The sequence below is a fragment of the Phalacrocorax carbo genome, chromosome 7, assembly GCF_963921805.1.
Source record: "Phalacrocorax carbo chromosome 7, bPhaCar2.1, whole genome shotgun sequence".
NCBI lineage: Eukaryota > Metazoa > Chordata > Aves > Suliformes > Phalacrocoracidae > Phalacrocorax > Phalacrocorax carbo.
The window spans coordinates 49,045,879-49,117,967 of NC_087519.1; the positions used below are offsets into that span (position 1 = coordinate 49,045,879).

Genomic DNA, 72,089 nt, shown 5'->3' on the forward strand with positions numbered 1-72,089 from the left:
GTTACTATTCTTGCTTTAAAGAAAAATACTAATAAAGGATTTCCAAACAATTTGCAATTGTTACATTAATAATCTTGTTGGCTACTCGGCTACTTATGTCATTACATTTAAACTACGGTACAAATTTCCACATTTCTTGAATCTGCCGAGACACACCATATTTGTCTTTACGTGAATGCTCTTATTTTATTTTAAAATAAAAAGTGCCAGGGATTGTTTGGTTAATTTGTGAATTAGGTCAATCAGGAAAATGACTAAATTGATAGCAAAGCCATTTTCTCTATACTGTTACTCCTTTTATTCTGAAACAGTCACGTGAAGTACCTGTCTCAAAATACTTGAATCCACTTAATGTGTGTTGGAATTTTCTGAGATCAGACTTTGCTCTTCATTCGAGTCTGTTGACTAAAACTGAGCAGGAATGTGGTATTTCATCACTGGCTTCAAAGGAGCAGGATTAGGCGTCCAGTCCATACCCACACAAGGGTTTGTTCCAAGCACATTCCACTTCTTCCACCAGCTCGAACAGGCTTCGAAGTGGAGCTTAACTCCATTTGCCAGAATAAATGAGAAATTTTTCAGGAAGTGTGAAAAAAAGATATATTTCCACACACATCAGCATTTCAAAGTATTAAAAATGGCATATTTTTTTACAAAGAGCCATTCTTAGTATAAAGAAATTGAGAAACTACATATTGGGTGAATTTACGTTTCTCCCATGGAAACAACTGCATTGTACTGTATAACCCATACATAAATTCACTGTGAGGAACTCAGATTTAGAATCAAGTCTTGGAAAACTCAGAAAATAAGAATATGCAGCGTGCAGCAGCCTGATTTCCAAGTGCACATAAATCCACGCTGTAAAAAGCAAATGCCTTTGGGAGAAGTGCAGTTCTGGAACGAGTTCGCACCTAAGTGGCTGGAGCATTGCCAGAAGTCATACCCTGGTTGAGTAATGTAGATAAGCAATGAACTTCCAAACTTACGGCCAAATTCTGCTCTCTTGCTTCACGTGAACGTTTCTGTTAGACCTAAAGCCAATTCATCATGTCTTATTCCTGCGAACAGTTCATGTGAAGCAGATACTTGACCAAAGTAGAAGTAGCACAGCGCCCATGAGTTACTGCTTGCACACGTTAGGATTTCGGAAACGCAGAGCATTGCATGTTGACATTTTGTGGAGACCTTTCTGTCCTGTTGCTGTAAATGTTTACAGCAGAGAATACAAGTTGACCGTCACAGCACATTTCTAGCTTAAAACCAGATCAGCTGTGATAACACGCTCATTTGATCAAATGATTAAAAAATGATTGCATCATTTTTTGTGATGACAAAAAATGGTTTTGTCTGGAAAGGTCTCTGACAAAATCCTAAACTACCACAGCTTAACTCAAGGCCACCGAACCTCACAATAAATGACCTGTCTGTCACATTCGCCTAACTAGAGCAGTATGGGTCCTGGCTTGCTGCGCCAGACATTCAGAGATTTCCAGAAGTCAGATTATTATTCATACCATAAAAATTAACACCTTTCTCTCACTATTGATACAGTGAAAAGATCCAGGAAGCAATTTCCAAGTCTCAGACAAATCTCTTAACCCAGGTAGAATATGATGGTGACATCAATGACAATATCCAGGAAATACAAAAGAGCACTGATAATTAAGCACCATTATCATCCTTTCTATTCTTCTATTTTCGTTATCGGCTACGACCAGGACTTACCTGGCCTTTTTTTTTTTTCCACCTGTAGGAAGAATTTCAATATAGCCCATGAATGAATAAAACAAACACATGATGAAAGAGTTACAGCCAGGTTCTGAGAACTGCCACAAGCTGAACTGTTGAAGCCGATACCAGCTACGCATTGTACAATAATGAAATAAGCTAAAAAAATATTTATTTATTTAAAATAGTATCCCATCAAACAGCTCCAATGTAAATGCAGATCATTTGACTTTATTTGATTCCTTCCCCATATTATTAATGCTACCAATAATAATGCTGATAATGATATAACTATCATTAATACTCCCTATTAATTAGGAATAACGCAGGTAGAAGCATGTAAAGAATCACCCATCACAGATCAGAGATGATGGATCTATTTTTGTTTCCTGCAGTGGAAAGTAACGCTCCCACCCCCTCAGCCTCAGCTCAACATGATGAAACAGCAAAACAGAAGTCATCATAACACACATTAGATATCACAGTTAAATGTTATTTGTCAACACTTCCAGAGCGAATCATCCCCAAATAATTCCCGTACACAAGGAAAAGGAAGTTTCCTACACAAGGAAAGAAAAATAACTCAATGTAAGCCAAAAAATTATCCTTTTAATACAAAATACCATTCTCATAGAACAAATTTATTTCCACTGAATAAATGGATTTCCTCACCATTCGCGGGTGAGATTACTACCTATCGTTATGTTGAAATTCTCTTGCCTTTCTGCAGTTTAATTAAAATATAAACATTATTTGCAACTGGCTTCACTATATTTGGATACAAGTATGAACGCCTGGGGGTTTGATGACATTGCCAAACGTATACAGAACCACTCTCGCTAGGGCTTGTACTTTAACCTGATTTATATAGCTCCACGCATTACTTGCATGTAGTCTTATCAATGTCATTATTATGGTTATCATAAGAAGGACCTGGCCTTTGCACTTTGACGTTTATTACTTTTAACGCGTGCATGCTCTTCTACCATCCATTAAAAAACAAAACAAGGCAAAACAAGAACCAAATGAACAAACCCCAATGGATTAGAGCAGAAGGCAGTAGAAATAAACCACTAACAACTCAACAGAGGAATCTGGGAAATTCAAATGCATAATATTTTTAGTAATATTATGGAGCCGACGCTAGATTTACAGACACTTGGAGCCGTCCCTCCATCTCAAAGCACATTCAGCTACTACCAAGGCTCAGGAAATTACTGCTGTCGCACCCAGATGCCTCTCCAAGACACACTGACAAAAAAAAGCCTGCAATAAGCGTACTTGCTGAAGCTATAAATAGCGACACTTGGGGTGAAAACAAGCATTCGTGGTCTTATCTCCATTAAAATGCATTGTGCTGGGTGAAATCGCGCGGCTCCCCAGGCGGAGGGCAGGACCGCTGGGCCTGAGGTGGCAGCGCCCCGTGAGGTGCCACAGCCCCTGCCCCGCTCCGCAGGTGAGAGCCCCAGCGCCCCAACGGCCAGAAGTGCCCTGGGGGGTGCCTTTATATGCCGTTACCGCTGTTCCGTTAAGACAAATGATAGTTATAGATATATTTTATATTTCTGTATAAAATTCTGTATCTGGAGCTCTTTTTGGGGTAACGCCTTGGCGCCACAGGCACCTGGCTTGGGGCTCTCCGCTTCGCGGCCCCGCCTGCCCCGGTTTAAGGCACCCGGGGGGTACATTCAGCGGGGCAGGCGGGGGCCGGGAGCGGGGCCCTGAGCGGGGCCGGCCCGGGAGCGGTGCGGGAGCGGTGCGGGAGCGGGCCCGCAGGCCTCGAGGCCTCCCCGCGCTCCCGCCGCGCCGCGGCCGCCAGCGCTGGAGCTGCGGCGCCACCTGGCGGCCGCGCCGAGCCACTCGCCGCCGCCACCGGCCCGGGGCCGCCGGGGCCGCGGCACCAACGGGGACACAAGATACCAACCGGGACCTTCCCGGGCAGGGCAATCCCATCGTCTTTGGTCTCGCTCCGGTTTCAGCGAGGAGCAAACGGCCGCGCCGGGGCGGCAGGAGCGGCGCCGCCCCGGCGCGGGGTGGGGGGTGGGGGGGGGCCGGGTGCTCGAAGCCCTTGGGATCCTTTTCCAGGTGGCTTCACCCCTTTTCCAAAATTGAGATGCGCTTTGATTTCCCCCACCCCCACCCCCGACTGCTCGCTGCGAAGACGAGGAACCTCCTCAGCAATGCCTGCCCTGCTCCCAGCAGGCAGGAGAACCTGCGAGGAACGCCACTCGAGGACGCGATCTTAATTTCGCTGCCTATTTTTAAATACACGGGAACCGCCATAAGTACAGTGCGACGTGGGAACACAGATTGTAAACCGGATTTTTTTAAAGTCTCGGGTGGTATCTTGGCAAGAGAAGCCGTACAGGGTTTGGTTTTTGTTTCTTTTTTTCTTTTTTCTTTTTTCCTCTGCTAACATCACAGTGCATTGAACTGTTATTAATAAAATAACTTTCAAGGTTAAGGTGGGGGAAGGAAATCTCAGTAGGGGGAAGCTGAAGTTTCACGTTCAAGCTTTGTATTCCTATATATATATATATGGGTGTATATATATATATATATATATGCATTTTTTTCAAAACGTTTTATTAGGAAAGCTATACCAGACGCATCACTGTACAATGATTAAACATTACCTTTACAATTTATATTCACTTGAAATTACAGAATAAATATATGCACATTGTTGTACCTTTGTGTGTGTGTGCGTGTGCGTATATGTGTGTATGAGAGAAAACATTAAAAGTGCTTCCTACAAAGCTGTTAGTGATAGGTGCCCAGTAGCTTGCCTTTTTTTTTTTTTTTTCCTTTTTCTATATATTTGCATGTTGCTTTTATTAGGAAAGTGCGGATGTCCTCCAAAAAACCATGGCGTCATGACGAAGTGTCACTGAGCATCCCCTAAGTGTGTGCGCCCCGTTGGTACATCCTTCGGGCTGCTCGGCTCCGGGGGGCTCCCCCCAGCCCACGGGGATTCCCCTCCGCGGGCAGCGGCACCCCGCTCCCGCCCTGCGCGGCCGCGGGCGCTGCGCGGAGGGGCCGGGCTGGCGGCGAGGGTGGCGGTGAGGATGAGGGTGAGCGTGTGCGTGCGAGGGAGGGAGAGAGACAAGAGTGAGACATTCGAGCAAGACCCTCCCCTCCCTTCCCTCTTGCAGTTTCCAGGCATGCAGCAAACTGCGCTCGTTTGCTTCTTTGCATTTTTTTTTTTTAAATAAATGTACAGAATCTGTGCCATGATGGGCAAGAAGAAAGCAAGCCACAAAATGCCATCTTCCCTCCCCTCCAAGGGAAAATATAAAGGAAGTTTAGTGCAACGGAAAAAAAAAAAAAAAAGAAACAACAAGAAAGAAAATAAAAGAAAAAAGAAAAATAAAAGAAAAAAGAGAGAGACACACATAGAATTTACTTAATCAGGACCAATACAAAGATCCCCGATAATAATAATAATAATAATAATATACCTTAGACATGGCACAGTCAAAGTCTCAGTTTCAGTATAAAAAATAATGATTGAGTAACATCTGCTGGCAAAAGTCTGCGAAGGCACTTCATCGATTAATGATCTGAGAACGGCCCTTCCCCGCAGCGCGCACATCTGGCGGGGGAGAGCACACAGCTGTATCCTCTACTCGCATGCGGCGGTGCCGGGGCGGGCGGCGGGGCGGCGGTCAGAACCGGTACGTGGTCTTCTCCAGGACTTCGAGGTAATCCGGCTTTGTTTGGAGTTTGGCCCTTAACTCGAGGTATTCGCTTGTGGGGGTTTGGTGGTCTGAGAAGCCCTTGCCGGCCGCGAAGAGGAGGGTTTCTTTGAGCCTGGCGTCCTGCTGGAGGTCCGGGTATTGCATGCCAGGGGGGTGGACGTGCAGTTCCTTCAGCTTGGGCACGGTGCCGTACAGGCAGTCCACGAAACCCACGGCGCAGGGCGGGGGGCGGTCGCGGTCCCGCGGGGCGCCTCCCGCCGCCGCCGCCACCGCCCCCCCGAGCCCGCCGCCGCCCGCCGCCAGCCCGCCGCCCGCGGGGTGCTGGGGGTGCACGGCCACGATGGTGTTGAGCTGCGAGCTGGAGACGGCCAGGCTCCACTCCTGCTCCTTCTCCAGCAACGTGCGGTAGTTGCTGCCCGGCTCCTGCGCGGCGGCGGCGGCGGCGTGGGCGAAGCGTTCGCCGCCGCCCCGCAGCAGCTCGGCCGCCTCCCCGCCGCCTCCCGCCGCCGCCTCCTCCTCCTCCTCCTCCCGCGGCTTGTAGATGGGGTTGTTGCACATCTGGGTCACCGGGTGCGGGATGTAGTCGTAGACGTGGCCCGCCGGGGGCGCCTTCTCCGGGGAGCGCTCCCCGCCGCCCCCGCCGCCGCCGCCGCCGCCGCCGCCGCCGCCGCCCTCCTCGAAGAGCCGCGGGCAGCGCAGGGGCACGCCGCCCAGGTCGGCCGCCTCCGCCCGCGGGCCGCGGAACGGCAGCTTCCGCCGGCGACGCCGCAGCACGAAGGCGAAAAGCCCGGCGGCCACCAGGACGGCGGAGAAGAAGAGAACGAGGAGGCTGAGGATGAGGACGGAGAGCGGCACGGCGGCGGCGGCCGGGGGCAGCTCGTAGGCGGCGGCGCCGGTGGCGGAGGGCGGCGGAGGGGCGGCGGCGGCGGGGGGCGAGGCGGCGGCGGCGGCGGCGGCGGGGCGCAGGGCGGCGGGGCAGAGGGCCGCCAGCTCCAGGGCGCGGAGGTCGCGGCGGGCCAGGCGCTCGGGGCTGGCGCACAGCACCTCGCCCACCACGCTGACGGAGCTGAGCGCCTCCAGCCACTGCTTCAGCGGCACCAGCTCGCAGGTGCAGTCCCAAGGGTTGAGCTTCAGGTCGATCTGGACGATGGCGTGGAGGTGTTCCAACACCCCGGCCACCGGCAGCGCCAAGAAGTGGTTGTTGCGCAGGTTGAGGCGGGCCAGGGAGGTGCCGGCGAAGGCGTCGGTGGGCAGGGTGCGGAGCAAGTTGTCGTTGAGGAAGAGCAGCTTCAGGTTGGGCATGAGGCTGAAGGCCGCCGGCTGGATTTCCCTGATCAGGTTGTACTCGAAGTACAGGTAATGCAAACTCTGCAGGCCCCGGAACATGCCCGGGGTGAGCCGCTCGATGTCGTTGCCGTTCAGGTACAGGCTCTTGAGATTCGGCAGGTTGATAAAAGCCCCGTCCTGCACGTAGGAGATCCGGTTGTTCCCCAGGTGTAAGAGATCCAAGGAGGAAAAATTCCAGAAATCGGAGCGGTAGATTTTCTGGATCAAATTCCCGCTCAAGTACAGCTTCTTGGCGTTCAAGGGCCTGGGCAGGAGCTCGGAGATGTTGTGAAACCCTCGCTCCTTGCAGTTGACCGTCAGGCCCAGGTCGTTGATGTGCAAACTGCAAGAGCACCCGGTAGGGCAGATGATGGGGATGGGGGGCCGGGTCTGGTAGGCAGCCACGGGCGGTTGGTTCGGCCCGGGGTACAGGCCGCGGGACGTCGGGGGAGGCCGGGGTGCCCTGGGCTGCTTGGTGGGTTTGGGCTGCTTATTGGATGTTTTGTACTCAACAGAGGAAGCGGTGAAATGGAAGGAGGACAGCATGGAGGAAGGCTTCGTAGGCCACGCGTTCTCCTTGCTGGACGACAGCTGGGGGATGCCCAGGCTGGCTTCCACCTCGGAGTCGGACAGCATGGGACAGAGCTTACTTCTTTTGATTTCCCGCAGGTCCTTCCCGTGGAAGTGGAAGGGGGTCTCGCAGGTGATGTCCCCCACCAGGGCAGTGTAGGGGATGCGCTCCAGCCAGCTCTTCAGCTGCACGATCTCGCATGTACAGTTCCACGGGTTCTCCTCTAGCTGGATCTCCATCAGGCTCCTTCCAATGTGGTCCAACATCCCCCGGTACGAAAGGACTTTTAGCCGGTTCCCCCGCAAGTCCAGGTGGGTTAAGGACACGGACTTAAATAAGTTGGTGGGAAGCATGGGGATAAGATTGTCATTTAGGATAAGGACCCTCAATTTACTTAGGTTTCGAAACGCCCCGCTTTCAATCCGTTTAATGACATTGTAATCTGCCTGCAGATATTCCAGACTTTCCAAACCCAGGAAAGTGTCGTTTCGGAAAATGTCCAATTTGTTTTCGTGCAAATACAACCTCTTCAGAACTCGGAGCCCGTTAAAAGCCCCCGTCTGAATGTCCTGCAGTGCATTGTTCCCAAGGTTAATAGACACAGCGTTGTTCAAGTGAAGAAAACTGTTGGTGTACAATTTCCTCATGGAATTCCTCTGCAGGTAAAGTTTAAAAGGTCTCGACCACGACTCTGTTATCTGACTAATATTTATAAATCCTTTGTTGTCACAATGTATATGGAAAAGGCTCTCCTTCACTTCACAGTAACATGGATCAAAGCAGGGCTCATCGAGTTCCTCCGAGTCCTCTATCAAGGGAATTGGTGTAGTCCATGCTAGAGCAATTGTGCTTAGAAGAATTATCCACAACATCCTTCCTTTATGAAGCGTCTCTGCCGTGGAAGGTTTCATCATATGTTGATGTTTACAAAACTGCAACGGGAAGAAAAACGCATATTTCAGTATTCCTGTCCTGCCCCGCTCCTTTCACTAAGCCCCTACCTGCTAGACTCGTGTGTTAGGCTCCTGGAAAGTTCAGCGATTGTTGGGCAGGCGTTCAGAACCAACTCTAGGGGTGCTGGATGGGCGAGCCTTGCCCTGATGTACACTTAAGAGATGATAGAAGGTTTAATCACGCGATACCAGCCTCCCTTATCCCCCCCCCGTTGGTGAATGCCACCTATAAAGAGGACAGCACATGCAGACCACACAGCAACACGAGCACGCACGCTGAATGTGTTGCGTCTTTACATATTTTCCGCCGTAGGACCGGTGTTTAGGACTACACGTCTTTCATACTTGGTTGCAATTTCAGCTTTGTAGCCACCGTAGCCCGTGCTGACTATGGGGGGAAATACCAGTGGGCAGATTTCTCCAGTGTCGCACTACATCTTTCATGCATGCAAACTCTCAAAGTTATTGAATCTCAGCCCTTGAATGTCTCTCCCTCCCGGCTCGATATATTCCATACGTAAGTTCAAAGGAATGTGCAGGGTTTGCTGATGTCCCTGGCGAAACGGTTCCCTTCAGAAATCCCCACAATATCTTTAACAGAGTAAATGGTTAACCACCCTGATTTAAAAGAAAATCTTCCCCTTTCAAATGCGCTGGTGAATTAATGCAACTGGTATATTATCAGATAAATACACACCACATATTAGTCATTTTAGCTGATTAAAGCATTTAGAGATGATTAATCTTTCTAAAGCACATGCCCATGCGATCAGCAGATCTAAAGGGAAGTGACAGCTAAAGAGGCACCTAGGACTGAAACGCTCAGCCTGCTTTGGATTAGGGTATTTTGCGTCCCCAGGACCAAGCAGGAGACCCGGTTAAAAAGCTGAAAGTGGAATTAAAAAAAAATACCTTGACACTTACCAGCCGATAAATTATCTATCCTACTATATACGCTTCCGAATGAAGACACCATTCTTCTCCAATCAGGTGAAAATAATACTGTACTAATGAGATGCAGCTCCTTCAACATATGGTTTCACCCTTCCTTTCACCAGATATTTTAAATGTACGGGCACAGAGAAACGCTAAGGATGGTAATAATAACGGCGGTGATGCAGCCTTCCTTGAATCACTGAAACGCCCATTAGAATTATTCGGAGCGATCGTTGCCTTTAGTCTTAATCTTTCAATAGAAAAGGTCCTTTTTGCCTTCCTCGTGTAAGAACTAGAAAATGTTGCCCCCCATCCGCAAACTTAAGAGCAGAAAGATGCATTTAGGGGAGAGAAATGCCAGAGGAACAGAAATCCTTAGGATCAACTTGCAAATGAAACCCTCCCCTGTGGGAAAGAGGAGATGGTTGAAAGCATGAAAAGAGAAATACCCTCTGCAATTAAAATCAGCATCTAATTGGGAAGAAGGGAGAGAGATGAGAGCTATATTGCCGTATCAGTCTCTCTGTCTCCTTTGCAAAATATTAGCCACTTAAGTTCTTTCTCTTCTGCAAGGGCTGTAATAAAAAATAAAAAAAAAAATAAATAAAGAGGATTATTATATCTTCTTTTTGGAAGAGGGGGTGTCTTTGACCCTAGGCGGAAACAAAAGGATCCAGAAAGGTTGTACTTACCGGTTTGCAGGAGAGATTTTAGCACATCGTTACCAAAAAAAAAAAAAAAAGAGGGGAAGGGGAGAAAAAAAAGCTCGAGTTTAAAGATTGCTGGTTTCTCTCTGTCTCTCCCTCTCTGTGTCTCTCTCTCTCCCTCTCTCTCTACTCCTGCTGAAGCTGAGGCAAAAGGAAAAAAAAAAAAAAGAAAAAAAGAAGCAAGCCTGAGACGTGCTGGGAATGCAATGAGCCCCTCAATGATCTTCTTTAGGATGCAGAGCTGCTGTTTGGCACACTCAATGGAGGAGGGAGGAGAGGAGAGGGGCTGCTGCAGGCTCCAGCGCCGCCGCCGCCGCCTTCGCCGGGCACCGGCAGCGCGGAGCGGGAGGGCTGGGGCGCGGCGGAGGATCGCGGGCTTCTCTCCTTCTGTGTGCGGGTGTGTGCGTGTGCCTGGGTGTGTGCGTGTGCCTGGCTGTGCGGTGGTGTTGTTGCCCTGGATCAGGCTTTTCCACGTCATGAAAATGAGCTTCAAGAAGGGGAACAAATGAAGGGGGCGCGCTTGGCACCAGGTCGGGGGCGCGCATTTGGGAAGCCCTGACTATACATTTTTTTTCCCCTGCCTTTTTTTAATTTTTTTTTTTTTTTTTAAAGAGGGAAGGAGGGGGCTGGTTGGCGGAGAGGAAGGGAAGTGGGAAACGAGCAGATGGGGGAGGAAAAAAAAACCAAGAAGAATCAGAGAGGAAAAAGCCGCCGGGATGGGTCACAATTTACACACACCCCCTTTCTAAAAAAAAAAAAACAAAAAACGGAAAGACAGAAAAAAAAAAAAAAGGCAGAAAAGCCCAACTCTGAAGGAAATCAAAGATGCTCTGACTGAAAGCGCCAGCCGAGCTGCCGGGGCTGCGGCGGAGAGCAGCGCGGCGGGCCCGAAGAGGGGCGGCGGTGTCCCGGCCCGGCCGCCCCGGCTCCCCCCGCCGCGCTCCCCTGCGCCCCCGGCGCCTCCTCCTCCCGTCCTCCTCTCCCTCTGTCCCTCTTTCTTCCCTCCTGTCCCGGTGCCGTGCCGCGGCTCCAGCCTCGCAGCCTCTCCAGGATCCAGCAGCCTCCCGCCCTCCAAGGAGGCAAAGCCAAAAAACCTCGTGGGAGACACCCCGGCACCTTTCGCATCCTTCCAGCCGCCACCGCGGAGTGTGCGCGGAGGCGGGGGGCCGCGCCCGCGGAAGGGCAGCGCCGCCGGCCGGCCCCTGCCCGCCCCGGGAGCCGCAGGCAGGTAACGGCGCTGCGCGGGGAAGGGGGTGGCGGGGCGGCCGCTGCGCGGAGGGGGGGCGCAGCCGGAGGCTTGCGCGGGTTCGCCCCTGGCTGAAAGTTGGCCGGCGAGATGCGCCGGGGAGGGGGGTGTGGGGGTGTGGGGGGGTCGTGGGAGGCGGCCCCCGCCATACCTCTTGCATCCCCGCCGTCCACACGCGGCCGCACCGCGCACAGCCGCGCACATCCATCCCCGGGCACACATATGCGCGGATCTCCAAGCGCAGCGGGGCCGGGAGGCTGCGCGCTCCGCGGGAGCCCGCTCATCCCCCCGGGGCATCCCGCAGCACCCACCGCCCGCCCCCGCTCCTGGCTCTCGCCTTAAACCCAAACTCCCCACCTTCCCGGGGTAACTCGGCCGGGAGGAGACTTAACTGGAACCGCGGTTCGGTACCAAAAAGTTGACGGGCAAAGCTGGAGGTGCGGGAGGGAGAACCCGGGGGCCCCGCGGCCTCCCGCCGCCCCGACGGCGCTCTCCGCGGGCAGGGGCGCTGCCTCCGCGCCCGCGGACACGCACCATCTTTCCCAGCCTCCGAAGCTCTCCTCCACCGGTGCAATATGGACGCACCGCTCCTTCCTAATTAAATTGCTGCATCATTCATTTTCTGACGCGGGAGCTACACGGGGTACCAGCAGGCAACATGCACCTGGCACACCCCCCCCCCCCCCCCCCCCGTTAAAAGAGAGAGGGGGGAGCGGAGAGAAAGGGCGAAAGGGGAAATCACAACAGTTTGTTCTTGTAACGAGCTCGCACAGCGGCTTTAGCAACAACTCAGAGAAGCGCCCTATGCACAGTCCCCCCTTGCACCCAGCTCTGTTTCGGGGGGGTGGGGGGGATGATGCAGGGGCGGTGTGGCGGGGGGGTGCAGCCACCCAGCCCTGACCTTGCACTGCCGCTTTCCCCGGCCGGCAACTTTCCAAAATGCCACCGAATAACGCTCATCATCCTTTTCAGGGCTTCTGCCTTCAAGTTTTGCAGATGGGCTGGGGAAGAAGGGGGGGGGGGGGAGGGGGGGGCTGGGAGGGGATGGCCCTTGAATGCAAATCAGCGAGCGCTGCAGGGCTCCTCGGGGATGGCAGCGTCCCCGCCGGGTCCCCCGCTCGCAGGCAGGGCCGGCTGCAGGTCCCAAGGACACCCCGCCGGCTCCCGGGCCGGCCCGGGGAGGGGCTGTGCCCTCCCACCCCCCTGCCGTCGCCTCCTGCTCGGCTGTCACACCGGACAGCCCCCGCGGGATGCCCTCGGGGCGGAGGAAGGGTATCCCCCCTCATCCTCCGCTGGCATCCTTTATGCGTCCTACAGTTTCGCGGCGAGGCGAGGAGATGAGAGGCGGCTCCCCCTGGGTTCGGCCGGGCTCAGCGACCTGTGTCCCCTTGTCCCCCCAGCCAGGAGCCAGGAATCACGGCGGGCCATCCCCCCACGTCTCCCTCCAGCCGCGGCCGCTCACAGCCTTTCTGTCTCTGCTCGTTTTGTCGGCACAACCTGCTGAGACCAGGATCAGCGTGAGTGTGATTGGCAGGAGCTCCGGCTAAGGGTACGGCGGACTGATGTAACCGAGATTAGGACGTCACTCGGTTATTAATAATAATTATTATTATTGGCAAGTGAGCTATTTCCTTGCAAAGCCCTGTCCTGGAGCTGTGGAGTCAGTGGAGATCCATGTCACCCCGGTGGGAGGCTGGCAGGTGCCCTCCTGGCTGCCTTTTTCCAGCCTCAGTTAATAATACCAAAATGCACCTTTTTCCCCCTGACGGCCTTGTGAAAATAAGGGAGAGAGAAAAGCCACAGATAACTTTTGTGACAAATCAGAAATGGATACTTGAATAATTATTGTGTCTTTCCGAAAGTACCATCACAGCATTACATTTCCACTGGAGGCGACCATTCCCCCCACTGCAGTCATTGCAACGCAGGCATTTAATGCTTCGTTCAGTCTGCAGCGTAAACCAGCCCCTTCCCTTTCTAACAGAAGTGGCAATGGTTGAGAGGAAGAGGGAGTTTTCTACCAAAGCTCACCCTGCCTGTCCAGAAAGAAATATTCTGGTCTTTAATAGTCTCTTCTGTCTCGAGCAATCTATGGTAAGGGCAAAAGCAATAAATAGTGCAAGGGCAAGGGAAACCCTCTTGTAATTATTATAGATGGGAGCTGCTCCCTGGCTCTCTCTATTTTGTTAAAGCTAGGGAGTAGTTTAGAGGTTCTGGATCTGAGCATTGAAAGGTTTTAGATACAGACAATGCCCGGGCTCCAGCTGCATTTCTGCCTAAAAGCCCCGGCCAAGCCCGCTCCTGCTCACCGCACGCCGTGGCGAGGAGCGGGGATCGCCTCGAGCTGCCGGTTATCAGGGCAGGTGAACATGTGGGAACCCAAGTGCGGGAGGGGGAGCGGAGAGGCACGAGCGGGCTGCGAGGCTGATTAATCCGTGACGCAAAACCCACATGCACTCGCATGGGAGAGCTGCCAGCCGGGGGCTCTGGGGAGAGGTGCTTGCGTGCCCCCGCCGGGGTGCAGGGCAGGCCCGTGGCACGGAGAGGGTTTCCCGCAGGGCACCCTGCCTTTGGGGGCCTCACCGACGTAATGTGGAAATCCTTGAATTAGGAGGAAAGGCCAGAGCGCTGGGCTGTGGAAAATACGGTGCTGTACCTCTCCAGCATGCACAGAGGGGTCCTGGGCAGAAACACGCGTAGCTGCGAAGGCTGCAAGAGGCAGATGTCTGATAAAGCCATTGGTCTGCTTGGGCTGGGTTTAAAGCTGAGCCTTGCAGAGCAAGGGCTTAAAATTCCTTCACTGGTCTGGTGACCCCTCTTGTGTCCCCATGAGATTTCCATTTGTCTGGTGTGTTCAGATAAATATATTTAAAATTGAGATTTCCCTCTCTCTCTCTCTCTTTTTTTTTTTTTTGTTAAAGAATTGTTCAAATATTCCCAGTTTTGTATATTATAAATTGTTCAAACTGAGAAATGTTAGTGTCTTTGAAAATGTTAATAGAGGAAAATCAGAGCAGAAAATCTTCCCTGCATAGCAGTTAGTGAAGCAGTTTATGAGTCTTAACTTTTCTCTTTCCTTCTCCGTTACTTAGTTCATTTATCAAACAGACAGACAGAGAAACAAAATTATCAGGTGGAATTTACCTACCATCTTTCTTTGGAAGACAATATTTCTATTAAAACCTCTGTCATATTGTCCCAATACTGTTTTAGGGACCACGACCTCTCTTGCTGTTGTATCAACAGTTCAGGCTCATTTCAAGGGGATCCGAATCTGATGCGGAGGGCTGTCCTGCCCCCCTCAAGCCAATGCAGAGGTCTCATTCACTGCTGGAGGATGAGATTTGGACTGTGAGAACTCAGGCTGAGGCTCAGTCCTTTCTTCAACTTCAAGGGGAGCTGCAGGAGGCCCTAAGGTACCTTCAGCCTCGTACTGGTTTCTCTGCTGAAGGCTGGTATCCTTTTTTCCGTACAGTCCTGGTCTTTGCCGTGCCATATATAAGTACAGGCACAGATTATATGAACTGCATAAGCACTGGTGAATGCACATGAAATGGAGGAAATGTAAGAATTTTAAACTGGGCTGTTCCAGCCGGAAAGCTTCTTATGCCAAACAGATGCTCCTGGACACAATTTTTACTGCTACTCACCTCATTATCAGCTATATATTATCCTATGGAATAGCTGTTGATCTTTCCCAGGGCGGTTATAGCCACTGTAACTGATACATCATTTTTAGATGAAGTTAAGAAATAACAATGCACCAAATTATATTATAATGGGCCATTTCTAATGGAAAAGTCCTCGGCTACTTTAAACTCGATAGGACACTGAAGCTGTACAGAAACCCCAGCCATGCCCTCAGTAACAAGCTACATGTAATTGGTTTTTACTCATGGGATTTTTTTCAGCAGAGAAATTTTGCCCTGTATTTGATGATATGTGTAAATATTAAAAAGAAAGGAGGACAGAACTAATGGATAGTATTAAAATAGAACAGCAAATAGCAGCAAAGCATGAGTACAGTATTTTTAATGGATTGTTGCTAAAAATAAAAGAGAAAGGTAGGCAAAATAAAAGGGAGTTTTTATTGGACAAAATTGACAGTTCTGTTATCCTCACTGATTCCTGACATTTCAAGATCGGGTTTTTATCTAATGATTCAACGGCCTTAAATATTTCCTTCTAGTAAATCAGGCACAGCCATAGCTTTTTCCCTACCTCAGGCACGTAAGCCCACATTTTTTTCTAAATGTGCTGATATTTATTATAGCCAGTGTCAAAAAACTTCGCACTCCATTTATATACGAGCTTCTCTTTGGCTTTTATTAGAATGATGTACAGCCATGGTTAGGCATGCACAACTTCCTTTGACAGCAGCCAGAATTTCATGCGTGGATCAAAGGTAGAATAATTCCCTTAGGGTGCTCTCTTCCCATCCGAACTACAGAGTTATGAGCTCTGCTCCAGTGCAGAGAGGGGCTTCTTCAGCTCTTCCCATACTTCACATCGGCAGTTCCGCAGCCATACAGCCACATCTTCCTTCGTGCCAACACACCACATCCTTTTTAAGCTTCTTTTTTCTCAGTGGAGAGAGTTATTTTTACCTGGTAGCATGTGCACGGGTTCTGATGTCCTAAAGGATGCTGAACATTGACCACGCAAAGGAAGAACATGGACTCGGAACTTTGTTCTCTATCCCTCCATCCCTTGCCCAAAGACCCCAGTGGCAGGACACAGACCTTCAGATGATAACCGCTTCGTTGCTCCCGTAAGAAAAATCTTAGCCAATGCAAAAATAATGTATGAATTCTCTTAGCTAGGTTGCTTCACCTGGTTTTCTTTTCACCTTGCAGGCTAGTCTTATGTACATCCTGGATCCTTTATTTTGTCTAGGCACACGAAAATGGAGATTACCCTACAGCATACGCTGTAAGCAACAGCATGGATTTTCAGGGCATCTGGATTTAGAGTTGCCAGAATTAGAAACATGAGCCCGACGAGATCATGCTAGGGCAATTCCCCAGTACTGGGCCATAAAGCAAATCAATTTAAAATGTAATAGAAGGCACTATTACTGCACTGAATTCTGTGTGAAGGAAGGCACTTACTGCTCATTTGGAAAGAAAAGCTCATATTCTAAATTGCTTTTTAGATCAGTCTTGATCCTACTTTTAGTGATGTCAATGGTGACACTTCCGTTCAGTCCAGCGGTGCCAGAATTTTCCATTTACTGTTAACTACTTCTCCTCTTCCCCCTCTCCTCCCTTTCCCTGTCAGCACCGCTCCTTGCAGTTCCCCTGTGAGGACCCTTAAAACATACAGATAGACTTTATCGTTCAGCTCAGAGGCAGCAAGATGGGCAGTCATTTTAATCTCTTAGAAAAAGTAGTTCAACAGTCATGGAAGAGATGGTGAGACTGATGTCTTCTCTGTTCTTGCAAGCCTTGCCCTCCTTTCTTTTTGCTACTGATGACACAAGTCTTTAGTAGCCCTAGTTATGAATAAGAGGTGATCTTTCATCCCAAATGGACTCAGCTCTGGAGTTCGAGGTGAGCTGACTCACTGATCTCAGTTACCTTTAATGGAAGTTGTGGACTCATATAAGTCTGTAAAAGTGGTGACAGAGTATTGGGTCTTAAACTCTTGGATCTTTTCTAGCACGTAATACTGTAGTACTTGGGTTTCTAGTGCATGACATGTTAACACATTAGCATGCACTGAAGGTATTTTTATTATGGGAATATTATTAAATAGCGAGAGACAGTATCAACTGAAGCACCTGCGTGTATCTTCCTCCTCCTTCAGCTCCAAACTGACCTCTGGAGGAGCATCTTTGCCACCAGCCAGGGAAAGAGGCCGCTGTCCTTCTGACTCGGGAGGTGGAAATCGACATCGAAAATTCAGTAGTGTGGCTATGCCATACATGCAGTCGCCCCGTTTCCTTGTCTAGCACAGTTTTGTAGAAAAGGAAAAAGCTGAGGAATATAGCTGCTTTTCATTTTTCAGATACCGGGATAGGTCTTTGTTGAGTCTTTTTGCCATTTTATATAACACTGAATTTCTTTTACAAGGAACAGTGGGAACCACCGTTTTTGATCACTACATCCAGATCGTCATTACATGTAGATGTGTGAGAAGGATCAGAGGTCTAGACAGTAAGACCCTTAAGGAAAGAGTAAATTAGGACTGTTCTAAATGGAAGAGTAGGAGGAACAAGATAATACTTTTGAATGATACGAAATATGCTGAAAAATAAAGGGAAAGCTTTGTTCTCTACGAATAGCATCAGAGAGGGAACAAGAAATTGATCTTAATTTGTAGATAGAAAGATTAATATCAAATATTAGGAAGGTGTTTCTGATGATGAAGATGGCAAAGACTGGCTAAGGAGGTTGCAGAGACTCTGGCATAAGAGGCGTGTAAAAAAGCAGGTGAGGTTCTGTGCCAGGACTGTCAGACAGCAATTCATGTGGCTCAGAGATGAATTAGGTGATCCCTTGAGCATCCTCCAAACCCGATATTTCTGTGATTGTTCATGTTGCGGGTTAAATTGTTTGTGATCCCATACTATTTCTCTTAATATATATATATATATCTCATTAATTACACTAAGAAAATTTAACACAAACCAGGTTTGGAACCAGATTCCAATAAAAACAAGAACATAAAAAAATGAACATTAAAGAATTGACGGTTTCTAGGTCAGCAGTATCAGCATGGCTAAGTCATACACCAAGCATCATATATCCAAGCTCTTAACTCATGCAATTAGATAAGTTCTTAATCTTGAAAGTATATATATGTACGTATGTGTACACAAAGACACACATGCATGCATACCTACCTCCTTGGGTGGTTTTATGTATCTTTAATTTTTCAAGGTTCTTGTGTTTAAGGGTTTTTATTTTTTTATTCATCTTCTATATTTCTGTACCATCCATCTGCCTCCAGTTGGCTGGCTAGCTAGAAATATCAACTTCTCATGTGTTCACCTTCCAGAAACTGGAAATTTAGGAAAAATCTCAATAAAAGAAGTTTTACAAAAATCTCTGAGAATTCAGATTCCTGAATATAGCCCAAAATCTTAGGTATCAGTGTAGGAAGGACAGTGCCATGTTGTAAGGTAAAATCCATAATAACACTCAGCATTTCCTAACCACTTCTGTAGTATTAAGTGTTAGAAGTTCCAAGTGTGCAAAGGAAGGCTTGCATTTAGCTGTTGATTTAACTAGGCTTAAAATCCAATGAATAAATTGTACATAGTTCATCAGCTTGTGGGGTGCACAGTGTCTACACACCAAATAATAAGCTACACATCCTACTGTGAACGTTTTATGGCCAAAAGACTGCAGGAACACCACTGTGGAACTGTCAAAATAAAACATGTAATAGACTCATAAATGAAATGAACGGATATTGGTTTAAAATCAAGCCCATAAATACGCGTCACACCTGTCCGCTGGGTGGTCAGCAGCAATCAAGCTGTTATATTCTGAACGTATTTTCAAGCCAATGCTGTCTGATTTGTCCTTCCTTCCTCACTGGGCAATATCAAGGAATAAAGTGAAAGACTTAAGTGATACGGTGCTACCGCTAAGGCTGCAGCCAAGGTGATGTTAGTATATCAAGCTAAATATATAATGGACCCATGAAAATTTGAGGTTAATCATGTTTTACTGTGTTAACTCTTTTAGAAAAAAAAAAAAAAAAGAAAATAGGTTCACAGCAACTGTTTTAACCAGCCAGAAAGCTTCTGCACTTTCCCACAGAGGTTATGGTGAATGGGGAAATAGTCTAACATAAGGATTAATAATAATAATAATAATAATTTACACCGTGGGAGTGCCAAGTATTCCCTCCATGCAAAGTAGTGTATGAACAAAAAACTATACACAGAAAAGCTTCCAACCAGTGACCAATATGTGCGAGTCTACTTGTGATTATTCCTCTTCCTACTCACAACTCTGTCTCGGTGCATAATAAATGCAGCTAAATTCTTAGGGTACTTCTCCCAGAGGTTACTGATGTTAACAGGCAATTTGCATTATTTTTCTAAACAAGCCATAAAGGAAGATCCAACATTTGATATCTCTCTACAAAAGGTCCCAAATAATCACCTAACTGGTTTCAAGGGTGTACCCCGTCCTGCTGCACCGGGTGCTTCTTTCAGCAGCTGCTCAGGGGAGCCCACAGCCTTCGGGACTTTATGCGCTTTTTAGCGCAAAATCTTTTTGTTTTGTTGCTTGTTTAATTTTTAAAGATAGTATTATTAAGTTGTTAAATTGCACTGTTTAAAATGTAATCTTGTATTTTGCCGTTTAAGTAGCTGTCATTTGGGGAGAATCTATTCCTACTGAAGCCATCTGGGGCCAGCCTTACATAAATGCTACTAAAGAGTCCCTCAAACGTTAATGATTTTCCAACTAAAATACACAAGCTAGACAAGGCCTTTTGTAACTCTCTGACAGAGTGGTTTTTCCGCCGAACTGCATCACGGCCACATTTGTGTTACTCCTGACCTGCAGCGTACGTGGGTCCTACCAGGGCCAACACTGGACCCGGCGAAGGGGGCGATTGCCCAGCGCACACAGGTAGCAGAACGGCTCCATTCCCAGCACTCCTTGCTCTGTGGCATCTTGAAAAATCCAATTTTTGCTGCGGATGCAAGATATCTAAGCAAGTGGAGAGCACAAGGACAGGGGAGAGATGCCGTGGGTGCATCTTGTCCGCCCACAGCAGCGGGAGCCACTGCGAGCAGCAGAGCCGCGCATCTTTTGGGCATCAGACCTCCTATCCCTTTCCACCGCTCCTCGCCGCAATCACAGGCCTCTCACAGGTGTCGCTAAAAATTACCCTGTAGATGTTAAAGTGTTCAGATTGTCAAAGGGGCATCATCAATATTGTCCAGGTAGAAACTGATTTATTGTTTTTTTTAAATATGAGACTGACATATTGTACTGTTAAAGTGGATTAAAACATGAAAGCAGCAGAATGGCAAAACTGCCGAAAAACCTATGAAAACACATGCATTGTCTGATTTTCTGGTGTGCAATGCAGATGAAAATGGCAACATTTTTCTCAAACCATTTGCATATCTGTAAATGACTGCAAGGCAGGGTAGAAGGAGGCCAGCTGGATTCAATTAAAGAGAAAGGTAAAAGGCTTTTGCTTCTGATTTTCATTTTACAATTTAGAGCAGGGTCATATTTTGAATTTCTTTACAGACTTTTAAAAAATGAGTAAAGTTCTCAACAACGCAGCCTAAATGTAGAAGTGCTTTTAGAACAGAATTATTAAAAAAATATATCTATTTTTATAGTAGTAATTAATGTTATGTCTCGTGCAGTTCTCTGAATGATCCACATAAAGCACATTTTAGGACAAGCTGCTTAGTGAGATTTCAGGGGACACTAATCCGCAGGACTTTCGCTGACAACCTAAACACAATGTCATGTCAAAGCCTTATCACGGCAAACCCACCCAAAGACCATCTGCAGCAGCAGCACGGTCCCGAGCCGCAAAGCTCTCAGATGTGTGATACCCCAGCGCAGGGTGCACTGTTTATTGAGGTTAGATGCGAGGTTTTTGGTATGCCAGAATTATTTCTATTATTTCTGTTATTGCCAGGAGAAGAAATTGGGCAGTGAAGGTTAGCGGCAGAGCTGCCTCCCAGCCCGGGATGAGACAGGGGGCAAGGAGGTATCTTCAAAGCAAACCTCTTTCTCTCTGTGATTTTCACCTACCATAGCATAACAACAACAATAAACAGCAGCACCAGTAACAACAATAATAACTAGAACCACCACCTCTCACTAGCTGTCCGTAAGTCTTGATCATTATTTTCATCTTCCCAAACTTTTTTTTTGGCCTTTGCTTTGCGCTTCAGGTTGCAGCAGCTCCCGGTTGCGCAGCGCTGAGGCAGTGCCACAGCATAATTTCTGCCATCCAGGCATCTATGCAGCAAGGCAAGGGAGCTAGAAACGGGACGCAAACCTACAGGAGTAGGTGGACAGTAAATAATTGTTACTTCTTTATAGCCACTTGTACCTTATAGAGGTCTCCAGTTTGTCCCCCCCCTCTGAATTATTTGCCTTTGCTGATGAACGTAATGCTACGAGTTGTTATTCACAGACATAGTTCTTTTGTACTGGGTGCAACATGAAGGTTGGTTAAACCTTCCCTCTCTCCTTGGCTTGGTGCACACCCTTATTCCCCCACGCACAGCCAGGGCTCAGACAAGCTGTGAGCACAGCTGTGGATCTCCCAGGTACACAGGTGACTGCTAAATTGCCCTAAAGTTGAAGTGACAGAAAGGGAGAGCCATGTAAGTAGAACAGGAATTCTGCAGGTTAAGATGACAGATAGGTTAAGATGACAGACATTGTTCCCCCTCCTACTTAGTCAGCTATATTTATTTTTTCAGTGGATTTTCTCCTTTTCTGAGTCTCACTGTACTCTGCAATGTCAGGGAAATGTGTTAAGAAAGCTCTGCTAGCCAGGGAAGGGCATGGGCTTAAAACTTATGCACGGGGAGGAAAACATATAGGAATATTTGGAGCTTATAGGCAGCTGAATACTAACATGTAAGAATTTGAAGGAGAGCTGGAGAGAGAGTCTCCGCTGTCTGACAGTTGCGCGTCGCGCCGGGGATGGAGACTACTTCCACTTCAAGTTTGTAGCACAGGTGTTCCCGGCAACAAAAGCAACATATCCTGACACTTTGGGGGTAGTAACGGTGTTGAGTCGCTCATATGCTCCCAGGGAAGTCTATTGGTGGTTATTTCAGTCCGACACAACTTCATAACCTCATCTTACATTATCACATTTTGTAGAAACGCCAAGACATCACATTGCAACAACTTTGCCTTGCAACCGACGGTGTCAGAATGACAGTCCCTGGGAAGGGAGGCGTTAGAGATGTGTATTTCCATCCTGTCTTCAGCAAATTATAGCAGGTTTTAAAGTTACTGTGATACTTACGGGATTAGAAAAGAGAAGAAAGGTTTTCAGTCCCCCAGCCCCTCTTGTGTAACCCGGAGGACCGACCTAAAGCACTGGTCACCTGTAGCTCCAGGGTTGTTTCAGTTTAAGGCTCCCAGAAGTCCGTGTGCCAAAATAGGCACTTGTTCTTACTTTCTTCCATGAAGGCAGCCTCACTGTGACAGAAAACAGTCCCTCAAAGAATCTTTGACTAATTTTAGAAATTCAGGGCTAACTTGCCCCATTTATTGCGGGTATAAGGAGCGAAAGAACCTTTCTGCACCATGCCCTTTTTTCTCTCTTTGTACCAGCGCGAGCGAGAAAGAGACTGACTTTTACAGAACAGATAAAAATAAAACTGGCGATGGACAAAGCCAATTATGTTCCCCATTGCCTAGGGATGGGCAACCTAATTTGCAGCTGACAGTGATTTGATGGACTGAACCATCCTTTTTCTGATCCAGCATTTGGAGTAATTTTTATTGTAAACCAATCATTACAATGTAGGACTCTCAGTACCATCACTGTCACCATGACAAATTCCCACATCAGTGTTAGTGTTGCTGCTAGGGTTTTTCCTCCCATCCTTCACTGCCTGACATGTTCTGGGAGGTGCTGGATGTGGTACGCCACGGCCCTGTCCTCAGCGCGAGCCCTGAGCACAAGAGCTAATGGGTCGTGTGAGGGGGACCGTGCCAAGCACAACAATACCAACACCGGGGGACACGTTTCCAATCTCGTTGCTGTAATTCTGGCAGGGATGCTAAATTTAGTCCTCTAGTTCAGAATATACATAAAGACCATTAAGCTGGGAGTTTAGCGGTGCACATTTTCTCCTCCATCTTAATCTAAAATCATCTCTGGTTTTGCTTCTTTATGTGGTTTTTAGGTCATAAAATGATTCTCCCCCCCTACCCTGAGGGTATTGTACTAGTTTGTGTCTGACATCTGTACAATCTAGCAAGTCCTAAGCCTTAGTGTAGTATCCTTATGTTCCCTGAACGGGCATATAGGCATGGCTTCTGCCCAGACGTTTTTGGACGGAACATCACTTCATTAGAACCAGCTGGAATTTATTTTCACCAGAACTTCAGCGATTTCTGTTTTAAGAAGCCAAAGCCCTGATTTTTCAGAGTTGTTAGAATTTACTTGTCTGTACCAGAAAAACCTCCTGCTGGATCATAGAAGCTGTGGGTCACAGAGATAAGGGGAAATTTGGAGAAAGTGACCCAAGAGGATACACGGAGGGTGAAGATCTGTTGCTCTTGCAGACAATGTGCCCTACATTCCCCTTCCCAGGTCCCTGAGAGCACGGTGTAGACCCAGGATGCTCCATCTACACTTGTTTCCCCCTATTTCTGCTTAGCTGTGAAATCTGCAATTTCTTTCTTTCCACTATAGTATCCAGTAAAGACAGATTAACAAATGATAGGCAGGCATGTGCTATTTCTAATGGGAGGAATAAAAGCCCATAATTGTCATAAGGCCAATCATCAAGACCTTGCTCTAATATTGGATAGTTTTATCAATACCTCTACTCCTGCCAAAGTCCTGAGTTAAAGGAGCTTTATTAAGGCTTAACGTCAAGCACAGAGACGGTGAGACAGGCCAGGGTTGGGGTAACTGGTGCACCTTTACTTCTGCTCCTTCCACGCATCCTCGTCTGCTGCAGTTACACACATGTAAAAGCAACTGTGTACTGAAGAGCTACGAGGAGCAAACCATGTACTTTCTACTCGTATCTTTGTGCCTTACTATTTAGATTGACTAAATATTTGTATTGGCCAAACATATATGTATTGATTTTTTTTTAGGTCAAAAAATCAAAGTGAAGATGGAGAAATACTTTTAATAATTTCAGTAGAATTTGAAAGTGCCGAGCAGGGTATTTCAGTAGCAAATGTAAGCATCAGTTAAGTGAAGTCGGCTTAAATGGGTTTATATTAAGAAAACAAATACATTTTTTGTGCTTACTTATATAAGCCCTTCTTCTTCCTTGTCTACGTCTTGATTTTAGCATCCCATTTTAGAATATGCAGGTTAGGTTCAGCAGCTTTCCCCAAACGGGTGAAGGGAGTGTCCTTGCAGGCAGCCTTCTGGAGGCAGCAAGGCCGCCCGTCCTCGCGGGCTGATTCTGCTCTCTTCTCTCTTCCCCTCTTGCACCAGTCATTGCGCCGGGGCTTGCTTTGCTCTGAATTTCTGCTGAAATTCATGCGGAAGCTCTTGATGCCATCTCAAGTTCGTGTCAAGGTCACTGAAATTTCATTTAGGAAAAAAAGACTAAAAGGGTATCATAAGATAATAATAATTTTTTTTTCAATATTTAACTTTTGAAACAACTTTCAGTTTGAGTTTGTAACCTTTTGGAGTTGTGGTGTTACATAATTATATATGTTATAGTGGCATTAAAAATGGAAGAAAACTCAATCAAATAAAATTTGAAGCCACAGAAAATGGCCTTCCCACCTTTTCCCATATTTGCTGTGGAGAAATGTTGAAAATCTATTGCAGTTTGGAATGGAACTGAATTTAAAATCTTTTATGAAACAGTATTTTCGTTCTCATATTGCTGTTTGCCTAAGTTAAGTACATTTTTATTGAATCTAGATTCTGGTCAAGCTTTGCTAAAATTAAGGTTAAAATTCAGGTTTCTAAATCCCTGCTCAAACCCACAGTGTTTAGAGTTACTGAGCAGTCACGTTTCTCAGTGATTTCAGTAGGACTGTTCCTCCCACCCATTCAAAGTAAGCTTTAAGACTATTCATCTTGCAGCACTCTATGTTTAGACACTTATTTTTAAGATTTTGATTTTATTTTTAACATAATCCCTCTTTCTGAAAATCAGAAGGAGGTTTGCAGAAAAAACAATTTCAGTTTCTTTTTTTCTGCCGCATTTGTACTCTTTAATTACTCACACATGTTTCTGATTCTTTTTCAAATTCCCCAAGTTATAGAACATGGCACAACGACCACTGTCATGCTCAGCTTTCCCACCCAGCACGGGCCACAAAGCAGGACAAACTAATTTTTCAATTAAATTATATTTTCAACTAAATTTTCAGTTCAAATCCCAATTTCTGTTTCAGTAAGATAGACAGTTGAGACAACTGGCAGGACTCTAGTGGCAATGAAGGAGTTCCTCTGAGTAGTCACCCACTCTAGTTGAGTCCTTTGCTATATGAGAAATTGATATGTTGATTTCTAAGTAGAAGAACTAGTAACTAATTTCACAGGGCTATTTCTTTAGAATAATCCTCAAGAAATTTGATCTTATTTTAATTGGTGCAAAAATTGGTCAATGATTTTTATTACATGATCAGTTTTCCTCAAGGCCTGTCTTCTGTATAGATTTTAATGTATCTATATACCTTAATACTGTTTACTGAAAGGGGAAAAAATATTATAACTTATTTGGGGGAATATAAAAGGAGTAGTTTTCTTGAAACTGGTCTTTAATATAGCTAATAGCTCTTGGCTTCACCTCAAGATAGTTAACAAGCCCATCATTAACTGTGGCTAATGAAAAATTAATTAAACTTTTTTAAATCTAATACTGGATGACAAATCATTATAAATCATGCCCTTGGTTAGTCATGTCAGTAAAGCGAATAAATGAGTTTGAAAGTTCATATATGTGCATAAAACAGAACTGTAAGCAAATATAGAATGAATGGTGCTAGTTGTCAATAGTTATTTCTTCAGCAGCTTTTAAAATTTCTTCTTAACATTCCCAGAATTCTCACTAATATATGACCCTGCATATAATTTTTTGAAGGTTTAATAGGAAACCGTAATACTTCATACCATCAGAGAATCCTGGCATCTGCACTAGGATTATCCACACCAACCTGGAAGGTAATTAGCAAAACTGTGAAGACTTAAAAGAAGAAGGGCAGAATTATTACAAAGTCTAGTAGGACATAGGTCAACAAAACTCTTCAACTGGATTTTAAACTCCTATAAGATGTCAATTAAAACAGGAATTTGCTGACTATTTTTCTGTTTTGAATTTACCTAAGATAACTTAATAAAGAATTAGAAGAAAGATCAATACTTTTTTTTCTGAAAACCAGTTTAAAAGGCGCAGGAATAATGGGAGAAAATGCTAACTACTCAAAGACCCTTTCACAAGACAGGTCAGAAGCCCTTTGGTAAATCTTATGGATATTTCAAAGACACTAGGATTCGCTCACAAACCCCAAAATACTTCCCACATATGACTAATATTATTCGTAGCTTCTAAAGCGACGTAGTGTCAGGGTTGTTACAACCATTACACTTCTGATTACCAGCTAAATATTTCTTATGTTGAATTAGAGCATCCCAAGCGAGCCTCGCGAGGTGCAGACGCCAGGCGTTCTGCAAGCGTTTGCGGTGTGGGTAGGGGAGCAGGAGAGACGTGGGAAGGACAGCGCGGTGAAGCACGGTGAGCAGGTCAGGCAGCTGCTGGAAGTGACCTCCTCCTGGGACCCCAGGCCCCATCCATCAGCTCCCACAGCTTCTCTTTGGAGGTCTGGCACAGCTGCACACATGAAACCTTTTTTTTTAACAATGAGAAGAGAGGATTTCCTTTAAAGTAACTGCTGTTCTGTGTGTGATGTGTTCCCCATCCTTTATTCAGGTGCTCTTTCAATACTGCCCAGGCTATACCTGCTCCTCCTCTGGGGCCAGAGGACTTGACCTCTATTTCTGCTTTCCCCTTTGGTTTCTTTTTCTTCTCCTCCCATGACTGCGATGTGCTTGCTACGTGTTCCCTTCAAGGCCGAGCATCAGCTCCACTTCCACTCCCTGACTCACCTGTGATACCTCAGACTGCATCCCTTATATATCTATATACATATATCTTTCATAAAGATGTAGCTCAGTATCAGATCCGCGTCCTGTGGGATTGCCTTCTTTGTGTGTTACATTTGTCCCGTTGGCTTAAAGTTGTGCTTTAAGATAAAAGTCATTCTCAGTGAACTTATTAAAGACCTAAAAGTTGCTTGTGTACATAAGTAATTACTGTAATCAAATGTAAACATATTTTCTGCCTATCCCTATCTCTTGAAAAAGCCCAAATTGATTTCTTTTCAAATTCAGGAATCAGTTTGCCAAGTGTAAGAATATGTAATACAGCAATTACGGACATTCCCCAAAAGCTGCATTTATGTATTTATGAAAAAAGCTCCCATGGGTAACACTTCACATAAAATATTTGACTTGGAAATGCTTTTATTTTTATAAGTCCTTTTCAGTTTTCTATTTTGAAAGCTGATGTAATATTTTCATGTCATGTAATATTTATTTGAGAGGTCACGTTCCATAGCCAGCATTGCTGCAGCTTGCAATGCAAGACATGAATGCAGCGAGCAAACTTTCTTGGTGACATGCTTCTTAAGAAATAGCTTCTTAAGAAAAGCTATTTTGCAAATGAGATCCCAGCACCACATCTATTTTTTTTTCTCTGAAAAACACATTTAAAGTGAATTTTTTTGATTAGCTGTAATTCAGACATACCCTAAAATGTAATTAATTTTGATCACACCATTTCTGTGATTCACATGGGGGATAACAAATAGGTTATGCATATCCCTAATATAACAGCATTATATCAAACACTCAGTTTATTGCATTACAGATGATATCAAGTAATGGTAGTCATTCACATGAATAGTTCTCAAGTCTGATTGAATTTGATTCCTTATTAGAGCGGGTTCCACAGTGCAGAATATTGTACCGGTAATATAATACAGGAATTGCTTCTAGCATGTGAAATGCGCAATTAAAATAAGCAAATATTTAACTCATACTATGCTCTTGGGATCACAATGTCAATAAGAGACTTAAAAAAATTAATTGTTTCATCAGCCAGAAGCATCTGAGAAGGGTCCATAGTCAAGGTGGGCTGCCAGGGATCCCCAGGGTACAGAGCTGGGTTTATGAGGAAGGTGATGATTATACTTATAATAAATGAAGGCTGGGATCCATTGTATGATCGAAATATTGAACACAAAATTAATAAGCATCCAGTTATGACAGTAATAAATGGCAACGACGTTCAGTCGATGGAAATGTCGGAAGAAAATACGCGTGTAAGCCACGTGCCTGGAGTTGCAGGCTTGCACACACGCGTGGGTGTGCACACCCACTCACACACACTGGCTTCCTCGCCGCCGTTGATCCCTTGCAGGCTGGTGTGGATTTCACCAAGGAGTGCTCAGGGCCTCTCACCTTCAGGGCTTTACTTTAGCGGTACAAAAAAAGAGGCTGTCACTGCACTTAACCAGCCACAGAAGGTATAGCTGTTGTCTGGCTGTTGCTCTGAGAAGAAAAAAAAAAAAAGATTTCTTTGTGGCTTCCCCCTTAATATTCCTTCAAGGGCTTGGGACAATCGAGGCTCGAGGAAGCCCCTTGTACAAAATTAAAATAAGAATCGAATTTCTGTTCCTTCAGAGCCTTTTGCCTTTCACAGAGTTGGAACCGCTCTTTGCTTTCTTACTGACTGGTGCTGCGGCATGCCATTATTCATGAGCATTTTCAGCAGGAGACAGATGTATGAACTCTCATTTTCTATGGAAGATTTCTTATGGAGCCAGCATTACCAAGCAATGATTAGATAAGATGACACCATGGGAAATTCAAGATGGAAAAAAAGCCAGAGCGGGTATGCTGCAGAGCTGAAACGCTATCAGTCCTTATTGAAGGGGCCTTCATCTAGGACATTCAGAAGAATTCTTTTAAAGGCACCAGCTCTCTAATGAAGCTTAATAATTTTGATTTGACAATACCTAACAGCAGAAACTGCATAGATGCTTGATAATAGCGTAATCATTTTCTGTCAGCTGTTTGGTTTGCAGCAGAACACGTACCCTTGCATTATTCCACTTAAGATAAAGGTATTTATATTTACGTACCCTTGCATTATTCCACTTAAGATAAAGGTATTTATATTTATTGAAATTATACACCTTTATATTATGTATCTCTACATTTATCAGTTTTATTCTTTTTAAGGCAGGGGTGCAGGGATTTAGATTGACTAACACCATGGGAAATTTAGGCTGAACCAGAGCCAATGTGCCAGTTAAAAGTAGAGCTGAGAATTCATCTGCTTCAGTTCCAGTGCTCTTTTATGGAAATCAGCTATCTAATCAGGAATCATTTATTGTGACTTTGTTAGAGTTTGTGTGTCAGGATAAATTGAGTCATTAATTGCATACACACCAGTGAGGTCTTGGAATACGTCTGTGGTGTATATGTGTGCGTGTGAAAAATGTTGAAGGAACAGGAAGTACAGATAATGTGAGACACTGTAACAATGAAGAAATACTGAATATGAAAGGTAAGAACAGAGGAATTTAAAAGTAAAGGTTGATTTTAAAGAAAAGGCAACTATTATGTATGGAAAAGGGGAAAGCACAGGTAGGAATTAAATACTAGATATTCCATATGCTTTTAAACACAGTAGTTATGGAAAACTGCCATAGGTTTACATTCCCTTGTATTATATAAAACGTGCAGATTTTATGGGCTTTCCACTCCTAACGCCAGGTATGTAACGTAAGCTCCAACTACAGCGTGCAGAGGTGGGATGGCAGGATAAGGGCTTTTGGGAAGAGATGCTTCAGAGGGGTTTCCGATCCTGTTGAAGGGGCCTTGCCTCTTGGAAGTTCAGATCCTCAGCTTCGATTTGTTAATTTGGATTTATTTAACTGTTTCAAATGAATTGTGATAAAGTAATAGAAATAGAAGGAATTTATGAACATGTCTGGCACCAATAATGAAACTACTAGAATTTTTCAGCAGAGCACTAGGGAAAAATCACGGTTGTATCTTGTGCAACTCTACCAGCAACTTTGGTGGTGATGTAATCTTACAGAAAGCACTGAATCATGCTGTCAATTAACTTGAGTAGCAATATGGAGTGTTGCATAAAAGAGGAATTTTAATATATTATAAAAAATCGGTAACGTGATTGCAAGAAATCTGTTAATTAGCATGTCTGCCATACATCTTTTTGAATATTGACCTTAAGAGAACTGAGGACAGCATTAGCAACAATATGATACAAAATAATTAGCTTGTTTTCAGGGCTTAAATAGTCATTACTTTCTTGTGAAGACCCTAATTAAGCTAATCCTAGTTTATAATACATTAGCAACCATTCTTTATGTAGAAGCTACTTCTTAGAGGACAAAAATAACTTCAAATTTTGAAATGCTCAAAATGATATGCAAAATTGTAGAGCTTGGGACAGGAACAATACAGACTGAAAAATTTATGTAAGTACTTGATTTATTCCTTGCTGCCCACGTGCAGTTTGTTCACCTGAAGTCTGCAGATACAACTGTTTAAAGGCGCTCATGAAACAATTTTCCCCTTTCTGCTTTGAAAGCCTATGACAGCCTGTTACCATGATTTTCTTAGGAGGTCCTGTTATAGCATTACCCAATTATTTCCTAAAAAGTGTAAAGGTTTTTTCCCTGACTCACAGTGTAATAGATGAAGGAGTGATTTTCAGTTTGATGTTTGACTTCAGTCAAAGGAAAAGAACTGATAACATGAATTTGACACAAAACAAAGCACAAAGCCTGTGCTGTAGGACAAAATGGGCTCTGACCCTTGTCTGCAGAAAAAAGAAACACTAAAAAGGTAGAAAAGGATATATTTTGGAAGTGGGAGATCTGTATCTTACAGTTGTCATTTTTCCACACTGGGCAGAATGGTTGCTTTCCTCGACTTTGTGCCTTGCTTGGTAATCTACCTGTGGTCAGTTGGAGGCAATATTTAGTTACAAAGCCCTCAGGTCATGCAGGAATGAGCCCATGTTTATGCAGGCTAATGAAATTAGCTGAGGCGGGAAATTCAGAGTGATGTGGCAAACAAAGAGTTCCCCTCCCAGCCAAAAGGAATAATTCATCTGGGCAAAAAAATGCTGAAAATTCAGCCAATGAATCCTGCAAAGACATCAAAACGAAGCAGGAAAACCTGGATCTCCCTTTCCCTTGGATTTACAACGGGCAAGGAATTTAAAGACAGAGCTGAACTTCTCACTTAAATAATTTGTAGAAAATTTTGTATCAGCTTATGCTCAGAAACTAAGAACTGGAAGAGATAACCACAGTGAGCAAGAAAGCACCTGAGATCAACCATATATATACTGAGTAACAAACCACAGGGTTTCTTACAGAGCTATTTACCCAGGCATCTAACTGAAACATGTGGTTGCTTTACCACATCATGTAATATTCTCTCTGTTCCCCCTACACTATCTCTCTTGGTACAATATCAATAATTCATGTACTCTTCTTACATGGGCTATTTAATATGTTGTAAAAGACAAAATATACACAGTACGTATAAGGGAAAGAGATTTCCTGCAAAAGATATTTAACAGACCTGCAAAGCCTAGGAACACAGAGAAGGCAAAGCGCGAGGACGTGTCTCATCCAGGTGTGTTAGGCAGTTCCCTTTCATGCCCATTTTTAATTTTTTTGGAGGAGAGGTGCGTGCAAAAATGACTGCTGTAAACAATTTTCTGAGACAAATATCAGTTAGTCCCCGACTTTAACCTATACAAAATAGAGAACAAATAAAACACCATGCAACATGGCACGGGAACAATGTGACGCTGCGTTCAGAGATTTGGCAACATGTGTACTGGCTGCCTTTGGATTTTTTAAGATTTCCCTCTGGATTGTGAGCTACCGACTCCCTCCCTAAACAAGACTTTGGTTACACTGCCCAAGCCAATGTCGCCAAGCCCCCTTCTCACCCCACTGAAGGCTGGGACAGGCCTTTTAAATTAAAAAGTCCATAATACATATATGTACGTGTTCACCGGCTTGCACTTGCTTTTTTATGAGCGGAGCACATTTAAGTTAGAAAAGATTAAGTGGAATTAAACATGGATGCCTTTTTACTGAGCCAGTTCCCAGAAGACATCCATTTTTTCAGCGTTCGCTCCCAAAGACTCCTCTAGCAGTGTTAGATTTGACTGCAAACGACAAGCTGTACACAGGAACCAGACATTTATATCCCTATCATCACTTATTAACTGTTGTTATTGTCGCTGACAATGTAGTGATAATAATAGGGATTCTTTCAACACCTGGCTTTAAGATGTGGGAGTTTATGACATTCAAAAATATCTCAACAGAACTGACAGGTGAAGTCATGTTCAGAAGCAATTTATACCAGGAACAGTATATATAAAAGCCTTGCAACAGCTGACAGGGACCTTGAGGAGTCTTTGCTAACCCTTAGGATTTAACTTAGACATTGAAAAGCAAGGTCATATTCTTTCAATAAGGTATCACTGTCTCCATCTGTAAATCACACTCTAGTGTCAGGGTGTTGCAGTTTATATGGGGAAATAACTAATAGGGAATAATAACGTTGCAATAAACGGTATGAGGAGAGCTGTGAGTGAGTGAAAAAAAAAACAGGAAAACTGGCTGTTGCCACTTTCTTGACTAATTCAAGGCATGAAGCGAACATACCGATATGCTGATTTCCTTCAACTTTTGTAAGATTTGGGATTATTCTAAGAGGCATTTGGCTACTGAAAGGCTCAGGCCTGGAGAATGGAAAATGCCTTCAGCTTCCAAGATTGTTGTTTTATGGATAACGGGATGTGAGGATTTCAGGCACTACTTCATCTGCAGGACAAAGAAGTGGATCCTGTCTCCTTATCTGTGTGCTTCCAGTGTACAGTGACCATGTCTAAACACGGGTCCACCATAGTCACCTGCCAGTCAATGCACGGAGGATCCCTCATCACATGCAGGTCAGATTTCAATGGGAAGAGATTGCTGCGAGGACCTGAAAATTATCAATGTAGGCTAAAGTAATCCTAATCTTTCAGTAAATCTACATTCATAGCACTTCAAAAGAAGGGTTTAAAAGAACAACTGCACAGCCAGATGGAAGACCATCTCCACTTCAGTTGCTCCAAAATGCTTGGAAAAACAGTGTGGACCTGAACAGCCCTAAGTGGCGCCCATGTCCTGGTGGGTTTGGAGCGACCTCAGCAAGACACGCTACACCAAGAAGTGGCCAAAAGACCAGTCACGTTGGGGTGGTTTGCAGCTGTTGAGGTGTCCCTTGTGAAGACCGGCAAATCCAGCCTGTGAGGTACCGGTACCCAAGGCACCGACTATCCATCTCTGGTACAAAACTGGCCTCCAAGGCTGCACAGCTTTGCAGCAGATGGCTCCACTGTGGCTCTGCCTCGCCAAGTCCTGGACACCTCGAAGGAGAACAGTTTCACTGCTCCACTGAGTGCTGCATGCTGCACTACTCTCTTACTAAGAAAATTCTCCCTACTGTGCAAGGAGATAAATCTTTACACATTCTTCAGACATAAAGTAACGATTCAGAGTGACCAAAATAAAATTACTTAACTAATGTGTTATCTGAGGTTGGAAGAGGCACGTTTCCATTCCAGTATGACAAACCAGACAAAGGCAGAGGGGATATTATTAGCTAGGCACTGTCTCGCAGGATTAAAGGCATGAGATATAATATATATAAGGACCCAAGGGTGAGATTATCTCAGGATAATACACCCTTTAGGTTTTTAAATTGCAGCCAAAGCAATCAAACTTGTTACCATAGCATTCATTTTAATGCACAGATAAATTTGTAGCTCTTGTTTATATAGCTCATCCACTGGAGGCACTAATATGATTCCCTTTAAAACTTAAGTTAATGAGAAAATAATGGAGCATTGTAGATATAAGAAATTTTTTTTTCACTGTCACTGTTATCATCTTTTATACAGCCAGAGGGCTCTTTGAAAGTATAAGTTGGATTTATTTTATGTACCACAAAACCTTTAAAAATCTTTCTTTACACCAAGCTTTCTGATTCCAGCCTAAAGCCAAAAATACTTACTGTCTAAATATATTTATAAATCAGTATATCATCCATAAATCTTACCTTATCCCTAATACGAAATTTAAAATTGTAACTCTTAAAACTTCACCTTGGCAATATACATTCTTATTTTATTGTCTTTCCTGGACAGAAATCGCTGATGAGATACTGTATGTGGCCAGGGAATAGGGATTGCAGATCAGTTGCTGAGTGTAGTGAGCTGTGTAATGAAGCCATGTTTGTTTACTTTCCTTTGTATACCGTACTGCAGTAAATCTCTGGCTATTTTCAGGGGGTTTTTTTTGGAAATTTCTTTTTACTCTATCAGTTCTCCTAATCCTTTTGGACCAGCTGAGGAGCTCTGTTTTCATGGAATGTCCTCCAGTGCAAGGACAAGACATTGCCAACGCTGACGTCAGCAAGTCTGACACAAGCTGGTCCCAAATCTCAGTAATGAATTTTGTCTGGAAAGGATTGGTGATATATACATAATTTACGTTACCTAACATTCATTATTCATACATATAAACAAACACCTATGTGGGTTGGGTCTTCAGGCATTCCAAGCTTTGTAAGAGTTAATATGAATAAAAGTAATGTAATTTACTGGGACTGAACTATTGCCCCTGGTCTCACTTGAAGACTGTGGGAGTTTTGATTTGAGCAGGAAAAGCTTCAAGGCTTCTGTTGGCTGTGCCTGCTGGTGAGGGCACCTCCTTTGCAAGATTCATCTTGTCACTGTGGGTTTTTTGTGCACTTCTCTGCTGCCTTTGGTTTCCCTTAATCTTATCTGAATTTTAGACTGCTCCAGTTAACCTCTGCCTCATAAGAAGTCTGGCTGTATGCCGCCGAATGATGCCCCCTCTTCCCTGCAGCTCTCTGTTGATCCTGTCAATGGGGATCCTTTGTAGCTGGTCTATCTGGAGGGTTAGAAAGGCATCTCTTCTGAAAGATGATCAAGTTGTGTTTTCCTCTCCCTGGGCCACCAGATGCTGGTGATCCAGCCAGGCGTTTCCAGAGGTTGGCTCATGGTTCATGAAGAACAGGAGCAGGCATTTTGCTTCTGCCTTTTGGACATGCAGGTTGGGGTGCTGAGACTGTCACCCGGCACTTCCCAAGGCTTTTGAAGCCTTGTCTTGCCTCAGCCCGGTTTCAAGACCTGCAGGTGTGCTGTTGCAATGGAAATGTAATTATTGACTTCAATAAGAAAAATGCTGTGGTGGGAAGTCACTAATGAAGTCAGTCTAAAACGAGTGAATCGGAGAAAGTAATTGTTAAAACCAGTAAGAAATATTATCTAAGTTGTCAGCAATGGCAGGAGAAAGAATACTGCAGTTTCCGTTGTGTCTTAAAATTTTTGTATTAGCACAGAAACACAGTGTGACGAGGCTAACTAAGATTCCAATAATCGAGAAAACAGGCTGATCATATTAAAAGGCCAGTACTGGGGATTTAATAAAGCCCAGACTTAATTCTTCTATTCCTTAGGCTCTAGACATCTCACCAGAGCATGAGATGCTTCCTCCAGATTGCTTGGCTGCTGCTAACCCCTGCAACGCCAAACCTCCTCTTTGGCAGTCCTGTTGCCCAGAATGCCATGGAGCTGACACAGTTGGAGTCAGGCTCAGCCAGTCCGCCGGGATCCAACTGGGAAAACCATTCTGATTTTCCTCCTGACAGATTTACTTTGAATGAGTTTATGTTTCAGTTTGCCTTGGGATAGCAAATATGTATGGAAATATCTCAAGGGATCGGATTAAGCAGTTTTAATTATAACGATGGCCTCTACGGAAAAGCATTTCTTGAGAAATGTTAAACAAATATACTCTTTTTTCTTTTAACCCTGCTTCGGTGTGCAGGAATTTTCCACATCTGAAAAAAAGAAAAAAGAAAGGATAATTTAAATTTAATTATAGTGTTTCATTAAACCTGTGTACCCACTGTGGCCTACCGTGTGCATAGGTAGCTAACGCAGTGTTGTGTTGCGGGGACCTTATCCGTACTACTTGCAAATAAGCACACGCAGTTAGAAAGGTCAGGGATTCAGTGAGGTTGTTTTAGGTTGTCCTCGCCACCTCCCTGCAGATGTAAAATTGTTCTCCAGACTGTGTTTCTAAGAGTTTGCCAAGTCTAGCATTAGAGATGTCAAATGGCACCGTTTCTATTACTTCCCTTGGGAGACTATTTCAGTTTAGCTGATCTTGCTGCTGGGAATAATTTCTTCTTAATATTCAACTCCATTTCCCCTCTAATCCCATTCATCCTACTTGTAGCCCCACGTACTGCCCCAAAGGATCCTTCCCCTCCCTCAGGGTGTTCGCCTCAGGTACTTTTAGACCACTCTGATGTCACCTTATAACTCAGCTGAGCTATACCTATTCTATACGTGCAAGCAAATAAGGAAAACATCGTGAATGAATCCATTCAACTCTGAGTCATTTCACCAAGCTTTCAGCAGCTCATCTCTTTTTCACTACATTTGGTATATTTGGTCTGTAGAACAGAAATCTCAAACTGCAGCCCCAGGAGGGATATCCTACTGAATAGAGAGAAGGGATTCTTCCTGCAGCTTTAATGATGGTGATGATGATGATGATGATGATCATCATCATAGGGTTTTTTAATCTTGCCCAGGCAAATAATTTAGTTTTATTTTGAGGTTTACTTGGACGACTTTTAGCTGGATTTGGGGTTCTCAGAGCCTGAACCAAAGTTCAGTGAAGGCCCGTAACTCATTTTAATGCATATTAGCAGATTGGGTTCTTAAACCTCAGGTCTTCAGATTTCAGGATCCTGACTGACAGAGATCAATGGATTTTATTCCAGAAAATCAGTTGGGACAGTTGATGCCCATTAATTTGGAGACAGTGGGGGGTAGACAGGTGCCAAAGGTGCTTTTCTGATTTGGGTATTATTTTAAAAAATAATTTTGTGGTTTTATATAAAGGAAAGGAAGCACTGTTTTTAACTCTTTGGTGAGACGAGTCAGTAAGATAAGGAGGGAAGATAAATTAATGCAAAATTTGCACATTTATTGAATGACTAGTGCATTTTTCACTCTTTCCAGTCAGATGGACTTTATTTCATGTATAACATATTTAAGACCCCCTTACAGTGAAATTAAACCCCCTCCAGCCTGTGACCACAGTTCTAAATTCTTTTCAGAAGGTTGCAGGTGTGACCTTGGGGATTATGGTATAAGTGGAATGAGGGAGTAGGATTTAGACTCTTTATTTTATTTTAGGTGGTAATAAGATTTTAAGTGCCTTGTGTCTTTTAATTGCCTTTCATGACCCTTTGGTGTTGCAACTAAATGGTTGAGAAAAGCTGTATTAAATAAATCAAATTGTGACTTATTAAAATTAAATTCTGAAGGTTTTTCTCAAGGATGGTACATTTTTGCATCTTTTGCCCTGGAGAAACATTTCTAGAGGAGCAAAACAGCACACACATCGGTGATGGAAGTGAAACCTTGCCCCTTGGAAATAGGTAGGTTGGGGTCACCATCTTTTGTAAACAGCCTTCACTCCCACTCCTCATCGTCCCCCCTGCTTTTTGGCTGCTTGTTCAGTGCCTCAGTTGTGACAGTAGAACCATGTGTGATGAAACCAGCTGGAGGTGAGCAGGGAGGGAGGGACTGCGGGTGCACTGCAGTAGGAGCACCTTGCTGTGCCAGCACCTCTGAGGTCTTGCTGTGTCCCTTTTTCCCCATGCGTGCACCTGCAGCACTGCCTGTGCCTTGCAGGTGTGGTAAAAAAACGAGTATTCATCTGCACTCTGCCCGCCAGTGTCTTTCCATTGGAATGATTTCTCTTCTTCCAAACCCTCAAGCAATTTTCAAGGACCCTTCATTCTTTTAAAACAAGTCCAGAAAAAAAGGGTTGCTTCATTTTCACACAACTGCTTTAAGAATAAGTGCCTCTATGACTGGATGGGAAATATTTCGTTCTGGCAAAATACAGAAACTCTATTGGCCCTGAAGTCACTGATTATTATTGTATTGAAGGCTTTGGCCACTCAGAGCAGACCATGGATGTTGTTCTCTTCAGTGAATAAGAATGGCCATTCCTTTCACTTCTCAGAAAGGCCATGCTGTCCTTTCATAGCTTAATTATATGCAGGACAGCTATCTTAGGTCACAGCCAGAGGTTTGCAGAATATATGATTTTCCCTTTCTCAAGAATCCAGTAGTATTAGAATTTAGCTTCTAGTAGGAAACTGGCTTTTTAAGTGCAAAGACATAAATAATTTTTTTTTTTGAAGATAACTTATTTAATACCATAATGCCAACATTAAATACATCTGGGGATGAAATAAGGGGTCACACAAATAATTAACTTAGCTATTAATGAAATACCTGTGATAATACTGATATATTTATTGTACACCAAAAAGTACTTTCCACACACAACCATATAGACATAATATATAAGCAGAATTTCCTTGCTGAAGACACAGAAACCAAAGTTTTTTAAAGGAAGAACTGCAAATAACGAGGAAGCATACAGCTGACTTATATAAATACATGAGCAAATACATGTTGATTGCTACTCCATGCTGATAAATGTAGCCTATTGAAAGCTGGGAGAAGGGAAAATGTCTTCTAAATGTTATAGCCTTGCTGAATACTAACCAGGAAAGAGATTTCAACTTTATTGTTGGGAAATCCCCAAAGCTTTTGCTGCGCTGCTTCAATAGGCAGCTGTGGCATACGTAGGACAAACAGAACGCTGTGCAAAAACAAAAAAAATCTCTAACGAAGGAGCTGGTAATGCAGACTAACGTGTCACTGGGCTAAAGGTATTCCTGGTGTAAATACGTGGGTATGATTGGTATTGTGGTGATGGTGAAATTGCTATCGCTAGAGCTAGCTGGTTTAAATAAGTTAAAGCAGCAAATAATAGGTTGTAGGGGGGGTTGCTAATCTTTGGAAGCAAATCTCATGCTTTAAAAATGTATTTGAAAATATCTCAGAAAAGCCTGAATGAACAGCTAGTGAACTCTGAGCTCATATTAGATAACTGGCAGTCAGGCGGGGAATAGATGCATTCAGGTCACCTGATTTTATTTTTTGTTAAAGTGATAATATCCGGGAAAGTTATCGCTGGATTTCACAACTGGAAACCAGAGATATCACTGGACAGGTGATAATATTTAACAGTAGGGCACTAAATGATAATTGTACTTGTTACAGGAATATCTGACTTTCTACAAAGATTTCATAAATACCCCCTTTGTGAGCTTTCAGATATTTGGTGATAGTTCACATCCTGACCTCAGAAGTATGCCCAGATCAAATGTGTTCTGTCAATGTTAATTCAAATGTTTGAAAAGCTTTTCTTTTTTAAATTTTTTCAGTCTTCTGCTATGTTTAAGGAAGTTAAAAAGCTCCTTTTAAGAGTTCTAATATGTGAAAAGGAGTGAGTTGAATAAATCTTTCCCTCGAAGAGGAAATCCAGCATTTCAAAATGTAATACCGTGGGTGAGGAAATGCTTAGAGTATACACAACAGCCCTGATATTTTCCCAGTAAATATTTTAACACGTTGAATAGTTTAAAGTTTAAGCCATTTAAAAGTTTTGGCTATTTGCTGGCTAAAAGCCTGCATTAAAGGGGATTGAGGAGAAGGCATTTGTGTCTGGGAGGAAAAGCCATACACAAAGGCGGATGCTGCAGCAGTTGGGTTTCCAGGCTTTGAAGATGGACATTCATCTCCCTGCAGTGTCACGCATTTTCTGAGCCACCTTGAGTATAGACACCCCCTCCAAGCCTCAGCTCTTTGTCCAGTGGAGATGAAAGTTGTTCCCTGTCTTGAAGGTTTGTTATTAGGCAGAACACGGTCAAGACTGTGGAGCAGCTCTAGGATGGCCAAGTTTTACAAGTACCTATCATATACGGAGTTTCTTTTCTGGAATACCCATTACAAGTTTGTGAATGTGCAATAAAATCATTTTAGCAGCACGGTTTTACCATTTTATATGAAGATTAGCAAATAAAAGCTGAAGACATATCTGAACTAAGTGAGAAAGTGTTCCTTTAGCAAAAAACAGACTCATGCTTTTCAAGATTTCTGGGCTGCTGGATCCAAATATGAGAAAAATACCTACAAACACACCGAAAATAAGAGAGCAGCAGTGTGGAAATTAGTATATTCTAATGGGAAAATTATAAGAAATGCAGCTGGGCTTGCTTTACCTACTGATCCCCAGCCTTCAAATTCCTCTGAATTAAATTGTAAAATAATGATCTCCTTTTCTGTTTTCTGCTAAGCTACATAGCTAATCCCTGACACAGAAACACATAAACAATACATATATTTAGGAAAACAATTATTATTAAAATAAAGAAGGCCTCGAACCAAAGTGTTTCCACAATTTCAAATGCACATTTGAACCCAGACCAGAACCTGGATCTGTGTTTGTCTAATCCTTTTGTTTATAACCTGATTTTCAGGAGGAAAACCAGACTATGATTTTAACAGGAACATTCGGTTGTTGTGGCAAACACACATACTAAAATAATCTGAAACAGCCTGTCTGCTTTAGCTTTTTTAAGCTTATGATTATTTTTTCCTGATGATTTCAAATGGCAGCATAGTAAGAACAGCAGACAGGCCTGGAAGAGGACTGTCTCCGTTACGAACAGCAGTCGATGCCAGACTGTTATAGTAGAGCTTCTGAGCTTGTAAGGACTAACCAATAGAAGAAATTTTAATAACTTTAATTAAAGTTATTCAGTTATTCAGGATTTCTGTGACTTTAATAAGGTCACTGATGTCAAAGGAACACATGTATCTTAAATCTCTCATTTTCTCATCCAAAGTGAACATGGCATTTAAGTACATTGGCAACCTATATCTCATCATAATTCTTTTTCAATAGGAGGGGCTTATTTAAGAAGAAGCAGTTGCAACTATAGCCCAGCTATGGCTCTGCACTACATGACTTGCAGTGTTGTCTTTTTTGTTTACCAGGGATTAGTTCTGACCCGATTGTAGATGACAGGTTGTGTCTCTTTCCTCTGGTGCCCTGAAGACATGCAAATGAGTGAGAAATGCAAGCCCTTTTTATAAAAAATAATAAGTTATATATGATATATAACTACCTTTTCTTCCAAACTGCCTTTTTTTTTTTTTTTAGCATGCCCTCTTTCTCTGCTGCATCTCCTGCCACCAGGTCAAAAAGAAAACTCAGGGAAATAAAAAGACTGACAACGAAGAATTATTCTAGGACTTTCAAGAGAAACTAGGATAGCTGTGGATTTATTTTATTCCCTGTGATAACAAGTTTCTGAGATGTTAGTACACTGTCAAATATTTTTCAAGGTTAACAGTTTAGGACACAATTATGTTGCAAGTTGTCTGCAAGATTAATTAAGGGTATTTCAGAGATATGGGAGATAAATTGTTCCAGCAGCTACTAGAGTGTGAGTAATCCCAAGTCAAAGAGTAGTTCCCCTTCATTTCAGTCCTCTTCAGAGGAAATATTCCCATGTTTAAGACATACTTAGAAGCAGATAAAATGTACATGTTTGGGCTGAGACGCACAGTGATGGCAAGGTGATTCCAGACACAACCTGCTAGCCACCGGAGCAGGGGCGGCCTCTCCAGAAAGGTTATTTTTAAATCCGTATTTCCCTGGGCCAGAAAACACCAAAAGGTCTCGCAGAGGCAAGGAAGGTAGAGGTGAGAGCCAGGCTCACTGGAGCTCCCCTCTGCAACGGCAGCTGATGGGCAGGCACTGGGAGGGCAATGGGGACCTTATCATTCAGTACTGATAGCAAAATTATTGTGCCAGTTAATAAAAAGTCAGGGATTTTTTTGTGAAAATAATTGCAAGATCTAGAGAACTGTGAATATGAGAAGTCTTAAATAAAAGAAAAAACCCCAACAACCCAGCACTGTAATCACAGCACTGCAACCAATACACATATCTATCTATCTATCATCTATCTATCTATCTATCTATAATCTGATATTATTTTTAATCCTTTTTTAAAATCCCAGTCACTAATGAGGGATAATGCTGGATTGAAGAGGGCCAAAGAGATTTATTGATACAAACTCAGAGACGTCGCTGTAAATCAGGACAGTGAAGAAGTATGCCACTGCTGGCTTATGTTCTCTTCCTGCAAAGGACAGGGATGAATGAACAAGTGTCTGAATGAATGACTGAATAGATGAATGAATGAAAGAATGAATGCATAATCAAATAAATACATTAAAATACATTGCCAACTTGCAGGGCTCACATAGCAAGGGAGCTCTTCAGGGCCTTTGTAAAAATACAGGCACTGGTGTCCTCGTTTTTATTAGAAATTAAAATCTCTTTTGCCCAGTCCCTCTGAGTTTTTAATTTTTACCAAAGGTCAAAAGGTGCTTTGCCTTTGGAAAAGATGTAGGATTTGGCTCTCCACGCTATCAAACCCGTCCTGATGAGGAGCACCAGAGCCCTGCTGCACTGTCGGGGCTGGCGGTGGCCAGCGGAGGACCCCGGGGTCCCCAGGGCCACCACGCTGCTGGCACACCGGCGCAGTCCCCCTGGCGAGGACAGCCTGTTTCCTCCCTCCCCGCAGCACTGAAGGCCCTTTCCTCCTTACTGGCCACAGCCACAGCCCTGCCTTCGTGATACCTCTTTGGAACTTAACCTTAGGGTTGCATGCCGTGTATCAAGGTGGCATCTTTTCTGAGCAAGGGGCAAGAAGGACAGCTGGTGGAAACCTTATAGGCACCCAGTGGCAGCTGGAGGCTTTTCTTCAGAAGGTGTCAGGTATAGAAAGAACATGACAAATGCCTCTGTGAGCTTCGGCTTGCAGAAACCACATATCTGGCTTCATGGGATCAGTTTTACTCCTTTTGAAAGGAGCACACTGATCCAAATTTATTTATTTTGGTTTTTTCCTGAAAATTTTTGCAAATTTTATTTTTTCTGTTTTGTACTTTGTGATGTGATGAGGCAAAGGTCACACAGGGGTGTTTCGTTCCCCTTCCCTCTGCTTGGGAAAAACACTTCTGCACTGAGGACCTGGAGGTTGAAGCTCTTCTAGTTTGAGACGAAGGTCCTCCAAATGAGAAGTACAGAGATAGGGCTGCCAATTTAATTAGCTTTCACACATTCACACACAGATGGATGGATTTTTGGAAGGAAAGAATATCTTCAATATGAATAAGCGACTTTATTTCTTAAATAACTAAACCAGCAGTTTTATTTCCCACTGCTAATATTTCTGTCAGTCAGGTCAAGGATAATGAACCCAAATCCTAGGAAGGCTCACCGAAACCTTGGCTTTTCTTATTGAAAATGTTCCCATTCATAAAACCTACATTTGCAAATACAAAATCAACAGTTAAATATTTGCCTTATCTGTGTCTGTATTTCTCCAAGGAGAGACGATTTTTACCCAGCTTTCACTTATAACATTCTGCTGAAGTTTTTGAAGGAAAAGCAAGTCTTCTAAACTTTGTTACTGTTATTATTCCTACCTGCAGGTAAATACATTCTTTGCTGTTAATAGAGTTTTTATTCTATAATAAGAACTTTTTCCATATGTGTCTTCATTCATGATTTATATTAGTTCCATTCCCCCCGATTTTTGTAAGACAATTTTTTCCTTCTAATGAAAAGAAAGACCACAAAAAACCCAACCCTATAAGGGAACATGGCCTCTGGAATAATAGAAAATTAACAAAGTGCGTGCTATGGAAAGTGGAGATATACAAACAGCAAAGTGCAATGTACTTTAGCAGGACCCAGGTAACTTATTTTAAGAAACTTCTCCCAGAAGATAAAATAACTGCTAAAAGCAGGTGTTTATTCTGAAAGCTGCAGCAATGCTTTTCTGTCATGTCACATTAAATTATTTACGCTGCATCATGCTATGTTACACCACATCATGTTAGTACATACGGTGAAGAAACCAAACTGGAGTAACGTGATGTGACAGACAACATTTAGCAAAAATATTCACTTATTTGACTCGAATACTTGCTATCAGTTTGAATCAGGGAGTGTGGTCCCAAATGAAGCTGACAGGTAGACATGAATTCACCAAGGAACGGCCTCCAAAGTAAATCCGAAAGTTTCTTGTCATGTACCTTGTACTTGTCCTGTTGATGGTTACTATTGTCCTCAGCTTCCCTTTCTCAGCATTTTCTTCCCTACTGTAAGTAGTTTGACCAGTTGGCTGTCATTTATTTTGACATAACTCATGACTTCCCCATGAGGAACTAATCACATCTTGGTATACTGGGTATAGAAGCACTGTCAAATGGAAGTGGATGGAATTGCTGTAAAACAGTTTTTATACGAGTGAAATTGGGAGCTACACAAAAAAAAAGAGTGTCTGGGCACTGTATTTATGTATAAAGAGGGACTTTTTTAGGTAACAAGAAACTTATCCTTGAAGGCACCTGTATTTTACAGTGTGGCAAAGTCTTTTTGATGGACTTAAAAATACTGAGATTTCTTTCCTGCTATTGGAGGAACTATTTAATGGTAGTACTTCTAAAAAGAAATTTAGGAAAGAAGTGCATGTTCACGACGATGAGTAGGTAAATCGAGTTATAAGCCAGGCAGCTGTGGTGCAGCCCTTGCCATACAAGGATTTTTATAACCATAAGTCCTGCCCTAGATGATGACTTCTAACCCACAGAGCAGGTCTTGGACAGCTGCAGAACTATGACATATTTAGGTACAATTTATCCTAGCAGCGATTAGGATGAGAGAACCTCATTTCAGGTGTCAAAGAGGGCTTCAGTGATGCTAGTGAAGGTAAATCAGTGACACAAGGCCTAGCTGTTGAGGTATGAAAACATTTGCATGTGGAGTTGAACACTACTCTTTTTCCAGTGATGGAGCCAAAGAAATAGGTCAAGCTGCCAAGGGATTCTCTTTATTTCACCAATACGGAGCTGTAGTGGTAACTGCATAGATGAAACTCTAGAGAAAAGAACGAGAAGATAACCGATGATTTGCAGGATTCTGAAAAGAAAGCTATAGATGTCCAAATGTAAGTGTGTATTATGACAGCAATGCATAGGATCCATGGTCCGTTGCCTTCCCACGCCCTGCAGAGGGAACTTTCACGACTTCTCATTCAGCCAATTGCTGTTCAGTCTCGATCAGCAGTTTGCAGATGCATTTTATAAAAATAACAATAAATGCTAGCAATAGTGCTAATGGTTAAAAGATTAACCTAAGAAATACGTGTGCCCTTTTCATGGCTGAAATGTGCACAATCGCCCTGCACGGTCATGCAGGTATCAGCACACAGCTCAAAGGGAGCTGAGGAAAAAAGGTATAATTGCAAAAGAAGAAATAAAAACCAACACCACTAACTGTGAGTTTACTTTAGTCTGTGCCAGCTTAGCCAATATTGTTCAGGTGTACTATATTTGAGGAACTGATTCAGCCTGGCTCATGGGAAATTTGGGAAACAGGACATTTCTTCCTGAGCCCCCAAAACACTCGGTGAATCACCTGCCAGTGCTTGCTCTGCAAGCAGCTGGTGTTACTGTATTTTGTGCTGACGTTGTTCACTCTTCTCAGGAAACCTCAGGAGCCTTCTTGCCTCGGGCAGTCTCCTGAAGATGTGGCGATGGGCTGGGATCGTGCATCAGCGATCAGCAGTTTTTGCTGCCTTGTCTGTAAGCCGAGCGTGGGCTGGCGCCTCCGCAGGGATGCAGAGTGGGGAGCACCGGGAGGGGAAGCCCCGGCATGGCTGGGTTCCTCAAAATGCAGCGTGATAGCGGGGTGAGAGGCCTCTCCCAGCAGCCGAGGACAGCTGACACGGATGAACCCTCTTCCAAAGGGTAAGTAACTGCTTTCGGTAAAACAAAACCAAAAAAGGCCACAAGCTCCAATACCCGAAAAGCCCGCCCTGAGAAGCTGCTGAGCACCGAGGAGCCCCCATCAGCTGCTGCATTGCTTTTTCTGCAGCATTTGCACATCCCTCTTAGGCACAGTCGGGATGTGATCCTTTACCAGGTGTTTACTGAAGTGCCAGAATGCATAAATGCTGCTTTTTGCTCTTGGTCATACCAACCTCTCCAGCAGCTTTTAAGAAAAGGTTTCTGCCTATCTGCCTAGGCAAAGGCATTATACCTTGTGCATGCTTTGAGAGCTTGTTCTGCTGCGTGAAGGTGTTCTGTGAAAAGAAATCCTTTGAACCAAGTGTGCTATTCTCTTACCTGATGAAAAATAATTAAAAAGCGATTAAATAATAAATACTGGATGTTGCTTAACAGTTGCTAAGAAGCTTACTTAATAATTTTCTGATTCTTTTTTTTTCCTAATTTAGGAATAAAACAGACGTAATTGAGCATGTTATTCTGCAGCTGCAAATAACTCACTGAAGAGAATCGAAGGAAACACGTTTCTTTGATTAGAATATTTTTTCTCATTGACAGGATGTTCAAAATAAAGCAAAAATATTTGATGCACAGAGCCTGTGGCAGTATCAAGTTAGCACTGGCGTGCTCACGCATTTTACTTCATGTTTACTAATCAATCAAAAAAGACTCTTGCTAGAAAGAAAGGTCACGTCTTTCATCACAAAACTGAAACTTTTTGACAGCAACACTTGGAATTTTACCATTCTGTTCAATGCAGGTTTCAGCGCAGGGAACGAACACCCAAGGCGGCAGGATGGTGGGTATGGGATTAGATAAACAAGCAGAGCTGTGCTTTCTAAATGTTGGGTGCCACTTACTCTGAATAAGGATGCTGTCTCAGCTGTATCAAGATATGATATGTCATGGGTTTAGCTGGGATAGAGTTAATTTTCTTCACCATAGCTGGCACAGTGCTTTGGACATAGTACGAGAACAATGCTGATAACACACCGATGGTTTGGCTGTTGCTGGGCAGCGCTTGTACTAGTCAAGGGCTTTTCCAGCCTCCCGTGCTCTGCCGGGGGCACAAGGAGCCGGGAGGGGAGGGGGCACAGCTAAGAGAGGGGATCCAAACTGGCCAAAGGGATATTCCACATCATGTAACGTCATGCCCAGTGTGTTACCTGGGAGGGGCTGGCCGGGGGAGGGAGGCAGCAATCGCGGCTCGGGGACGGGCAGCGTCGGTCAGCGGGTGGTGAGTGGGTGTATCGCTTGTGGTTTTGTCTTTTTCCTTTTTAACCTTTTCTATTTTATTATATTATCATTATTGTTATTATTATCATAATCATTATTATCATTATTATTTTATTTTAATTCTTAAACTGTTCTTATCTCACCAGGGTTTTTTTTGTGCTTTTGCTCTTCCGACTCTCTCCCCCATCCCACAGGGGTGGGGGGAGCGAGCAAGCGGCTGCGCGGTGTTCAGCTGGCCGACTGGGGCTGAACCACGACAGATGCTATTCTAAAACAGTGGTATATAAGTTTGAATTATTTGGAGACGAGGCTAAATAGTGTTTGGGTGGGTAGGTATTGGTGTGCAGTTTTGGCTCAAAGACAACTGTGCATGTCTGAGGCAGGGTGCTGTATGAGGAGCTGGCCTGCAGGGCATGCGAGCAACCTGCAGAGTGTTACACCATGTTCCTCTTCTCTATACTCTTCTCTGTTTTATCTCAGGACAGAAACAAACTCTCTATGCCTCTACCATGGCCTTCTAGTTCTGTTCTTTCTCTGAAAATGTTTTTAAAGACCTGTGTCTTGATAAAGTGAATTTTCTTGGCAGTTGGAAAAAAAAGTACAGTGTTTTCCCAGATAGAAAATACAGCCTGATAGTTTCACAAGCAAAACAATTTTTTTCTTCTCTCCCTTTCCTGTTTCTTCTGCTACAAGCGGAGAAGCAGCCCTGCTGTCCTTCCTCAGCTGGGTAAGGGAATCTCTGCGAGGTAAGGGGCTGCGAGCAGATGTGGCCAGACAACACCGCTCAGCGCTCGTCTTCACAGCTTCCTTGGCTCTTCCGTGAGTTACAAGCATGCCCTTGAAAGAGCAGGGGTGAAACCAGAGAAGTGACCGTGAAATATCACCAGGTTTATTGCCTTTCCTTCCCCTCCACTGGTTCCACAGGCTTCAGCCACCTCCAAGGAGTCTCCCAGGCAGTGACAATAACAGGACCCAGACTTAGCCCTGGCCAGGATTTACACCCTTGGGCTCCTGGAGAGATCGTTGATATGAAAAAATGCATATGTTGCCTGCAGCTATAGCACATATTGCATGGCATGACACGCACATAAGTGAGATTAATTTGAGTTCTGGGCATCATTAGCTCAATTAAAACTGTGATTTTTTTTAGTTCAGACCTACAGGCCATTGCGGAGAAGTGTAATCATAAGACAGAAACAAGTTCCCTAGTTAAAAATTAATTCCCTAGACTAAAAATATAATCAAACGATGTCTACAGTATTTTATGAAGAGCTGAGAGGATAATAAAATTTAAAGCAGTGCAACATTTGCATTTTGTTCATTTCTATCCATATTTTTCCATCGACTGCCTTTCTGTGTGCTTGTTAATCATATGCACTGCTACAGTCCTGGCATTTTAAGATCACTGTTCACATCAAGATTGAAAGGAAACTAATTACAATCACATTTCAGGCTGGTTGCTTAAAGCTCGTACAGCGCTGACTACAGCACAGGAGCCTTGACCTTTATTTGTAAGCATGAAAATAAGGTAAAGATGAAAGCTTGCTTTTCCTGCAGCTTGTATGCAGGGATCAGGAGGCCCTCTGGAGAAGCAGAAATGTGGTAAGTCCCCACACCATCTCTCTCCTCGCCTCCTCTCCCATGCTGGCAGCAGAGGCCAGTAGTGCTATGCAGAAGCTGTGCTCCGCTGCAGGGAGAGGTGAACGAAGGCACCACGTTGTTTTGCAGCTCTCCCTCGGGCTGCTGGAAGAACATGCAATGAATTAGCAGACCCGAGGAGTCTGTTGTTCTGACCCCAGCCCAGAGCTTTTTAGTTAATGGTTTGCTTCGCCTCGCTCTGCACACCACGCTCATGAGATGATCGAGGTATCAACACGTGCAGGCTACCTGTGGGCGAGACCCGCAAGCAGTACTGTGATCTCTTCTGACACTCGTGTTGTGGCTTAATAACACTAATAGGATCTAGGTGGATGCATCGGGGCAGAAAAAGGTCCCCCCTAACCAGGGGAAGTACAGGTAATCCTAATGTTCTCCCTGATTTCACTAAATGTGAATGCATTTAGAGCCTGCTGAACGGCAAATTTATTCAGCAGGTTTCGCCTGCTTCTTTGTCCCCAAATTATCAAAATTATAATTTTAATAAATGTGTACTATGCTCAAAATAAACCGAGAGGTAGTTACACAAACAGGTTTCAGCCCAGGAGCTGCTGATGCGGTGTCTGAATGCTCCTTTCAGTATCATTACCCAGCGTTCGAAGCCTTGCCATGGTAAGCGCCGACCCCCAAAGGATCTCCTGAGCTTGCATCCTCCCTGGGTTATCGCAGCTCTGCACCGAAATGAGTTCATTGAAGAAAGGTGCACCAGCACTGAACTGAAGCGATCCTATTCTCCTCTTGTATGCAGTGCTGTATTCACCCTACACAACCATTTCATTTGCCAGGCTCCTTTTTTCTAGCAGAAATCACTGTTGGAGCCCTGAGGATCGGTGGGTTTATTGGCAGTATCAGCCAGGTAATTTGTATCTCCTGGTTGGAAAAGCTCTATTTAGGGCATTAAGCAATGAAAGAAGGGAAACTCATCTCACGCTGACTCAGAAAACCCTCCCAACCCACAACCATCGCTAGGCATACCGCAGGCAGAGGACCCTGCTTGCCCGGTCCGTGCTGAGGACGCAGACCTCGGCGTGGTCGCTGCTGGGGACCCGGTTGCCATTTGAGCCGAGAAGCAAAGATGGTTTCCAAAGCACATTTGTGGTGTATTCTGCTTCTGTCTACATTCCTCAACGCAAAAATTTACTCATGCAAATATTTACAGAAACTAGAGAAAAAAAAAAAAAAAAAACTAGTGAAAGCTGCTGCAGTGAACTTCTAATTACAATCCACAAAGTGTTTATGAATAAATTTATCTATTATTTGTCTAGTTCTAGCACTGCGTATACTTTGCCTTGTACCATTACAGGCTGAAGGAAACAATATGCAGCATGAAAATGAAAACAATTTGACTTAATTATTTACACCATTACCACCCCTTTGAATTAGGCCCTCTATTTCTTTGGTATTTTGTAAAATTTAACTGGTAATTACGCTTGCTTAATTCATTTTATTTATCTACTACTACAATAAGATCAAAACAAAAAACCTACCAGAATGCAAAGTGCCAGCTATGTCCCCTAATTGTAAATGTTGCTTTTAAGCTTTTATGATAAAAATGTAGTATTTGGTGCCATTTCATTTAAAGTGTATCTGGCTGTGCTCCAATACTATTTAAGCATAAACAGGAAAAGCCTTGGAGGACAAGTAATCATACTTAAATGACACAAAGATCATTAAAATAATGTTCCAAAAACATGGCAAAATTAGATGTTGCAAGACTGTTTTCTTCTCTGAAGTGTTTCACCAGATGGTGAAGAGTGCTGAAATAGTAGATCTGAGTGAGAAGGAAAAACATTTCAACAGTTTTCTCACGCTAGCGCCATACAGCGTGCACAGCTCTCATCTGAGCTTGTCTGAAGTGGCATCTCACACCTTGGCTTAATCAAACGTTCCAGCTCCAGATAACATCGAGGTGTTCAAGTGAGGCTCAGTGCTGAATCACAGTTTTGGGAAATCCCTGCTTTATTCTGTTAAAGTTGTCAGCCAGATTTATTCAGAGATGAGAACAAATGAGCGTGTCAGCATAAGTTATTGTGGTAATTTGCGAAACTCTTAATGAGATATTTTCAGTGCTCATAAAAAAGAAGAGCCATGTCATTAAATTACTGCACAATAAGTGCATTTTGATACAGGAAGAGTTGGGTTTTTATCAGAAGTGACACCCTGCGTCGGTGGGGATCCATCAGTGAGCTGTTAGTATTTAAATACAAGGGTCTAACAGCCATCTCAGAAAGTCAGCGCTTGTTCATACATATGGGAAAGTGTTTGTATATGTTAGCTACTGTGTGAAATGGCCACAGGTGAGGTGACTCTGCACCTTTATTACTAAGACTTTACAAGGTTCCTTACTACAGGACTTGTTATGCCTCCAGATATCATTAGTTTTTCACTAGCTTTTTCACTTTTTTTTTTTTTAATAAAACCCTCTAATCTTGTTACTTAAATATTTATAGGAAATTATCCTGTCTTGGCTAGGGGTTTCTACTTTTAGGAATACTGGCGATCTCCCAGTACACCACCACCTCCCCCACCCTGGCCATCCATCACCTACTGAACAAGGTGTAACATTTGGAGGTCCTGAAATCACCAGTGGTTTCTGCTGACCCGTTACCAACCCTAGCTCTCTGTGGAAAGGCCTGTCACATCCTAGGAGGTAGCCATAAAAGTACTGGAGATACAAAGGCACAGTGGGGACAAGATCTGTCCTCTGGAGGAGAGGATTTCTCATCAGCTGAGAACAAGTGGCTGGGCCAAATGATGGGCAAGAGTGTGTAAATGCACTTCCAAGGTCCCCACCTTCCAGAAACGCTGGGTTTCTCAACCATTTCCTGGGGAACGGTGGCAAAATCAAATCCACAGAGAAACTCAGCCATTTTAAGTAAAAGAGCCTGAAATGGAAGGTGACTTCATTCCTGATTGGCAGTCATTCTGGTTCCATGCTGAGCAAGGGAACAGCCTCTTATTCACTATATTACAAATAACTTTGCACTGAGTACTCGTAATGTCCAAATAACAGCCTGCATGATGCAGTTGGTATACTTCCATTATACAGAGTTAGCAATAAAAAATGAAGAAAAAATCCCCCACCACTTTCCATATACCCCCATTCAATGAACATTCAGAAGAGGGGCTTGCAGACTGGAAAGGATGAATATAATTTTAGCAATCCAATTGATCGGTTTACATTCAGCTCATCTGCTGAAGGAAAAAGCTTGGTGTGGGTGGTTTTCCATAGCCTGTGTTAAATGAAAGGCTGATTTTAGCCCACTTCCTTGGGGACAGGTGACCGTTCGATGAGCAGACACTGTAGATGACATTAACTATTGTCCCTACCATCCTTCTCAGGTGGTTGCATCGGCATAGGATGGAAAGTGTCCCACAGTCTTAAAAACTAGCTGATCTCTGAACAGCTGAGAGCTTGCGCTGATCCCCGATGTTATTTCCAAGCTAAATAACCGGGGAGAGCTGGGTCTCAGGAACACTCTGTGCCTCAGTTTCCCATCTGTAAAATAGTAATACAAGGACATTAGTAAAACATCGCTGTATTTTCCCCTCGTATGGATCGTTTTCTTTTTAGAAGGGCTTGTCTAGGAACACCAAATCTTTCTGAAAGCTTGATTTACAAAAAAACCCTTGACAACCGTTGGTAAATTCTCTGTCGTCACCAAGGCAAAGCCTTTATTCTCCAGTCTGAGCTTAATTATGTTTCTGGAACTGTATCACGTAGGCCTAGATGAAATTCTTGCTTTCTTTTCAAGAAAGTCGCTCTACGTTTGCATTTGCTTTGACAGAAGCGACTTTTCTCAGTACTACGGTGCCAATATGGAGTGCTTAAAATTGCAAAGCTCAGTTGTACATCTATTTTATATTCTACCTAAATTCTAGGCAAAATATAATTTCTTATACTTAAATACTAATGCCTCTGAGAGAGAAAAAAAAGCCTGGATTGAGTAGAAGATATATTGAAATCAAATCCTTTAACGTGCTATGCCGCTAAGAAAAGAGCTCCGTCTCCACCAGCCAGCAGAGGTTGCTCCGATGTTAATGATTAATCATGGAACTTATTTTCAGTAATAAAGCATATAAAGGAAATCAAACACAAATATTTAAATGATTAAATGATCTATGAATGAGAATGATATGAAATGCGCTATGTGTGAGTAGCTTGTGAAGCAGCAGTCCCTAGCCTATGTCTTGGGGACAACCTGCTGCCCACGGGGTGTTCCGATGCCGTGGTGCAGCCACGGCAGCCAGGCAGGCTCCAGGAAGAGCGGAGCTTTGCCAGCACATCACTTGGCCAATCCTGCTTCCCGTGAGATGGTGAGAACTGGGATTCCTGTTTTAGCATATAAATTTTCTCAGTCCGGCCCTTAAAAATCGAGGTTTTGTTCAATGAGGAGTTCTGTTGATTTTAATAGGATACTTGAATTGAAACAAAAGCAGCAGATTCTTTGCCCTTATTTACCAAACAGTATTTTTTTCCCCTTCCCAGTTATTAATTTCCTTAAATGTAAAGTGACATCTCTAAAATGAAAACAGTTTATTGCTTGCCAGGAGCAAAGCCTGCCTAATTTAAGAAATTCAGAATTAAAGCTTTTGAAGCATATCAGGGCATGTTTACAAAACAATTATCATTGCAAACGTTATCTCTGCTCAAGAAAGCCTCTTCAGGCCACCACCAAAGCCTGAAACTTCATTGTCAGTCTTTCCCACCCCAAAATATTTCATCGATTGCATAAAATCAGGTCATCTTTTGACTGCACCTTTCCTATCTTGACCCAGGCATTCAATACCAAACTGAACCAATCTGGAACATATTTGACACTGAAAAAAAAAATAAATTAGTGTTTAAAAATAAATAGTAGGCTCATTATTAATAACTGACAGCAGACAAAGGAGTGCAGTGACCTCTCCAACAGAGCATTTAAAGTCTTTGCACAACATGCTCTGCTTGTGCTAGGCTGGTTTCACAAACAACAGCTGTGTAGTTCGTTAACATATGAATCCCCTTGAGGTAATTTGGAGGATCCAAATGTGCTAAACTAAACACCTCATTAAAATAGTACTTTAAAAAACAAAACAAAAAAACCCCAACCAAACCCCAAACTAATTTCGCATTCCACTTTTGCATGTGGAGATGCTCGGTGGAGAATATTCTATTATATGGAATTCATTCATCTGTGTGGCTGGAAATAGGGGGTTTTAAAATCAGTAATATGGGTTTTTCTCTGCTAAGATGCACTTGAGACTAAAGTGTCTTTGAAGTGTATTCTGTCACAAAGAAGCAATTAACTGAGGACAATAATGTTTTCTTTTCCTCTGTGTTACTAAGCTGAAAGCACAGGCCACAAGACTGTACTAAAATATGCAGGGCCCCGTTTCTCTTGAGTCTGGGGACCGAATGGACATAACCAAAGAGCTTCTCTCCAGCGGGTCTTGGATGGGGCCAAGGCAGAAGTGCACACAGGTGTCCCTGGGGCCACTGTGTTCCCCAGGAGAGCCTGGCAGAGATTATCAAAGTCCTCCATAACAAACACTGCTGGCAGAGGAGCCTGCTGCAAGTCCAGGCCACCACGCAGGAGACGTACAGTCCCAAGGCACTGGCAGAAACACCTCCTTCCCTTTTCCTGCAGGCTCAGGCTGCAGAGGGCTCAGGTGCCTTGGCCACAGCTTCCCACCGAGAATAACTCCTTACTCTCCTTTTCTATTTGTCCCCAATGCCACTCGTAAAATTCTTCTGCTAAAGAGTTTCACAAGCTCCTTGGTGCTAGTACTAAAAGTCCCTTCTGGAAAAGAGCCTCTCCTGCCCAGGGAGCGCTGCTCTGTGAAGCACTGGAGCTTGGATGGCTCCTGTCAGGCAGCTGTTCCAAAACCACACAGAAAGTCAGACTTCTTTTCAAAAAGACACGTTTTCTTCTCTATCTCCAGCTGAATTTGTTTGTGACTGGCAGGAGGGATGTGACAGACACGTTTCCCATGGTTTACAAGGAATTTTACAACAGTACGCCACCAATAAAAAGATTGAGCCCCAAAACCTGCCCGCCTCCCAAAACGTGTAAATTAGCCACCCCTCTTTTTTATCATGGGTTTACTATCTTCATCAAGAGTATTTTTTAAAATAGGTGCTCATAGAATTTATTAATTCCTAAATGAGACTGCAAGCCTCTTAAAGATTCAGATGTTGTTCCAGATTTTGATAATGCTCTGAAGGACAAATGACTGGGAACTTTTTGCTCCTACACTCTTATGAAGCAACAGCACTTCCTCCTTCAGAAAATTTCAGTTTAAGGTTGTCCTGAATGACCTCAAATTAAAGGGTGCCAGTAAGTTAGAGCTATTGGATATTGTGTTGTTGTTGTTTTCGTCTAAAAATCTTATTTTAATGTTCCATCCACATTTCTTTTATGTTTGCTATATCAGGAAAGACGTCAACCTAATTAGCAGTGATAATTTGGAATTTCCATAAGAAACATTTAACATGGAACAACTGAGAGAAATTGTGCAACACCAAGGTACTTATGCATACTCCATAGTTTTTATTTTCTCTTTTAAAGCCTTTATTCCTGAAACTTAGGCAAGGAACTTGGTTTTAGGGAGACAAAAAAAAAAAAAAAAAGTACCCCACACCTACTATCTTTTTTTTGTTCGCTTTAAAGCATAGTTTTATAATGTGTTGGAATTTCCTCAAGGTTTTGTAAATACTCATCTGAATTCCTCCCACGTATTAGTATGTCATCCAAAAACCAGAAAATACTATTTATTCTCTACAGGACTCAATCCATTCTTCTTTGAAATCCTGCAGGTAACTGGCTCCCCCCCAGGGTAATCTTTCATACTTCAATAGGCACGTATGTGTGAATTCAGTCAGAATTAGCACTTTTTTAAAATTCTGATTCCTATGTTGCTGCCAGGCTCTGGACAAGCGTGGTTTGGAAAACTCTATTCCCTCTGCCAGCTTTATAAGTAAATCCTGTGGTTTGGGGATTTTTAATGGGCACACTGAATGCAGCTTATGCCCTGACTTCCACCTGTAAAATCATTCTCACCCTTCCAACCCCTGCTAGTGCTTTTCCATGGTTTCTTTTCCTGTGTTCAGTACAATTATACCTTTAACAAATTTAAATGTTCTTAGCGCTTTTCCTTCAGTGCAGTTTTTGGCTTGGTAAATTCAACTTTGACGCTTTCTTTTCCCATTGGCATTAAAATGCTATTTTCCAACCTAGCTCGAAGTTTTGCTTCATTTTTAGAGTTTAACAGCTCCCATCTGTAGGCACTGAGAGCCTTCTCTGTATACATCCTGCAATAAATGCAGGCAGTGGTCCTGCCCTTACTGGGCTTAGTGCATCCCAGTTTATGAAAGCGATGCTGTGAAATAACCTTTGAGATCATCTGAGCTGTGCCATTAGCATCTTCACTCCCCCCCCGCCCCCACCCTCCGGACATGGTGCAATCAAGCCCATTGATTTTTAAATGCTGGCACATTTTGTAGGCTTAAATTGAGCTCAACAGCTTCTCTAGTGGCAGTTCCTTCATCTACCCAACATCCAGCAGCTTCTTTCTCAGTTCGGGGAATTATACGCAAACAACAAATTGATTTCTGAGAGTCTTTTTCATAGAATTACCATAACAACAAGCACAGTCATTTAAAGCGTGCCAAAAATTCAGAGTTTCTAGCTGGTTTCTGAGATGCGACTTAAATTGTTCTATTCAGGAATTTGTGGTAGACACATGATGTTTTGCAGAGGCTTTATAAGGACTTCAGAATCCATCTCGCTGCCTTGCGGAAAGCCTGAGACTTTGAGCACTGCAGCTGCAGCATAAATCTTTAAACTGTAGGCTTACTGGTAAGCAAAGTTTCCTTTGCATAGTTGTATTTTCGACAACATTTGCATAAACTACTATTCAAGAATAAGAAGGTTTGGAAATCTTTCTCTCTTTTTATTTATCTGGAAAGTCTCTCATATATGGCTTTTTTATCTATTAGCCTCTTTTTTTAAAAATCCTTTCATTGTTATTTTCCTGATGAATTAATTAAAAATTCCCCACAAAACAGATACAGAAGACAGTGGCAATCTTTGTGAAGAAGGAGCTTCAAAGCTGCACTTAATTTACTGGAAAACTATCATCTTGGATACTAATACAAACCAGAGGTTCAGCTGAGCGTGCCACACCGCTGCAAGCTTAAATAATAACCAAAGCAGAAACAAGAGATTCAGATTTTGTACTTCCCCTAAAAACAGTAAATAAACAAAGTTATGGGTGAGAACAGCTTTTCACCGCCTCAATGTATTGTCAGATTTCCTTCTTCACCTCTATATTACCCAATTAGTAGGGCATTAGGGCAAAATCACTCAAAAATCCTACATTTTCACTGTGCTATAATGTAACCTCTAACGCGTCACCTGTGCAAACACTTCTGATTTCAGCTGACAAGGAAGACTTGTTTCAAGGGATGCAGAAAGTTTAGCTGTCCATGGAAAAAACATAACTACTCTTAATTTGCTTTATACCCTGAGGATATATTTTGCAGGTGGGGAGGCCTGACAGCTGGCTCACAGACCTCATCCCCCAGTACTTGAGGGCCTGGGGACTATGGTCAATAATGGCACCTAACTGTTAAGAAAGTCCATGGGATTTTTGCTTTTGGATGGGATCTTCTTCTAGAAGGTCTCATTTGTTCCCCGAGACGCAGGTCTGTCACACTGCAAAGGCTGTGCTAGCCCACAGGAGCCATTCAAATAAATTTTCTGTATATCCATGGTTTTGTAGAAGTTCCTACAGCCTGGAAATCTGAATGATTCTTTCTTGCTTATTTGTTGTCTTTGGTTGTTTTTTTTTAAAGCTAAACCATTGCCTAAGTTCCTCATGCCTATTTCTGCCTGTAGTCAGTACCACCGAATCACAACTTGCTCTCCTTTGACGGGTTAATCTGGCTCTCAGAGCTGCCCCGCATTGCTCTAGAAAGTGAAATTTCATTTGAAGAGTTTCCATCAGCTCCTGTATTTAACCGTGTTTCTCCCACTCTGGCATGGAGAGAAAAAAGGAGCAGGTCACCACAAAATTGATTAAGTGCAAACTCACACGTGTCACACCAAAGTTATCCTTTGACTGTAAGTAAAATAGATTTAAAAGTCTTTTCAGAGCAGTAAGATTCTAGAGGAAGAGATCAAATTACTTACTCTTCTATTGCCACAAAGCTACGGAGACATTTTTTTTGTCTTGTGTGTTTTGAAAGGATCACAACTTTGTTCTAGGGCCAAGTCAGTTAGTAACAGCAATCTCCCACTGATATTAAAACCAAACATGACTATTATTAGGAAATAACTGAGAATTAATAAATGTATTTTTAATATAAATTACTGTGACCTTCAGCCTTACAGATTTAATTATAGAAATACATTCACCTGAAGATTAAAAATACCAATATTTTTGTATTTAATAAAACTCACTGCATTGTCCATAGAGTCCTATCTCTTGTTATTCATGAAATAAAAGAGCTAAAAGATTTTTAATCAAGTAAGAAACAAATAAATTCAGCCCACAAGACAAGCAGGACATGTATGCATTAAAAAAACCCCCAATAAATAAAGAGAGGATTAAATTCTTGCAAGTTGTTCAGGGATGAATTAAATAATGGACCAAATATAAAATTTCCTTACTCTCCCTGCTCAAGATTTACACCACTAATCAGCCAATTTTCAAATCCTTAATATACTAAAGCATTTGCCTTTAGGCAGCAGTAATTTAAGACTTCTCTCAAAATGAATGTTTTTCGATTAGGCAAAATAATTATGTCATATATTCTAACAGTGTCTTTGGACTGAAATCTTTTTAGTGAAGGAAACTGTCAGTCAGCTACAATTTCATTGAAAAATCATGATCAAAAGCCATTGCATATAGGGAATGCAAATAAAGTGTGACTTTTCTATGCATCGCAGTAATTCAAGACCATTCATAAAAATTAACATCTAAATGACAGGTCACATGTCATTGTACAGGTCTGGTGCATTTTGAGGAACACATTTGAATATTTATTTATGTATTTTGAAGCCAGCATCGGCACCTGTGCAAATTTCAAGTCTGTAAATCTGTACATCAGAACTAACTCATATATTTTACTGTGACTTTTCATGGGGTTGTGGGATTGTAATTGTGAAGACAGTAAATCTTCACTGTCTATGATTACTTGCTTGTTGATTTTGAAGTCCTCGGTGCACACGAGACATGCTTTACTGCCCTGTACGTTTACAGAACAAACACTGAGCTTTTCTGTTTGGGATGTGCTTCAAAATTTACCCCGAGGTAAGATGTTACGAAAAGTTAAGGAGATTAATTAACTACCTGACTAGTGTTCTGGAGCATTTAAAAAAACCCAAGATTTGCCTCACATAGCTGAAACTTGCACTTAGCGTAAAGCCGACCTCCTGCAGTTAGTGCCAGGCAGGGAGCCTGAGCGTCAGAGCGCTCCCATCACCTCTGTTGTTGCACAGCATCAACTTGAGCAAACACTTTGACCTTCCTGTGATTTAATATCTGTTTATCTCTTCCCTGAGGGGTGGGTTTGTCACCCTGCAGGAAAGATGCTGGCCTGTGAGGCAATGCTAGGCAAGCCCATGGGAGAGCAGAGGCAGCCACAGCACCAGGCTGTCTGTCTGCAGCCTCTCCCAACACCACTTTGAGACGAATAACTATTAATATGCATATGCGCATCTCACTTGGAGAGTGAGGCTTGACCCTTTTAATCTGGACACCTGGGCTCATTCTGCTATGTTTATAAACCACCTCACGGGTTTGTTTTTTTTTTTCAGTCATAAGTAGTCAGGGACCTGGTCTTATGTCTCATCAGAAAAGGTCACCTCCAGGTGCCCTGTGGCACCTCTCTGGGTACCGGCTATGTTTTTGGAATGAGATATTTGGATTGCATACATGCCAATGGAAGAATCCCAGGTGTGTGGGAGTGCTGAGACAGAGACCCAGAAAAGAAACAGAGCCACTGATATTGGTACAGATCTCAGCGTACATGATGGCCAATTAGCTAATAACCGTCCTGCCGTCCCATCGGATAGGCAATATGGGAAATGCAATCACTGCAAAGCGCTCACTTACAGCTGACCCACTCATAGATGGGGCATTCTCAAATGTCAGGGTAATAAAAAGTAAAAAATAGTTTTACATCATCTGAAACCCCAAATAGCTGTTAGAGCTGTAATGCCTTATTCAAAGAGAGCAAACCCCTCACTTTTTGCTATTCACATCTCTGCTCTTCTGATCCTCATCTTGTGGCCTGCAGGGCTGTGTCCCGTGCACGTCTGTAAGCCGTGACCCACAACTGCAATCCTGCTCCGGCTTTGCTAAGCTGCTGCAGGTAGGAACACCATGGCAGGTGGATTTAACCATTGTCACAGATGTAATTGCCCATACAGGTGTGGTTAAAGCTAGTAAAAGTGTGCCTGCATTTGGTAAAAATTGGATCTTCCGGTTGCTGCGCAGGCATACTTGTCCTTATACAGTGAAAGCTTGTATCGTACTGCTCTACCTGGTGTAATAATAAATGATTTTAGCAGAAAGGTATACATAAAGAACACTTTGATTTTCTTTACTGAGTTATCAGAAGTTTTCTGAGAAAAAGAAACCTATGATGTGGCCTCCCCATTTAGCTACAGACTATTTACCCTGTTACTGGGGGAACACTATTATATATAGAGCCTGAACTTCTTCAGTTACTATTAGGGATCCCAGTTATCTGTCTGAAGGTAAACTGTGGGAAAGTACCACTAGAGGTCACTCAAAATTAATTGTTACCTTATTAGCACATTTTGACCCTACATTTTAGGACATTCTACCGCTTTCATCTCTTCCTTCAGCTTTTCCCTCATATGACTCTTTCCAGGGCTCCCAAATCAGCTTTGCACTTGCCTCTGCAGGCAGCAAATTGTTATTTCCTCAGCAATGACCTTAATAATCCTGGCAGTGATGAACCTCTACAAGTGTTGGTTTTAGTGGCATTCAGCCCTAGCTGTGTTATCTCAAATAGCTGGTCACCCATTTTGAAAATTAGACCAAAGTGAGTTGTACAAGTGAGGGAACATGTAGGGAAAAAAGTCTTTAACGTTTCCAGCTCCTTCCCCAACTGCGCCAGGGCCCCCCCATAAATTCTTAACCACTGCTATATAGAAGAAAAAGTAGATATTTATAACAATTGTTTGACTAACTAAAAAAGGTGAAAAGCAAAGTTTAAGTCTGATTAATGGGTATGTGCTGAAATATCTCTGCATGTGTTTAATCAAAAGCAGATGTTCTATTTGCAGGGGTTTTTTCATAATCTGTGAAAATGATTATAGCAATTTATTTGCCAAAGACAACAGGAAAAGGGATATCTAATTAGTATGTTCTATAAGGTCAAGACCACCAACTGGTGGTGCACATGCATACATCACCTGAGATATGTAATCAAACACACTCAGGGGACTGAGTCCTCCCATTGCTCAGTAGACAAATTCGTATTCGACCAGAGTGAGGAGATTTTCATTTCAAATGCAGCTCAATGAAGGAAAACTCTTGGGCAGTCAAGCTCCCATAAAGGATGCTCTATTAAAAATTACCTACTCTTATTTAATTTCTCTTTTCAGGTTACTGCTGATCCTCTCCCCATCCCCATCCCTTCCACTCAGTTTAATTGAACAGAGTGGATTAGCTACTCAGTTTATCCATATGTATGAACATGACAACTGTAAAGAATATTGCAGTTTCTTGAAAAATCATTTAATAACCTCACAAGACCAGCATGTGTACAGCTGCGGGGTGGGGTGGGGGGGAACCTAACATTGAAGCACTTTAAGATGACTGAGAAATTTATAGAGTCTCTGGTACCCTAGTTGCTTCATCAAGGTAATAAATAAATAGATCATCAGCATCTGAACAATTGCACAGCTTCTTTCTCTACTTTCTAGAGAGATTAATCTTGCAGAAGTAGAAAGACAGAGTTAGCAAAAAAATAGTATACTTACAGACTCAACTAATGGAATTTGGATGTAATTATAATTTTTTTAAAACAGTGAACCATCCTCTAAACTTCCACCCAAGAAGCCAGCAAAGTAAAGGAAAATAATTCTGCATTTATACTTTCCCTTAAAATCTGTGGCTACTGAATAAAAGACCTACTGTTTCAAGGTATTCCATAGTCTCAGGCATCCTTTGTCTGTGCATACTTCTTATGTCCTGAAGACATCAGCTTTCTAGTACTGATGAAAGTATGTCCTCCGTCATGCCTTCACATCTGCCTGTTTACCAGGGCAAGATCTGACCCTTTGGTGACCACATTGCTCCCTCCAAGGAAGGACTTAGTTGGACATGGTCCCTTTAGTTAGTCCTCACTGCATCCACAAAGATTCAAAGTGTATTTGAATTAGACAAGAAGTCTTCATGCTAGGCTATGGTTCATGTGTTCTCTGTTCTCAAAGGGACTGGATAAAGAAGAATAAGAGCTGTTCAACAGAAACCCTACCTAAAAGCTAAGCTTATCAGAGCCTTTTTGTTTGGGAGAGCTCTGCTACTTGAGCTCTTACTCTAGAATGAGTGAAAGAGCTATTTAACATAGTCACCTTCTCCTAAGCTTGCACAGAAAGGCTTGTGGAACTGTCATCATGCAATAAAATGTAATTTTTAAAAGTCAGGGAGGAATAAGATAGTAAGCAGCTAAAGCTTTAAGCCTATGGTGGAGAAATGGAGGAAAAGGTTTACCTTTTTTTTCAAAACAGCAGCCCTTATTCAGGGAAAAAGCCCATACCAAAGAAGAGTTAATACAAAAGGCCAATCGTTGAAAAGTCTTACTAGAGAAAATAAATATCAGGTGGGCTCAGTCAGAGAGACTTCCATTCATTTACAAGGAAAATTACAGCTTTTGATATGCTAATAGCTATAAAACTCCAAAAGTCTTGAATACCAGCTACCTAAAGCTATCAGTTGCCCCAGCTGGGTTGCCATACGACAGTTTTTGCCAATTATATATCCCTTGTTCCCTGATCAGTCTATTTTTCTGCTCATTGTTATACTAGCAACTATTGTAAAATATTCTCAGTTGGGACAAATAACCTCCTATCCCTTTCCTTTTCAGCTCCCAGAAAAGATCATCTAGCAGTAGAGGAAAGTTCCTAGCAAGATTTCTACCCAGCTGACACAACAATTTGCAAAAAATTATTCTTCCCCCCTACAAACCTGCCTTTTATTCTGTATGCCTCATCATCGAAAAGCTGATTTCCAGTTTGCAACATCTTCTAAATCCCAGCCACATGAGCCTCCTCCTCTCAATCCCCTGTACAGGTTTAACCCCAAAATTAGAAAGCAGGGAAAACCCAACCTTTTCTCTTCTTGTTGAAGAGCATATACGGAACATTTTTTACCAAATATATACACTGAATAATGCAGTCTCCACTGATACATTTTGTTCATCAGTCTTTTCTTTTAAAAGCATTGAATGCTGAAGAATAAATGTAGGCTTCTCACCCAATGTTAATGTTTTCATAAAGGTATAAAATCACTTCACATATAGTGGGTGCTCTAATTTTTGCAATAATTCAGTAAAGGTTCAATCATTTCTTCAAAATTAGCACCGAAAACTAATGGAAATAAAACAATTCTGATGTATTAACAAAATTATATGGGCATTATAATTGAATTATATATTGAATTATAATTGAATTTATGGAGATGGTGAACATCTGAACCCATATGGCATAATTTTTTACTTTATACTAATCTGTAAACTGCTTTTGCAATTCTCTAAAAGCATATAAAAATATGGACAATTCAATTAATGGGGCCCCATCAATCCAATCAAAAATCATAAGTTGCAAATGATAACAAATATCTGTGATATTAAAGATATCCTGCCGTATTAAATTAAAACTGGGTTTGTGATCTCTGTTGCTCGTATTCTGCTTTCTCTGGGTAGGATGGTGACCAGCGCTGTTCTGAGCGTTATGGCTCCTGCTGTCCCCAGCGAAGAAGTTCAAATGTGCAAAGGTAGTTTTTCTTTTAAAGAATTGGTTTTGATGGAAATCTCTCAAATGAACCAATTAAAAAACAGAGCATGTTTCCTAAGCTGAAATATGATACAAGAAGACACAGAAGTTGCACAGCTGTAGGAAATCAGTGTAACAAAATTCAATACAAAAATGCAAAACCTTAAAAATGGGAAGGATTTGGCCAAATCCCTCAAAGAGTTGGTTTGACCTCTGGGCCTTACCTTTGCGTACTCCTAAGCCCCGAGATGTGTGTGCCCAAGTGGTCTGGTCAGGATCACTTGTGCGTGACAGAGGACAAGGGGCATTGCTGACATCCGCACTTTATCTTCTGGATTATTCTTGAGTGAAGACAGTAAACTGATCCTGGATGTGCCTTTTATATTCTTTAGAAATTGATGTTGGTCAGAATATTTTGCCTCATTACTTTATGGTTCTAGTTCTGTTCTTCATCATCCTGTCAGCTTATCTTTATATGATTTGGTGTCCTTCTTCTGTAGCTATTAAAAATGTCGTTCCTTTAACCCTTGTTTTGCTGTTTCTTCTGGTGCTTTCCACACATTTCCATTCCCCTGCATTTATAAACTTCACCAGTCTCTGCGCAATAAGTTCTGCCAGGATATGAAACAGTCATCATAAAATCATTAAATACCAGCTTGCTTTACTCTGTACTTTGTTTTAGTTACTTTTACAATGATGGGGTATGTGGCTGCATACACAAATTCCAGCATACTCAGTCACCACCGCAGCAGAGAGATCCTGGAAGCGCCTGCTTTCTGTACGCAGGGGTTTTTTTTTGCCATGGCACATGGTAAATCCTGGAATTACTGCAGCCTGGAAATTGTCCCAGACAGGGCACGCAAGGGAGATTGGGAATCACACGCTGGAATCAAACCCCCTACATTTAGTGACAAAATCTTGGACACAGGCTCTAGCCTCTGAAGATGGGAAGAAAAGAAGTGCTCAGCTACTGTTATCTGGTAATGTGAAGCTAACTACAGATAAAGAGGGTTTCCTGTGTCCAGAAAAGAAGGCATTAGGTTGGATTATATCAGACTGAGACATGATGGATTAGTGAAGAGGCAGCCTGACAGTGTTGCTTTGCTTTGCATGGTTACATGCATCCAAAGACCTTCCCCAAGAGCCGTGTGTTTGCAAATAGAAGGAGTAATTTGGAGCTCAGTTGATAAGACTGGGTTTGGACATTTCTGGGTGCCCAGAGCTGGAGTTCTGAAGCTTGTGAACATGTTAGCAGCTATTCAGCACGTGTTGTGTAAGGGTAACCTGTGGCATTACTTCTCTCAGAGAAGTAACCTCTAAAAATTATATCACTGGCCAGGTATTTTCATATATCCATATGCCCGTGAGCAGGTATTTTTCTCTCTCAGTGTTCATGGGGGAATCCTGGAGAGGCACTGGAGCATGGTTAGCACTCCAGTTAGCTTGCACGCTCAACGTAAACTCGTATTCCGGCATTGTCAATGCCGGGCAGGTTGGCCATCGAGCCAAGTGCAAGCAGGACCAGAGCAAAGCGTTCCCAGATTTAGGCAAGAGAGCTAGAAGTGCGGGTCTCCTAACGCACCTGATGCTGTTCCTCGGGCAGCTTGCAGTGAGGCAAAGCCCTGGGCCAACAAGCAATGCTAAAGGCTAATCCAAAACTGTGGAGATTATACAGACACAACTAGTAATTTGTTATCTTTGAATGAAAGTGTTGGGAGGCACTAAGAGGATAATATGTATCACCTGCAGGTGTGTCATGAGGATGCTCTTTTCTTTTTCATATCCATTGTAAGATACCATCCTTACTCTTTGCACAGCTCTCTCCCCAAACCTGGAAGTCTGAACTGAAATGACAGTTTCCTCCTCCTCTAGCTAATTGGAGCTAGAGCACAAATATTTCACAAGAGAAAAGTGATGAACTGGCTTCCCCCTGTCTGCTCTGTTTGTCTCCATTTTTACGTTTATACTGTCTTGTCTGCTCGACTAAACTGCCAGTTGTCTCCTGGGGATGCTTTCTCTACTTGACAGCTTGTAGGACTGTCTGACTTTCCCTCATCTCCAGTGTATGCTTTTAGGTCCTGAGGCTGAGACACACCATCTGGAAGCTGGACCTGTGGACAAGGCGGCTGCTCAGAAAATGCCTTGTAGTTATGGGTCTCCTCATCACCACCGTGGCAGCTGTTTCAGAGCTTGGAGGAGTTCACTGCTAACGAAGGAGCATTGCCCTCCTTCTGCTGAGCTCTATCTGCTCCTTGCTTGGCTCTGGAGGAGCTGGTGGCTGAATTGCCTCTGGCTCACCTTAATCAAATCCATTTATTTAAGGGTTTTAAGTCACTGCTTATGAAAGCCTCACTGACAGAGGCATCACATGGCTTTGCTTTGCCCACAGACACTGATTTCACCTTGTAAGTCTGACTGTCAGATTTTGGCACTGCTTTCTGCACTGTCGGGTAAGGGCTCCTACAACTCCCAGAATGCGGCAGCTTTATAAGAAAAAAATACTGAACAGAATAATTTCTTTTTTCTTTCAATAATCCTGAAAATGGACCACAACTGACGCGTCTGAGGCAGAGGGCTTTGAAGCACTTGATTTTCTTTTTTCAGAGTATATTATATTGAAACAGTGGATGCCAATGTTATTGCAGGAAGGGTTATGAAAACATTAAAAGGGTTAAGACCTTCGCTAGGCCTGAGGACACCTATAAGCCCCGGTTTTCTGTACTGCTCTATCCTAGCAGGTTTCTTTCTCCCTCTCATTGAAATGCTAACTTATATAATTGCCTAATTCATATAAATTTGCAAGGCAATAAATGGAACGAAGAAGCTTCAGCTCACATACCTTGGAAACACCAGCATTACATAAAAATACATATAAATCAAATAAGCGTTTCAAACACCTGAAGTGACATGCAGCCACATTCAATTCCTGCAGTGCAAGTTCCTAAGCCTATGAAATGTAGTAAAAATGCAAAACACAAAGCAAAAATATGCCAGACTCTTGAGAAAGCTGTGCATATCATTGGCAAGGGCTGGTTTGCATTAGTGCCTCTCAGTTCTTTGACTGATTTGTTTCTTAGGTGTAACAGCTGCCTACAGGTTATACCTACGCAAGCGAATCAAATGTGACACAAACCCAGAACATTGTGGTACGTTGCTTCTTGTACTAATAAATATTTAAGGATAAAGCCTAAGTACTTCTTCAGCATCAGATCCTTCTCTGTTGCAACTGGCAAAAAACAACTTGCAAATTGCTATCCATAACAGAAAATATATAAAAAGGATGTTGAGAAGTTTATTATAATGGGTGATATTTTTTGAATTTATTTTTGTTTCTCAGTAAAATTCCACAAACTTTTGGGTTTCTTTTATAATTTCTAATAGCCAACCCCACCCCTCTACTTATAGATCAACCATAAGGGAATGGAGAAAAAAAATAATGACCACGGGCCACAATTCAGGGCTCTTTCCTTCACAAAATTTTGTCTAGGAAAGGTAAAAGAAGCCCATCAGCCATTCAAGGTTGGAGCATCCTCTCCCCTCTTCCCCCATTTAGTGTCAAGCAGGAGACTTACCCAGCTCAGTCCCCAGTGACGCTCATTAACGAAGTGCCCCGGCTCCAAAGGGCAATGCCAAACCGTTCTATAAGCTCACCTTGCCTAGTCAGTTCTGTGACTCTGGGACAAGCAATCACAGCTTTACCGGAAACCCTGAAAATAATATTTGTACAGTTCACATGACAAACAGGCATGGGCAGAATGCATTTACAAAACCAGACAATGATAATTGCTTCCGGGAGTGTCTAGAGATTACTTTACCTGAAAATATTTGAGGTTTTTGATGAAAACTCATATATTGTGGCACACAGACAGCAAAGCAAACATTTCACTCATTTCCTCTCTGGATTTTGAAATTAAGCACAAAGGGAAGAAAATTGCAGCCTGTATTAATAAATAAATAAATAAATAAGAGCCCCATCTGTGTTCAGGAGTCCATTTCAAAACTCCCTATCCAGCTGTGCTGGCTTCCATGGCTGGACAGTCTTTCGATTGAATAAAGTGGGTCATAAATTTGGGATTTACTTCTAGAACCTCAAGTGCTTAGTCCGCTTGGGGTATTTCTTGTTCAAAAATTAGGAATTTAAAAAAATGGGGGAATGTAACTCAATATTTTCTTCTAGGAACACCTTTCATCCTCAATTCTTGGACATTCCTGTGGACATTTTGTCTGAGTTAGGGTAAAGCCTGTGGTTTAAAAGTCATTGTTTCGCTTGCTGTGAATATTCGTTCCTCTCTATCAGGAAAGGCCCTCAATCAGAGCATAAAATCCTAAAGCCAGTTTTTGTGGGGCAAGATTTTTATTGATACAAAAAGAGAAGAATAAAGTGAAACACAGACTTTCCACCAGCTTTACACACCTTTATTTAATGTGCCAGAAAATTTCCACTGGTTCGGTGGGAATAGGAGTTATGTTTGGCCTCATTATGGGTTTTGCTTTCACTGTTCTGGAATATCCGTTTATTTTATTTATTTTTATGGAGAAACAACATTAACAAATGTAAATATACTTTCTTATTTCTAGATGCTGGTGTGGAGTTAGCTTGGGGAAAGCTTGAAAACTGATGCTATCAAGATTCTGTGGAAAAAACCAACAATTTAAAGTTCATAGTTTCTGTTTTTATGAGATACGAATCCATTCTCTTTCATTACAAACTAGAAGGGATTTTTCACTGGGATCCCAGAAGTAAACTGGAAACAAGGAGGTGGAACAGAGGTTGAGAAAAACTATTTGGGAGCTGTGATCTTTACATAGGATAATTAAAGTTGCAGACTGAAAAAAGACAAGTAAACACAGGGAGGAAGCATATTCCACAGAAAATATATTCTACAGAAACATACATTCACTTAAACAGAATCCACATATGACTTTCTAAATATTTTTTTTTCAGCATTCCCATTAGGCTTACTTAGCTAGTATAAGTTCACCCCAAGAACTACCCTTGCATTCTAAAACATTGTAAATATTATGTTCCTTCCACACTGCGTTGCACACCGGGATGTTTGGGGCTGTCATGTGTGGGGCAAATCAGAAAATAAATAACACAGAGCTTCAGCCTCAAATAATGCAAAAACCTGTTTTCTTCCCTAATGCAGAGTATGTCCCAGGTCTTCACAAGTGGAATTTCAGAATTAAATATGAGATTGGATTGAATTTGTTGAATCCATGAAGTGGATTTTCAATACTGAAAGACTGTCATTTTGGGGAATGATTGAAGAGCTTTGAATATCGTTGTCATCCTCAGTGTTATGAAATGCATGCATCTAGCTGTGCTGTCTGAGATCCCTTCCAGCTGTTTCAAAAAAGCAGTTATTATCATCTGCAGGCAAGATTGTTTTGCACCACAGCAGATATTAGAAGAAAGCCTATGTAATCATTTATAACATGTATGGATCTTAGCACTGCAGCTGAATTTTTTAGAATAGGCTGTAATACATTCTGGCATCACAAATTTTCTTCATCGTTACTCATGTTTCTCCATCTCAACAAATCAAAATAAATGCAAAAGGGCTCCTAGTATGTTAGCATGAGCACTGCGTCTGACATACTTTGAATGTAGGTTAAGAAGACAAAAAAAGACAAAATAATTGTTTTGCTACACAACACGTACTCGCAGTCAATAGTCCATGAAGAAGTAATTTACGTAGACTTATTGACATTGCAAATTTTCAATGTCCTTTTTAAAAAGAAACTATTTCTTCTGAATTTTCTTCAGATGTGAATGACAGAGGTCTCTGATTCCCAGGGAAATGCAAAAGGACCTTGAAACAAAATGATGCTGTAATGGCTTGCAGTGATGCATTCCTCCCAAGTTTTCAGTACAATTATATGCTTATTACTTTGGAAGAGTTAGGAAACAAGCAAGCCGCAGCTTTTAATGAAGCTTTCATAGCAGCGAGAAGAACTGTGAAAAAGCATTTAAAGCAGCTCATCTCCTCCTCTATTCAGTCTCTCTTTCATTTCCAGAGGCAGTTGCAATGAGAAATTGGATGCTATCCAGTTTGGATTTATAAGGAAGCAGAAAAGGAGATAATGGCGGAAGTATGTGGGATTTTTTCCCCCATGTAAATTCACATAATCTTTAAAGTTTGATCAGATTTTGAGGAACACAGGATAAAAACACCAGCAGATATTTCCAAACATTCTCAAGACTCAAAAGAGCTTTGCAGTCTCCCTGTACCCAGAGCTGCTTCAGACTTTCCTTTTATTATTTTTTGGGAAGGTGTAGAACATAACCATTTACTTAGCTCAGCTGTCTGATTATAAAATCCTGACTCAGTGCACCTAGAAGTTATGCTTACCATGCACAGACATACATCCCAGTCCTTTGTACTGTCATGCTGCCACCTTAACAAGCTAGAAATATGTATGTGAGTGGAGAAGACATTTCAGGATCAGAGGAACAGTCAGTTAACAATATATTACTGAGACTGATTTCGTTGTCAGTCCATAAAAACTAAATGTGACCCCAATTGAGACATTTTTTATTATGGAGAAGAAATTTTCTTGCCCTTTTATGACACTATTTTTATTACCAGCATTATTCACGATTCTCTAATTAGAGAGCACAACATTGTTGCACTAGTTTTTACTCTTTGGTTCGGAGGCACACCGGCTTTACAGATGCCATGAGAAGGTGTATTAGTGCAATAAGGCCGAATAATAGTCCTTTTCCTTTTCTGTTTTTCTGCGCAGCGGCCAGTGGGCCACAATATTTTGACAGGAGTCAGCTCTAGTCCTGTGACCTGACATATGCACTTGAAAAGAAATGGTGAGACTAAACAATCAGTTCATTTGTTTTTCTGTTTAAAAGAGCTTATATGAAACTTTGCAATCAAAGCTTACTTCAGGTTTTAGTTCTAAAAGTATACACACCCATTAAGTGAAAAAAATAACAGATGTCGATGTATGCAAAACAGTTCAATCTCGAGTACCTGAAATCAGAAATTTGCCTTACCCTTTTGAGCTCTCCAGTAGATAACCTGGCTTTGTATGGTGATGTGGAACAGCCACAGGGGACCGAGGAATGAAGCCATTGCATTGTAGATGCCTAAAACTTGACCAAGGGAATTTAACTTTGGAAAGCATATTGTTTGTTGCTTTGCCTGTTTGTTTTCATAAGAATTGTTATTCATAGCAGAGCATAAAACCTGAACTTGAAGAGAACAAAATATGGAACATTTCTGGGTTCCCAAAAAGCTCCTGGACAACTGTGAAGAAGTCTCGTCATGCAGTAAGCTATTAACACCAGAGAGGTACAAACTGCCCCAAATCTTTTCCAGACCTTGAAGAGTTTTAACTCCTTGGCATTTTGAAGGATGTTGTGAACCAATTCCCTACTCAGGATTTCTCTTTAAAGACCAACTACAGACCTAAATGTCAACTGTGTGGAAATGGTTCCTCTGGTTTTATTTTTTCCATCTGAAGTCTGTATACTTTTCACTGCTCAGAAGTCAATGAAGGGGTTTTACGGCAGGTCTGGTAAAGTGCAGTTCCCCAGTTACAACCTGGCTGTAAAATATACAGTAGGGTTTTTTCCCTTCTACTTCCAGGCAATGAGTTTTGGTCATGTCAGTTAAACCCACCTAAAAGTAGGAGAAAGAAAGAGAGGAATGACTGTTCAGTGAACCTCAGGAGAATTATGAAGTTATACAGCCTCAGAAGGATTTTAGGCAGTTTTATATTGCTCAGCTCGGCTCACATTTATATCATCTGTCTGAGTGCCTGAAAAGAGCTAAGCTGTGTGCTTGATGGAGAAAGGTACCTCTACTGACTGATGTATCTAAGAAATCTGTTTTGGATATGGCTGGGTGGAACAGAAAAGAGGGTTGCTAACTACACAGAAGATGAACTTTGCCGTAATGTATTTCATGTAAGCAAGAACTATGTAATACTCAAAAAACTTGTACATGGAGGAAAACGAAGAATCAGTAAAGAGCTAGGAATTTTATAAAAGTTAAAGACTTGCATGTAAGCTTAGTTATGTCCAAACTATTGCATGAACTTGGGGAAGGAAGAAATGCAGCAACGTGGAAGGTTGTGCTGCAAATATAATTGCTATTCTAGATAAAAAGATAAACATATCCTACTTCAGTGTAACTATCCAGTAGTGCCTGGACTTTGACTATGTTACACACTCAGAAAGTCTTCCAAGAACCTGGAGATATTCTGAAGCATGAAGTTCTGCCAGTGAAGATTTATCTACAGTTTCACCTGCTAAGATTTTTCATCTTTTCTTTGAACAGAATAATTTACCGTACT

At 42.8% G+C, this 72,089-nt stretch overlaps 1 protein-coding gene and 1 long non-coding RNA gene across 4 annotated transcripts; one reads left to right on the plus strand and one right to left on the minus strand.

Annotated features, from left to right (window-relative positions):
- Positions 1 to 5,399: 5,399 nt before the first annotated feature.
- SLITRK3 (SLIT and NTRK like family member 3) lies at positions 5,400 to 10,561 on the minus strand. 3 transcript variants are annotated; one of them, XM_064457928.1, is made up of 3 exons: positions 9,911 to 10,560; positions 9,207 to 9,793; positions 5,400 to 8,261 (listed from the first exon to the last, which is right to left on the minus strand). In XM_064457928.1, the coding sequence occupies exon 3, from the start codon at positions 8,241 to 8,243 to the stop codon at positions 5,400 to 5,402; it is 2,844 nt and encodes a 947-aa protein (XP_064313998.1). In that variant the 5' UTR covers positions 8,244 to 8,261; positions 9,207 to 9,793; positions 9,911 to 10,560. The 3 variants fall into 3 exon arrangements, with proteins under 3 accessions (XP_064313998.1, XP_064313999.1, XP_064313997.1); XM_064457929.1 differs by lacking the exon at positions 9,207 to 9,793 and having other exon boundaries at positions 9,911 to 10,561; XM_064457927.1 differs by having other exon boundaries at positions 5,400 to 9,793.
- A 503-nt stretch (positions 10,562 to 11,064) lies between these two features.
- Positions 11,065 to 53,149, plus strand: LOC135314404 (uncharacterized). Its single transcript, XR_010373909.1, has 4 exons — positions 11,065 to 11,153; positions 12,572 to 12,720; positions 45,563 to 45,825; positions 46,314 to 53,149. It is a non-coding gene; the product is annotated as an uncharacterized LOC135314404 (long non-coding RNA).
- Positions 53,150 to 72,089: the final 18,940 nt, after the last annotated feature.

Excerpts from the sequence above, each read along its gene's own strand:
- SLITRK3 (XM_064457929.1), bottom strand. The coding sequence starts at position 8,243 with ATGATGAAACCTTCCACGGCAGAGACGCTTCATAAAGGAAGGATGTTG.